This window comes from Anolis carolinensis, unplaced genomic scaffold, assembly GCF_035594765.1.
Source record: "Anolis carolinensis isolate JA03-04 unplaced genomic scaffold, rAnoCar3.1.pri scaffold_11, whole genome shotgun sequence".
NCBI lineage: Eukaryota > Metazoa > Chordata > Lepidosauria > Squamata > Dactyloidae > Anolis > Anolis carolinensis.
The window spans coordinates 11530725-11602813 of record NW_026943822.1 but is presented as its reverse complement, the minus strand read 5'-3'; the positions used below and the strand labels follow the sequence as shown (position 1 = coordinate 11602813).

Genomic DNA, 72089 nt, shown 5'->3' with positions numbered 1-72089 from the left:
GATGGGCCTTGCATATGAGAGTTGGAGCTCACCCGCACCCACTGAACCCAGCTGACATTGGATATAGGCTACACTTGGAACACAGGCAAACAATGCCTTTCTCAAATGACCCGGGCATCGCCGGGTCTCCAAGCTAGTATTTACATAAAGCTCAAATTTAAAATAAGACTGTCCAACTCTGATCAAATCATTATTCTCTTCTTCTTCAATGTTAATGTGCTTATGTATCCTTTTAATAATAATACATGTAATAATAATAATAATAAATACAGGAAAATATTACAGGTAATAATAAATACAGGAAAATAATAAATGCAATAATAATAAGATCAGAGTGAAATAATAATTGTATTAATAATAAAAATAGAGTAAAATAAATGTAATAGTAGCAACAATAACAGAAAAATAATAAATGTAATAATACCAATAATAATAGAGAAAAATAATAACTGTACCATATATTCTTGAGTATAAGCTGACCCAAATATAAGCCAACCAGGACCCTCACCCGAGTATAAGCCGAGGGGGGCTTTTTCAGTCTTAAAAAGAGGGCTGAAAAACTAGGCTTATACTCGAGTATATACAGTATATTAAAAGACACAAAAGATTAAAACACATTATAGTCATGCATACCAATAGAATGTAAATGTAAAAGTTGTGGAAATGGTCCAAAGTCTAAACACAAAATTCATATATGTTTCATGTACACTTTATATGCCTAGTTGCCTTGAGTCTCCTCAGGTGAGAAAGGCGGGGTAAAAATGTTGTAAATAAATAAATCAATAAATAGTAGGGGTGTGAAAAATTTCATTTCCAATTAGTAAGTCTTATATAATGTGTAAGTTATTCGTACGGACAAATATTGAGAAATATGGGGAAGGGGGGGCACCTATGCAAAAACTTAAGAATCAAAACTTACCCAAGACTTTTTCATTTGAATTCTGTAATGCTTGGAAGCCTATGAAAGTCAGTTTCCTTTTCAGCGCAAGTGAAGCAAAGCAAAGATGTTTCCCTCTCTAACAGCAGCCAGTCAGAGTTCCAATGAATGGCTGAATCTGCAAAAAGGAGGACTGACTGATACTTCAATACTAGTAAGTAAATCAGTGCTTGGCTGGGAAGAAATCCCTAAATTGAAGTTAGATTGGTTAATATGAGAGACAATCAATGACATCGCTGTTGTGGCTTTAAAAAATGGTTTTGTTAAAACCTTTTTAAAAAAAACACTAAAAATCATTAGATGTATGAATATTTCTGAAAGTTTGAGGGAATGATCTCCTGTTATCTTGTGTCACTGTTGAGGAAATTCCAGGCGATAGCTTTTGTAATTGGTTTTTTTTAAAAAAAAGTTGTTTGTAAAAAAATGGAAAATTCCCCAAAAATTCGTGGATAAGTGAAACATTCTTAAACTTGCTGGGCTAACAGTGGTAAATGTATTCCACAACCGTAGCAAGTTTCATGCCAATACTTGTCTCACTTATCCAACATAAACGGGCCGGCAGAACGTTGGATAAGCGAATATATTGGATAATAAGGAAGGATTAAGGAAAAGCCTATTAAACATCAAATTAGGTTATGATTTTACAAATTAAGCACCAAAACATCATGTTATACAACAAATTTGACAGAAAAAGTAGTTCAATACGCAGTAATGCTATGTAGTAATTACTGTATTTACAAATTTAGCACCAAAATATCATGATGTATTGAAAACATTGACCACAAAAATGCATTGGATAATCCAGAACATTGGATAAGTGAGTGTTGGATAAGTGAGACTCTACTGAGCTCTAACAATGAGGGAGAAAGACGCCCCTGAAGGAATTGGACTGGATTGGACTGCCCCCATTGGCACAATTAATTACTTAATGAAAAAGTAGTTGACTCATTATAGTTATGATACAGACCACATCCAATTTCAGAAACTTTAGAAACCATTTTCTCCCCACCCCCTAATTTTGTAATTAGTATTGAATTTTTTTTCATTCATCGCACAGACCTAATGCATAGCCTGAATGAAATTCTGTGCTATATATTTTTGAGTAGTTTTGTGCATGAAACAATGCTTGTGTACAGATGCAAAGGCGTCCCTATCTCAGCCACCCATGTGGACCATTTTGCAGGATTTCGGAATTCCGGATAAGGAAGGCTCAGTCTGCATTTCTGAAATATATTCGAATAGGATCTGAACCGGTCCCGATTCTGGGTCCTTCTATGCAGGGTCACCAATGCTATTGCTCAGCCAGGGTTGAACATGAATCATGTCATGGGGCCAGGCTGTGGCGCAGGCTGGTAAACAGCTGCTGCATTAAATCACTCTGACCATGAGGTCATGAGTTCGAGGCCAGTCCGTGGCGGGGTGAGCACCGTCAATTAAAAATAAAATATAGCCCCTGCTCGTTGCTGACCTAGCAACTCGAAATATAGTTGCATCTATCAAGTAGGAAATAAGGTACCACTTATAAAAAAATGGGGAGGCAAGTTTAACTAATTTACAACGTTGGAATGAGGAAGTGAGGAAGTGCCATCAGAGTGGATGATGAAGCAGCTGCTCCCCCCTGTGGCCAGAATAGAACATCCCCTTGGGAGAAGGTTAAATTGCCTCTGCGTCTGTCTGTCTGTTGTCTCTGTCTCGGTTCAATGTGTTTATGGGCATTGAATGTTTGCCCTGTATGTACATAATGTGATCCGCTCTGAGTCCTCTTCGGGGTGAGAAGGGCAGAATATAAATACTGTAAATAAATAAATGTCCCATTTCTTGATATATAAACCTCTGACTTCTGTGTTCCTCTTCAATCGGAGAAGCAGAGATTGCAAGGAGGCCACCTGGACCATTCTTGGTGCTTGTCAGCCATGCGAATCCTGCCAGCCAAGAATGGCTGAAACTGTCACTTCCCCATCTGTGTGCAAGTTGCATACCCATAATTCCAATCTGTCTCCATGCCTTTTCCTTATTTAACTGCATGCCTCAGGAATTCTCAGAATGTGTGTTTCAGAACATATTTAAAGGTGTAGTCATATTTAAGTGTGTGTATATATATATAGAGAGAGAGGAGGAAGTCGAATATGACCCACTTTGTCATTTTATGTGGCTCTCCAGATGCTCGACAACAACTCCTGTATTTCTTATCATTAGACATCATAACTAGAGTTGATGATGATACAATATCATCTGAGAGGCTGCAGTTTGTTCTGTTTAGTTGGGAGAAAGAGTTTCGGATTTAAACACTTGTGGATGTGATATCTCACTTTAAAATATCCTCTAACCTTTGCTGTTGGGTTGCAATTGCCATTATCCCCAGTCCACGTGGCGGATAACACTATGTAACACAATTTTTTCCTGGGTTATAAATGTCATAAAAACATGTAAAAATGTATGAAACTTCAAAAACTTTGTTTTTGCAGGGCATCCTGCAGCACATTTTGCCATAGTTTTTCAATGATTATTTCATAGTAGGTAAAAGTAAAGGTTTTCCCCTGATGTTAAGTCTGTTTGTGTCTGATTCAGGGGTTGGTGCTCATCTCCATTTCTAAGCTGAAGAGCCGGCATTGTCCATAGACACCTCCAAGGCCATGTAGCCGGCATAACTGCATGGAGTGCTGTTACCTTCCCATTGGAGGAGTACCTATTGATCTACTCACATTTACATGTTTTCGAACAGCTAGGGTGGCGAAGGGTGTTAAAGCATTGAGCTGCTGAACTTGCAGACCGAAAGGTCGCAGGTACAAATCCCAGGAGCGGAGTGAGCGCCCGCTGTTAGCTCCAGCTTCTGCCAACCTAGCAGTTCGAAAACATGCCAATGTGAGTAGATCAATAGGTACCACTCCGGCGGGAAGGTAAGGGTGCTCCATGCAGTCATGCCGGCCACATGACCTTGGAGGTGTCTACGAAAGCTGGCTCTTCGGTTTAGAAATGGAGATGAGCAACAAACCCCAGAGTCAGACATGACTAGGCTTAACGTCAGGGGAAACCTTTACCTTTACCTTAGGGTGGCAGAAACTGGAGGTGACAGTGGGAGCTCACTCCGCTACCTGGATTTGAACTGCTGACCTTTCTGTCTGCAAGTTCAGCAGCTCAGCGGTTTAACTGTGCCACTGGGGGCTCCTATTTCATAGAGTCTTAAACTTTTCAAATTTTGTTACATAATCAAAAGTGATGGGGGTAATAATAATAATCATAATAATAATAATAATAATACATTGGGTGCTGTGCCAAAAGATCTCAGCCGGCATTTGGAAACAATAGACATTGACAAAATCACGATCCTCCAGCTGCAAAAGGCCACCCTGCTGGGATCTGCGAGCATCATCCGAAAATACATCACACAGTCCTAGACACTTGGGAAGTGTTCGACTTGTGATTTTGTGATATGAAATCCAGCATATCTATCTTGTTTGCTGTGTCATACAACAACAACAACAACAACAACAACAACAATAATAATAATAATTTTTATTTTATTTTTGTATCTCACCTCCTTCTCCCTGAGGGGACTTGGAGCAGCTTACATGGGGACGAGTCCTGTCAACACCATAGAATATAATCACATTAAAAGTTGTCATTCAATAACACGTGGGGACCAAAATTGGGCAAAACCTAAAGAGCATTGACCACTATCTAAAAAGCATTATAGTTGGCCCTCTGTATCCATGGATTTTCCATCCATGGATTCGATGGACTTTGATGGCAACCATAAGGCTGATGCAGCCCTCGATGACAAAGGGTTTGACATCCCTGGTTTAAGGTCTGTTAGCGTTACCACATACCTGTTCCTATTGAAGATTAAAAGTGCCGGAACTGGTTTGCTGACTTAGATCATGTTTAGATTCTGCTTGGAGGCATGGCTCTCACGCCAAGGCTCCTCTGGACCAGAGGTGCCAGCCAGTTTGTCACCTTGGAAGGCCTGGCAACCGTTGACCTTTGCTATCCTCTCCTAGCGGTGCCAAGCAATAATTAGCTAGGAATCATCCATAAACACTCCCAGGTCAGATCAACTCCAGCCCTGGGCATGTTGCTCTTGACCCGTGGCCAGGAAATCAGCAATGAGCTGCGACTTGCCAAAGGGCCGGGAGCCAGGGCATCTTGTATACCCATCAAACGTGCCATTCTTCGTCTTTGCGTGAAAGAGGTTCAGCCCTTTGGTGGCCGGCGAGCGTGAGTCAAGGCCGGTGCCAATGAGCACCACAGGTCTTAATTATCCGCAAGGCAACTGGCATTGACAACAGAGATTCAGCTGTCAAATTAGCAGAACTCGTCGAGAGACGAAAGGTTCATTTATAAATATATTTCTTGCCTTGATCAGAATAAACAAGTGCCAAGTGGAGCATTTCATTGCGATGCCAGTGTTGTTTTCGGCCCCTACTCTGTAATTTGGGATAGTTACCAATGCGCTCATCACCTCCATAATATGCATATTTAGGAAAATAAACATTTGCTTTGTGCTAATTCTATGGTAATCAGGGTGATTGTACTGTACTTAGAGACTGTTTGTTGCCATGGTTATTACTAGTGGTGCTTGGTTATTAATGTCCTGAAAGATTCATCCGTGTTCGGTCTTATTTTAGCAGCCTCCCTTCCCTCCCTCCTGATCTAAATTCAAAGAATCGATTTGGAGTCTTTTAATGATCTGTCACATGCTCGTGTAACCCAAAATAGACTTGCGTCACTGTCACTTGTACACCAAGGGATCTCTTCATAATGCCTCTTCATGCCAAGGCTCTGGAAAAAGGAGGAGGAGGAGGGGGGACAAGGAGGAAAGAAATCCATTACCATACCTACAAATTGAAACCCACTCATGGCCAAAGCACTGCGTCAAAGGGGCTGCAAAACACACTCTTCACCTTTGTAATTTGGAAACCTTTAGCAGCAGAAGCAAAGATACACATGCTTTAGAATCACATGGCAATTACCATATTTTCTCATATGTAAGTTGACCCCATGACTCAATTGAGGTTCATTCTGCAGGGAGGGGAAAGTGCCAATGCCTCTTCGTTGACCATCTTCCTGCTTAGGCATTCAAAGTGGAACAAAGTAATATTGTGGCACAGAGAGCAGAGGGGTCAGTGCATATTTCCTTTTTTAAAAAATAAGAATTTATTTATTTATTTACCATCTTTATGTCCCGCCTTTCTCTTCCCTGAGAGAGACCCAAGGAGTCTTACCAACGGCACTTGTGCAGTGCCTTGGGCATAAAACACAGACATGAAATTGAATTATTAAAATTAAAACAGACATAAAAACATAATTAAAATACATTCCAATATAAGACACGTCATCCAAAGACAAGGTCTAAATCCTAAGGTGCAAGTAACCTACACTGACCCATATTTGTTTTGGTTGATTTTTTGACTAAAATTACTAGACTTATACTTGAGTATCTAGTGGAATACCAGAAGACTTTGAGTCGAGCATCTAAGGGGAGATAAATCAGGGCATAATAATAATAATAAATCAGCTGATGACCCAAATGCAGACTGTGTAAGGAAACAGACAAAACCATTGATAATATCCTCAGCTGCTGTAAGAAAATCGCACAGACAGACTACAAACAGAGGCACAACTATGAGGCCCAAATGATTCATTGGAACTTATGCCTCAAGTACCACCTCCCAGCAGTAAAGAACTGGTGGGATCACAAACCTGCAAATGAGCACGCAAAGATACTGTGGGACTTCCGAATCCAGACTGACAAAGTTCTGGAACACAACACACCAGACATCACAGTTGTGGAAAAGAAAAAGGTTTGGATCATTGATGTTGCCATCCCAGGTGACAGTCGCATTGACAAAAAACAACAGGAAAAACTGGGAAGTGTTCGACTTGTGATTTTGTGATACGACATCCAGCATATCTATCTTGTTTGCTGTGTCATACAATAATAATAATAATAGTAATAATAGTAATAATAGTAAAAACAACAACAACAACAATAATAATAATCACTGGGACAGCAAAATCACTTTATTCAATACCAGTCTGAATCTGTATTAAATAGTCAGTGCAGACGGAGCTCAAGAGTAGACACTGTCGCTCAGCTCCTCTTTCTATTTGCAGTGCTTCGGCCGTTAACTCTTCCTTCCCCCTTCCTCTCCTCGCTCCATCTCAAAATACATCCTCCCTGCCCTCGGACTGCGAAGTTGAGCCCAAGTCACATTGCCTCTCAAGGCTGCCATCAGTGTGAGGCGTTCTGACAGCTGGCATTCAGCTGTTTTTGAAATATTCCCCCCTCTTATAAAAAAAATGCCCGGCATCATGCTCCGACACGTGGTCGAAGTAATTAGCTGCTGAGCATCCGAGCATATCTAGCAGAGAGCCGGTGTCTTGCCTGACACATCTGGGCACCGAAAGTAATTGAAACAGCTGCTTCGGCCCAGATGGCAAGGAAAGCTGCTGGTGGAGGATGCCTGCTGCTTGGGCTTCGCCAACCTCGGGCAAATTAGCCATCATTAATCCCAGATTCTGACCAGCATAAACAAAGCCATAATCAAGCCATCTGGGTGGGCAAGATGCAAGAAAGAAGGGAAGGTATGCTGACATGTGTCTGCCTAGTTAAAAGGCAAAGGCTACCTCAGCCTTTTCATCTTCATAGAATCATCAAATCATAGAGTTGGGATAGACCATAAGGGCCATCCAGTCCAACGCGTTCTGCCATACGAGAGCACACAATCAAAGCACTCTTCATAGATGTGCAGCCAGTCTCTGCTAACAAACCTACAGAGAAGCATGTTCACTCCACTGGACTCCCAGCAACAGCTTTTGCCGTGGGGAATTTTTTTCTAATATTCAAGTGGAATCTCTTTTCTTGCCACTTGAATCCTTTTCTCCATTGTGTCCTAGTCTCTAGACCAGCAAAAACCAAGCGCGGCTCGTCTTCAATGTGACAACACTTAAAATATTCAAACATAGCTATCACATCCCCTTTCAGTCTTCTCTTCTCTAAACTACCAAAATCTCTGTTTCTCCTCTTAAGGCTTGATTTCCAAGCTTGGATCATTTGGGTGACCCTTCTCTGGACACCTCCCAGCTTGTCCCTATGCTCCTTGAATTGTGGTGCCCACAACTGGGCACGGTATCATCTCCTCCATTTCTGTTTATTTTTGTGCCCTATTTTTGTGTTAGTGCTGAGCTGCTGAACTTGCAGACCGAAAGGTCACAGGTTCGAATCCGGGGAGTGGAGTGAGCACCCATTGTTAGCCTTAGCTTCTGCCAACCTAGCAGTTCAAAAACATGCAAATATGAGTAGATCAGTAGGTACCGCTCCGGCGGGAAGGTAAGGGTGCTCCATGCAGTCATGCTGGCCACATGACCTTGGAGGTGTCTATGGACAACGCTGGCTCTTCAGATTAGAAATGGAGATGAGCACCAACCCCCAGAGTCAGACACAACTGGACTTGATGTCAGGGGAAAACCTTTACCTTAATACTTTCAAATTAGAAACATATTTTTTTCCAAATTTTGTTACATAGTGATATGAGAGAAGGATATGTTCCCTGCTGAACAGTAGTTATTACTGAAAACCATTAAATGACCTGATTTAAGTCCCAACGCAGCACTGAGTCACTCTGGAGGACCTAGATGTTCTTAGAGTTATCCTCTCTTAGAATTTGCAAGCTCATCCAGGATAACTGTATGGTAACTTTCAAGGAAGAGTACCATGGAATTGCTTGGAGGACCTAGACAATTCTTAGTCCAATTTCCTGCAGGTTTGAGTAAGTAAAACTTTGAATACGGGTTCCGCAGTTACACCATAATGAGATCTCTCTTTGTGTTGGGAATCATCCTGGACTACTCAAGTCTAGATGTAGTTAGATAGATGATAGAGTTTGATTGAGGGAATCCTTTCCCTGTTTCCAAAGCATGCCTAGACAGGCTTTACTGTGTTTCACTCTATCCTGTTTACATCACATCCCTTACTTTGAAGTTAGTAGAAATGTTAATCTCTAGGGACACTAACTTCTCATTGGTCAGAGTGTTTTATGGCCCCAATAAACTGGATCATGAGGTTGGAACCATTTTGGTTCACTCTTCTCTCTTTGTTCTTCTAGCTAACAAGAAGCATCTTGCTGTCTCTCCTGGCAAGATATAACTATGTAGATGTTTGTTATTTTTCCTTTCTTATTTTTCCTTAGAAACCAGTCTAGAGTAGACTAGACAGCTCCCAAGCCTTTCTATCTACAATGGAGTTCTTTTTACCTAAATAAATACTTTTTGAATTTTTACTGAGACTCTGCACTCCATTGCCATCCTAAGTTGAAAGGCTTCTCTTGCTCGCCCACATGTAAGTAACTGTTGCATTTGAAAGCTTTGCTTTTGCTACTCTGCTGCATTTTGGTGGAATCTCCCTCAGAGAGGGTTAAATTGCGTCTAACCGCTCAGAGATTGGCCACCATTGTGAATCTTCCACAAATGGTTGAAATTAGTGTAATTCTGGGATACAAAGGAGAAGAAAAACAGTGGTTTGTGGAGAAAGTTCTGTCACGAGGCCTAATATTTCTACCCCCCCCCCTCCCGTGGCTTGGCATTTCAGAAATGTCTTCTCTGCTCCCCTCCATGCCCATGCATGTCCATGTCTGAGGAGGGAATCATCAATGGTGTCTTATGTCTAGCCAGCTTTGGAACATTCTGCTTGGTGAGAAATGTCTGCTCAGAAGCAAGAGGAGAAGGAGCGAAGTCTGGAGACCACTTTGCTTCATCCGGCTACATGCATGGAGACAGCATTAATTCATCTTTCCACAGACAGATCATGTAACATCATCAGGGTATACCCTTCTTCTTCAGTGGCTCCTCCAGTTCTGGGCTGTGAGGTCAGGAGGAAACTCGATCCCCCAACACAGACGTCAGCAGAAGGGCCGCTGCTTCAGTTACATCTTGGATTTACTACTTTGCTTTCTTTGGCTGGCTTGTGGATTTCCTAAAGGGATGGAGAAGGGCAGAGACTGGTTGTTTCTCTTTCAAATGCGTCATCAAGGAGTCATCCTATAAGTCCCTTGGAGAGAGGTTAGTAGCTCCTTTGAGATTCAGATTGTATACGTGCAGAGGGAGAGTTGTTGAGCCAATATATTAAACATACACACACACACACACACACACACACACAACAGAGTTGACATTCAGTTTGGGATATGTAGATAAAGTTTTGCTTACACCTGTTGTTCCTTTTGGACAATGCAGAAGTTAGTAATTCAATCCACTGCACCCAGAGCCTCCCCAACTTATCATACAACCTCTGGGTTGTTAACCATTCTAATCATTTTGATATTGGGCAGGATCAGAAAAATATATTTCTATGTCTCTGTAACCAGATGCATAATAATCCCATCAGCCCTGAGATCTCTGGGAGACCTTTGTGGATATGGATATAGGTAAAGGTAAAGGTTTTCCCCTGATGTTAAGTCCTGTCATGTCTGACTCTGGGGGTTGGTGCTTATCTCCATTTCTAAGCCAAAGAGCCGGCACTGTCCGTAGACACCTCCAAGGTCATGTGGCTGGCATGACTGCATGGAGTGCCTTTACCTTCCCGCCAGAGCGGTACCTATTGATCTACTCACATTGGCATGTTTTCGAACTGCTAGGTTGGCAGGAGCTGGAGCTAACAGCGGCTGCTCATGCCACTCCCGGGATTTGAACCTGGGACCTTTTGGTCTGCAGCACAGTGCTTTAACACACTTTGCCACCGGGTCTCCTTATGGATATAGAAGTCATTATTTCATTTCTGGCTACAGGGCCATAGCAAGATACTCCTTTGATCCTGCTCATCCTACACAGATGGCACAGAATGGCCCCGTAGTGGTGTAGTTGTGTGTTTCAGGGTAAATCTAGGGTAGATGGCTCAGCCTAGTGTAGGTCTGAATGTGGAATTGCTATGTTGTGCTGAGCCATGATGAGTTGTAGCCACAGTCTGGAATCCTCTTGGCATTTTATCTACGCAAGTCAGAAATTTTATCCATGCAAGTTGAATATCTTGGAAGTGATGTTGCATGTGAAGTGCCATTTGCTGGGAAAATTCAACCCCTGGTGTCCTTTTAGTGAGGACTCACTCTAAGCTCCAAGACCTTAGGGGAGTGGCAGACAAAATATTGATTCTACTCATTAAGAATCCTGGCATTTCAGCCCCATGAGTCTTTATTGCACTCCAAAACCATCCCTGCTTTCTAGCACCATTACTCCTGTTGTGGACAACAATTTCTCCTGCATAGAACGATCTTTTTTCCTTCATCTGTGGCATTATTTATTTATTTATTTTTCAAATTTATATGCCACCACTCCCCTAGGGCTCGGGGTGGCTTACAAGAACCGGCTAAAATCAACAATTTAAAAACATCTTAAAAACATCTTTAAAAAACATCTTAAAAACATCCTAAAAGCACCTTTTAAAACATCAATAACAAAACTCAAAAGCCTGTCGAAACAGGCTATTTATTTATTGTATATTTTCAGCCATAAAATAGGATGAGATTTGCCCATTCTTATGTCCCCCCCCCCCCCCCGCATCTGCAAAATCTGGGTTTTCCTTAAGCTAGTGACCCTTCTGACTTGTTCTTCCTCCATCTCACTGGTTTAGTTCTGTTTCTAGTAGAAAGTGCCCTGAGCTCAGTACCAGAGGGAGTAACGCCCAGTGTATAATCTGTGCAGAAAATTCAGCAAAGTTGGAAAACACAGTGGTTTCTTCTTCCCCAAAGATGTCTGATAAGACTTAAAAAAAATCAATGGAAACAAGGAAATGCCCCCCAAAGTAGATGGGGGTGGATGGGAGGGAGAAGGCAGAAATTTGAATTTTATTTTTCAGTGGTATTGACAGCAGCACAGCCTGGAGAAGTCTCCCTCATGTGCTTGACTTTGCACTGTGAACTATCTATGACCTCTCTGGAAAACAACATGGATCTTCCTTCTTGTGTGTGTGTGTGTGTTGCTTTGGGCTTTCTTTTGATTGCATGCGTAGCTTCGAGTTACTGGAATTGCTCTTTTCCAGGGTGATGGTGGTGGTGGTGAAATGGAGAGATCGAGAGAGACGAAGTAGAAACACTTAGCCAAAGACCCAAAGGCCCGCAGGCTTGTTGTTTCTTATTTCCACCCATCACGCTATTAATAACGGACAACGTTTTCATTAAATGATGCGTTTTCCCGCTCTAGGATATACAGTCGCGTTTTCGGCTCTGATCGTTAGAAGGGTCCCAAGGGAAGCCGCTCCAACCGCACTGTCTTTGCGAGGCAGACAGAAGCTATCTGTTCTTACACACGCCATGTGCTTCTACAGATCCCAAGGGGCAGAGAGCAAGCTGGACCTAATAGCCCACAAGTGAAAGGAGCACATCGCTTGGTTATCGAATTCAGTCTTCTAGGATAAAAGATCCTACCCTTCTCCGTGTCCTCCTCCCTGTTATCCCCTTTCAACATTCGAGTTTTAAGGACATGGTGGGGAAAAAGGTCTTTTCCCAGCTTCTGGCTCTGAACAGTATGAAGTAATTGACCAAGTAATGTGGGATGAAAGAAGCAGAGGAGGAAATGAATTGAATGTGAAATAGCATTGTGCAGAGATCTTGTAGTGCCTGAGAGACTAAGGGGAAATCTACATTGACCAAGTAATGCAGGACGAACGCGGTAGAGGAGGAAATGAATCAATAGTGAAATAGGATTGTGCAAAGAGATCTTGTAGTGCTTTAGAGGCTAAAGGCAATAGGATGACTGGCCATGATTATTTTGCACTTTATTGATTATTTTAACTGTGAAACTACCTCTCCCATGTTGAAGCTTTCTGCACTCTGGACCAGATCTGTGTTTTTAGCTTTCCCATTTTTAATCATTTTATGCTGTATGCCGACTTTTGTGACTGTTTACTGATGTTGGTGTTTTACTGATGCAACATTTGTTTTATTCTCAATATTTGTTTTATTGTTTTATTGCTGCTGTTGTATTGTTGTTGGGCATGGCCCCTTGTAAGCCGCTCCGAGTCCCTCCGGGGAGATGGGGCGGGATATAAAAATAAAGTTATTATTATTATTATTATTATTATTATTATTATTATTATTATTATTATCTACATTTACCAAGGAATGTGGGATGAAAGCGGCAGAGAAGGAACTGAATTGAATGTGCACCTGATCACGCATCAAGTGCAGGAACAGGGCTGAGGCCTGGACAGTGTGTATATATTTATTTATTTATTTACAGTATTTATATTCTGCCCTTCTCACCCCGAAGGGGACTCAGGGCGGATCACATTATGTACATATAGGGCAAACATTCAATGCCCATAAACACATCGAACCGAGACAGAGACAACAGACAGACAGACGCAAAGGCAATTTAACCTTCTCCTGAGGGGATGTTCGATTCTGGCCACAGGGGGAGCAGCTGCTTCATCATCCACTCTGATGGCACTTCCTCACTTCCTCATTCCAACGTTGTAAATTAGTTAAACTTGCCTCCCCATTTTTTTTATAAGTGGTACCTTATTTCCTACTTGATAGATGCAACTATCTTTCAGGTTGCTAGGTCAGTAACGAGCAGGGGCTATATATATATATATATATATATATATATATATATATATAGATCGATGAGTGCTCACCCCGCCACGGGCTAGCCTCGAACTCATGACCTCATGGTCAGAGTGATTTATTGCAGCAGCTGTTTACCAGCCTGCACCACAGCCCGGCCCCTGAGAGATTGGTTATGACTTAGTGCCAAGATCAGTAGTGTCTGCAGCTTCACCGCCATGGGGGACTTTATTTTTTCAAAGCCCCTCAACCCAATCAGTATATGTAGATTGCTGGAGTGCCCATCCATCAATGAGTTTTACCATGTAATGTAGTTTATGCCTATGTGCACTGATGCGCATTATGGGTTTTATTTCAGAGCAACCTGTAATTTCACTTATCCTGATTTAAGGCCTCTAATGTGTGTCTCTGGGCGTGTCTGCACCATGCATTATTCAAACTGTGTTTTTGAGCTGCCTTCCATCCACATTAAGTGGTCAGTGTAAATGAAGTTGGTAGCACAAGCTTTCATAGACTAAAGACACATCTACACTGTCAGATTAATGCATGTTGACACCACTTTAACTGCCATGGCTCAATGCTATGGGGTTTTGGGGTTTGTAGTTTGGCGAGGCATCAGCATTCTTTGCTAGAGAAGGCTACAGAATTGTAAAACTACAACTGCTTTAAAGAGACCCAGATAGTCCGGTAGAGATGCAAATTCTCTTACTAACAGTCTTTCCGGAAGCTGTGTCTTAGGCAGCCGCCAAAATGTGAAGTCAGCTAAATAAACAAATTAAAGTTGTCTGTGGAATTAATGGATTCTGCTTCTCTCTGTCTTTCTGTCTTTTTTCTTCTTCTTCTGTGTCTCTTTTGGCAAAGCTTTACAGTTGCATCAGAAATGTGGTGTGGAGTCATCACCTTTCCCGTTCAGAGTTGATGGCATTTTCTCAAGATGACCTCTTAGCAGGATAAAATCAATACTAGTTCTGTCTCCAAAAACGTCCAGCTATATTCTTTATCCATTAAGCCCTGCAATTCCTTTTATGAAATTGTGGAGAGGGAGATGGAAACCATAATTTAACATTACTGTATGAAAAATGAGGCTGGCTGCTGCCAGTATGTGTCTCTTCAGAGGAGACTTCCTTCTCTCCCCAAAGAAGGGGAAATCCCACAAAGAACCAAGGAGGGTCTGATGAGAAAGAAGTTCAAGTTATGCCACAGCCACAAACTCAGAAGGTGTCCTTAGGGTTGACAGTATCTCCTCGGTGTAGAACAGGATTGGAAAGAACAGTCAAATAAAATAGTCAAATACAAATTTTGAGTGTTGAGAAACTCCAATCCTGATCTGAGGAGAAGATTCATAATTCAGGGCTTATTACACAGAAAATTCGTATAGGGTTGCTTTTTGGATTTTCCATGCAGAAAATAATATTTCTATCCAAAAATAGAATTCCATGTGTAGAAAATGATTTAAATTGGGATTTATTCTTTGTGAAATGTGCGGGTGGTTGACTTGCATGAAAACAAAACAAAACATTTTGCTTAATTTCTGTGCAAAACAGCCAGATGTAAATTTGCACAGAATATGTCCTGGATTGCAAATAGGTCTGTGTGGTTTTGAAAAAATTTCTCAATAGAAGGCAGAAAAATAAAAAATGTATTGTTTTCTTTAATAAAGACTTAGCCCAGAAGTATATCCCTAATCTGGACTATGCATTAATTTATTTCATTTTATTGCATTTTTTCTTGAGCTTCCACTTAAAAAGGCAATCAAGGCAGTTAACAACATTATTGACAAGGAGTTAAATTATAAAATCATTACAAATCCTTAACATCACAACAAATGAAATGATAAAACCAATGTCATCATCTGCCCATAAACAGTGATTATATTTTGGTTCTTGCAGAATGCTATTTGATGAGAAAACCTCTTTTCACTGGAAGATATATAGTTTTAAGCAAGGAAGAATACTTTCCAGTGATACCAATGTTGGAATGGCAACCACCAAAGATAATGTCAAAAAGGTATTTACACCTGTCTTATTAGCAAGTCTCTTGCTTTGCCAGGTCTAAGTGACATGGAATAGATGGCTCAGATCATGGTGGAGGGAAAGAATTCACAAGTGGTGATAAGGCTTCACACACATCCAAGTATTCCTAAATTGAAAAAAAAGAATCCTCCAAAATCCAAATTTCAAATAATGGATACTCAATTTCTATTACTCAGTTACAATGATAGTTTGCACATTGTGATTTTATCTACAAGCATGAGCTGTTGTTTTAGTTCATAGAATTATAGAATTGGAAAAGACCACAAGAACCATCCAGTACAATCGCTTGCCATGCTGGAACACACAATCAAAACACCTCTGACAGATGGCCATTCAGCCTGTGCTTAAAATTCTCCAGAGAAGGAGACTCCACCACAGTCCCAGGCAGTAGATTCCACTACCGAACAACTCTGGATTGTCAGGAAGTTCTTCCGAATGTTTAGGTGGAATCTCTTTACCCGCGAGTTGAATCCCATGCTCCACATCCTAGTCTCCAGAGCAACAGAAAACATGTTTTCTCCATCCTTAATGTGACATCCTTTCTAAAATGTAAACATGGCTCTCATGTTTGTCAGCCTTCTTTTCTCCTAGCTAAACACATATAGCTCCCTAAGTTGCTTTTCACAGGACTTGGCTTCCAAACCTTTGGCCATTTTGTTCACTCTTTCCTGGACACCTTTCAGCTTTTCAATATCCTTCTTGAATTGCTTTGCCCAGAACTGGACACAGTATTATTCCATGTGAGGTCTCACCAAAGCAGAAGAGAGTGGGATTATGATGTCCCTCGATCTAAACACCATCAACTCCGCTGGACTGGCCACGTTGTCCAAATGCCCGATCATCGTCTCCCAAAGCAGCTACTCTACTCCGAACTCAAGAATGGGAAACGGAATGTTGGAGGGCAGGAAAAGAGATTTAAAGATGGGCTCAAAGCCAACCTTAAAAACTGTGACATAGACACTGAGAACTGGGAAGCCCTGGCCCTTGAGCACTCTAATTGGAGGTCAGCTGTGACCAGCAGTGCTGCGGAGTTCGAAGAGGCACGAACGGAGGGTTTAAGGGAGAAACGTGCCAAGTGGAAGGACTGTCAAGCCAACCCTGACTGAGACTGCCTTCCACCTGGAAACCGATGTCCTCACTGTGGTAGAACATGCAGATCAAGAATAGGTCTCTTCAGCCACCTAAGAACTCATCCTCAGGACCCCACAACTGGAAGACCATCATCCTCGAACTATGAAGGATCGCCTAAGTAAGTAAGTAAGCTACCATTAATGCAGCCTAGTTGTTGCTGGAAGCTAATTTTGTCAAGTTTTCTTGCATTTTAGCTACAATATTGTGGTCTGGTCTGGAGTAGAAGAAGGTCCATGGGGACTTCGTGAGCAGAGTTACCATAATGGATGAAACCAACCCTAGTGACACAGTTGATTGAACAATTTATCTCCAGATGATCAAGTAGGTGTTTCTCCTATCTTTGCATCCTGTCCAGCTTTAAGCCTTCTGGGTGCAAAGTGAGTGTTCTGCCACTGAGCTATGGCCTTCCCTTCACTAGTCTTTTGTCTCTATCTCCACCGCCTTCCTGGTTCATCTTCCAGTCCATCTGACTAGAATGAGAACAGGCCAGTACAACAAAACAAGCATTCCTCTTTCCCCAGAAACCATCTTCCAAAAGGAATTAAAAAATGAGAGAGGGAAGCCATCCAGTAAAAAAAGATATATTTTGACTTTTAAATGTCAACAGAGCTTGGAAATCCATGATATAAACTTTTGCCTAAAAAAATCAATCCCATGTTACGATTTGATTAGCAGACAATTGCGATCCCATTTGTTTCTACATTTGTCTGCCTCCTGTCCTTTTCATTCATAGGCTAGCCAACGTAAAGCTTTCACTAAAGACTCCCCAAGAAAGTCAGTGACATTAAAATGTCCTTTGATGCTCTTTCACTAAGCAGTGAATATTAACAGTTATGGTGACCTTGCTCCCTAATGTGTTTCCCCTGAATCAATAGCAGTTAAGTGGCACTGTTTTACAATTAAAAAGGGGATCGTTTTAAATTTAAAAGCTCATAGCTAATTTTCTTCTTGGCACTTAATGGCATAATTCATTTTTGAAAAACCACATAGGGAGAGCATATACTTTATTCTTTTGTTGGCAGCCTTTGGAGAAGAGAGTTTTTTGTAGTTATTGGAGAACCAGCTGGAGAAAGCCAGGGTCTCTCAAGATTTGAATTATTTCCCAGGTTCAGCTTAAACAATTCCATTTAAATATAGGCCCTGCAGGTCTTCTGGAAGAATAATGGTCATGCACATTCATATAACCATGGTGTGTGTGTGTGTGTGATGTATCTAACTCCCCTCCTTCCCAAAGTTTAGAAGTAACTGGTTGCAAAAATTAGCCATTTGCAATTTGTTCCTTTCCCCAGTAATGCAAATGTGTCATTTTGTTTCTCCTCCCAGTTGAAGGACATGGAGAGAAGAAAACTGGAGGTGAATAACTGGTTCCTTAAATAGTGCTGCTAGAACAGTTTGGCTTCTTGGATCTTGGTTTGATGTTGCATGAAGATAGATTTCTGGTAAGTGATGGGTTGCACCATTCAGCAGCTGGGGAAAAAGTTTTTGCTAAGAAGCTTACAAACCTGATCAGGAGGACTTTCAACTGAGTTATGCGGAGGAGAAAGACAGTATTCTTGAGGGCAGGAACTCATCAATTACTGGAGATAAGAGCTCAAACATTATAGAAAGAACTGGCCAAATAGTTGAATGACTCAACAGAGAGGAAAAAATATAAGCAGCAAGAGGGAGTAGCCCAAATTTCAGGTATATTAACACTAATGCACAGATCACGGGAAATAAACAAGATGAACTTGAACTCTTAACACAGCAAAACAAATATGATTAATTAATTAATCTAAATGAGAAAATATGCTGCTATGACTCCACACTTGCATGGAATTAATGATGCGGTAGGGGAATAAGTTGTCTTTGCTGCACGAGTCAGATTATGGAAGTCAAGAACCAAAAATCTGCTCTTGACGGACTTGAAGTCTTCCACATTTACGAGCATTAGAAGTGCTTCCAAAGACAGGCCAATTGCTTCGATCTTTCTGAAAATCAAAGAATACCATTCTGAAATAAAATGATCTGATAACAGAGAGGGAATATAGTTATCAGGGTCTGCTTGAAAATGTAAGTGCAGTCAGAATTTTATAGCTCTTATCCACGCTAAGGTTTCAAGAGTGGTTTAACCCATCTCAATTCATTGCACGGCCTAAGGCACACATCTAGGGAGAAATCTAGGGATTTTGGAGATACTTGGAATGTAGTGTATTAAATAATGTATTGATTTCAAAAATCCAAATAGGGGAGCCATACATTGGCCCTTCTAACAACCTCATGTTCTCACTATCAGAGCTCTATAGGACACCCTGGCTCACAACAGGATTTTAAAAAATCCTGTGAAATCATACTGAGTTATCAGAATAAAATAGTTATGTATAGCTCTTGATATTAAAATAATAAACAAATTAAAACAATATGAAAATGCATCTCATCAAGTTTAAGGCCATCCAGGAATTTTCACAGTTCAATAAGGTAAGAATAGGTAAGAGCATCACTTCAGTTTGCTTTTGATTAGACTTTTTCAAAGTTAGCAAACATTTTCCTGTTTTCAGTGAGTAGACGTTGACTTTGGACTGACAGGTTTATTCATCTTGACTGTGGGTGTTTTGCACTCTGGGGGTGCAGGGGCATTCTCACGATTCTTTACGTGGCATGAAGCAACTTCTTATATTTCTCTGGGAGACAACTGGAGGCAGAAGGAACAATTCCACCTGGAAATGCATCACATAGAGATATCATTAGTACATCCTGTACATCCTATCCCAATGAGGGCCACATTGGCGGTTATTTTTGAACTAAAGAGAAGGTATATACAATGCATTTATGGATTTACTACTAAAAATGCAGATAGTTCATCTGATGTAGAGTGAAGGGAATAATCCTACTGTGTTTGGCTGGGATTGATTTCTATTCATTTAACATATAATGTCTAGTTTGCCCTCAAATTAATAATATCTCCTCCTCTTCCTCCTATCTTTTAATTCTTCCTTCTCCCACCTTCCATCCCATGACTTAAGTATTTCTGAGCCTGTTCTTCATCATCCCCTAAGTTTCTTTGAAGTCTATAGAAGCAGTTGCAAAACAGGTGTTTTGTTATATATATATATATTCCTACAGAAAGGAAGAAGGAAGAAATCCTAATGGCACAGAGGACAACAAGAAGAGTGGGTTGTCTGTCCAGCTTTTATTAGCTGCCAATTAGGCACAGGGCTCCCTGGAAGACTAAGTCAACTCGGCTAAAAGAGTCTTATGCAATTGAAACCTGCACTCGGTTATAATAAACACGTCACCAGCAGTGGAAAAAGCCACAATATCCCTCACTATCATGAGAGTAACTTTAACTGGCACAATGCTATAGAATCATGGGAGCTGTAGTTTTACTAGACTTTAGCCCAGTGGTTCTCAACCTTCCTAATGGCACGACCCCTTAGTATAGTACCTCATGTTGTGGTGACTCCCAACCATAGAATTATTTTTGTTGCTACTTCATAACTGTATTGTGGCTACTGTTATGAATTGTAATAAAAATACAGTAGAGTCTCATTTATCCAACATAAACTGGCTGGCAGAATGTTGGATAAGCGAATATGTTGGTTTTTTTTTTCATGTCAGGAGCGACTTGAGAAACTGCAAGTTGCTTCTAGAGTGAGAGAATTGGCTGTCTGCAAGGATGTTGCCCAGGGGACACCTGGATGTTTTGATGTTTTTACCATCCTTGTGGGAGGCTTCTCTCATGTCCCCGCATGGAGCTGGAGCTGACAGAGGGAGCTCATCTGCACTCTCCGCAGGTGGGATTTGAACCTGGCAGCTTGCAGATTAGCAGCCCAACCTTCAAGTCAGCAGGCTTTAACCCACTACTCCACCGGAGGCTCCAATATGTTGGATAATAAGGAGGGATTAAGGAAAAACCTATTAAACATCAAATTAGGTTATGATTTTCCAAATTAAGCACCAAAACATCATGTTTTACAACAAATTTGACAGAAAAAGCAGTTCAGTATGCAGTAATGCTATGTAGTAATTACTGTATTTACGAATTTAGCACCAAAATATCACGATGTATTGAAAACATTGACTACAAAAATGCGTTGGATAATCCAGAATGTAGGATAAGCAAATGTTGGATAAGTGAGACTCTACTGTATATGATATGCAGGATGTATTTTCACTAATTGGACCAAATTTGGCACAAATACCCAATACGCCCAAATTTGAAAACTGGGAAATGATTTTGTCATTTGGGAGTTGTAGTTGTTGGCATTTATAGTTTTCCTACGATCAAAGAGCATTCTGAACTCCACCAACAATAGAATTGAACCAAACTTGGCACACAGAAGTCCCATGACCAACAGAAAATACTGGAAGGGTTTGGTGGGCATTGACCTTGAGTTCTGGAGTTGTAGTTTACCTACATTCAGACAGCACTGTGGACTCAAACAATGATGGATCTGGAACAAACTTGGCATGATTGCCCAAATGTGAACACCGATAGAGTTTGGGGAAAATAGACCTTGACATTTGGGAGTTGTAGTTGCTGGGATTTATAGTTCACCTACAATCAAAGAGCCCCTTGAACCCCACCAATGATAGAATTGGGCCAAACTTCCCACACAGAACCCCCATGACCAACAGAAAATACTGGTCTTTGGAGACCCCTCTGAAAAATGCTGCCTTATCCTTCTCTGCCCAGGAGTGCTGGTGCCTCACCAAACTACAACTCTCAGTATTATATAGCATTGAGCAGTCAAAGTGCTGTCAAACTGCATTAATTCTATAGTGTAGATGCACCCTTGGAAAGTCATGGAACGAAAGCTTCCAGCAAAGCACTCTTCTCTCCTACATTGTTTCGTTAAATTATTTTATTGACTCTCTGGCATATTGAGATGGGATTAAATCCCATTGCAATTAATGACATTTATTTCTGCTTGGGCGCCAACTCCAGTTTACATTAATCTCTGGCGTATCCCACCACTTTACCGCCAAAGAAACACTGCAGGATATGTTTTAAGTCTTTTGCTTTAGTTTAGAGATTTTGGAATAAATCAGACTTACTGCTTATTTGCCTGGAAGTCAAATATATATAGAAGAGGAATCCAAACATTAAACTATATTTCCTTAGCAAACCAAGCTTTAAATGGGGTTGCTTGGAACAGGGCACTCTGACATTACATTTTCAGCTTCACTGCTTCAGTCCTTGCCAGTTTTTTTAAAAAGAGTATTTAATATTTCATCTCTCAAATAAACTGAGCTGATGGAAGAGCTCTCTCTTTGTGGCTTTCCCCCCCCCTCATATGGATATTCAACTATTTACATTTCAGCCCAAACCAGAGATGTACACCTCCAGGGACTTTCAAAAAGTATGGCTCTCCATTTCTTGGCTCTTTGTCCTCATGGAATAACAAGTCGAAAAGAACTGCAAAAGCCATCTAGTCGAGCCCAGGAGATAGTTGCCCAATCTCTACTTAAAGACCACGAAAGAAGAAGAATCCAGAATCATGCAAGTTATCCTTTTCCTGACATTTGGATCCATTGCTCCATTGTGTCCCAGTCTTTAGGTAAAAGTAAAGATTTTCCCATGACATTAAGTTTAGTTGTGTCCAACTCTGGGGGTTGGTGCTTATCTCCACTTCTAAGCCAAAGAGCCAGCATTGTCCATAGACACCTCCAAGGTCATGTGGCCATAGGCATGACTGCATGGAGTGCTCTTGCCTTCCCGCCGGAGCGGTACCTATTGATCTATTCACATTTGCATTTTTTCGAACTGCTAGTTTGGCCGAAGCTGGGGCTAACAGCAGGAGCTCACCCCGCTTCCCGGATTCAAACTACTGATCTTTCGGCCAGCAAGTTCATCAGCTCCTGTCCTAGTCTTTAGAGCAGCATAAAACACACTGGCTCCACTTTCAATATGACATCCTTTCAAATATTCCAGCATGGCTCTCATGTTGCCTCTCCACCTTGGCTGTGACATTTCAACCCATATTATTATTTTAATTACAGCCAAACTAGAGGTAGAAGACATTTCTAAACAGTACATTTTAGTGCATTCACATTAAATGTTAATTTGCTTGTTGGCATTCCTAGAGCTGACATCTGAAGATTTCACTCTTGGGTACAAATCTCTTTCCCTCTTTTCTATCATCTTTGTGAGGCAAGTTGTTTAGGCTGGAGCGGAGTAACATCACCCCCCATATATGGATCTTTGCAACTGTAGCACATTTTAAATGAAATTGAACGACAATAAAAGAAAACTTACTCTCTTTAAGCTGCTTAATGGGGTGCCGAAGCTATTTCCCTTTTGAAGACTGAGCTCCAGCGACACATTAATACAAACATAAATGGAGGAAATATTTGTGTGCTTCCTGGGAATAACAGAGGCCTGATTAATCTGATACATGGAGAAAAGGACATTTTTGAACCTCATTAATACATGAGTAGAAGTCAATGGAGGAAAATAGATCTTGTTAACTCGCTTCTTAGATACCAATAAGCATCTCATTTGCCTTAAACATATCAACCTAGCAACACTATTTATTCAATATAGAGTAATCAGGGACATTAGAGAGGCAATGCGTTGCCCACAGTAGAATGATTAATCTGCTATTCATTCCCTCATATGGCAAGGGAAGGCGTCCCGCTAAGATGACAGACTGGCCGGGAAAGGGGGGAAATGTCCTATCCGGTCTCAGAAAGGAAGGAAGGTACTGCTCTGAAGATAAAATTGGATTATTCTACTGGGTTTGTCTGTAGTAAACTCAGGGCACATATAGTGACCGTTTAATGCAGCTTGAAGGCAGCTTGACAGCCCAGTGGTTATACAAGTGTGTTTATATAAATGTGCTGCAGCGCATTTAAAGGACCTCATCAGATGGGAAGGCAGAGGGACTCATCTTAATGCATTCCTTCCTGTCTTTCTACATTTTCAGGGATGGCCATGCCTTTACCGTCTGCTCCTCACTTTATCTAGATTGTTTTTCTATCTTATGTCCCTGTTCCCCGTGGTTGTATTCTTATCCTTTTCTCACCCCAAGTTTTAACTAAGTGTCTCATGCGGCCCGCCCTGTTATATTGTTTTTTTTTTCATTTTGTGTTGCACTGTACATGATTATTTATTGTATTGTTTAATTGTATTATGATATGTTGTTTTTATATTTTGCTATATTGTACTGTTCTGGGCATGGCCCCATGTAAGCCGCCCCGAGTCCCCGTTGGGGAGATGGTGGCGGGGTATAAATAAAGTTTTATTATTATTATTATTATTATCCCATCTAAAAATCATCATCATCATCATCATCATCATTGTCATACCCCAGCCACCTCTGGTTTCTGAACCTGATTCAGAAATGAACTTTGACCAGGATGAAGCTTATTCTGACCTTTTGTCTAGTCCGCAGAGCTCCATTCAGTTACAGCTGCCGGCTGTTGATAGTTCAGATACTTCCTTAATTGTGAGATACTGGAGATGTTACTCCCGTGGCTGAACCAGATGTCCAGAGTTCCCCAGAGAACGTGCCCTTCAACCGAAGGGAGTTTCTGCATCGCCAAAGATCAGAAAAACAAGGGCTTTGAAGGAGTAACCGTTTGGCATCTCGAGGGGATTGTGGATAAGAAGATTCCCTTGGGAACCTTTGGGGAGTTTGATTTCCCTTAGTTGGGATCTGATCTTTGTTCCATAAAATTATCTTGCACTGCAAACACTTTGCGGTGTCAACGTAGCGATTTCCTGAGAACAGTTCACCGACTCTAGTTTCCTGATTACACCAATCCAAGTTTCCTGTTCCTGGAGGCCAAGCCGAGCCGCGACTCCCGATTAGAACCGGAGTAAATTCACTTCCTTGCCTTGTTCCTGAATCAAGATTGGTTTTAGCTTCGTCTCGTTCCTGCCTTGATATCAAACACTTCCTAGTGATTTTGGACCTTGTTATTCACTCTTGCTTCCTTGTTGTTTTCCTCGCTCAAGAACTTTCCAACAGTTTTGAGCGTGTTTCGGTTTCTGGACTTTGGCCAATAATATTGGACATTTCTCTTCAACTCTTTGGACTAATTCATACCATATCCTAAAGGACTATTGCTCACTCATCCTTTCCACTTATTCTTTCCTGAATTTATAGTTGTTTTAATAAAGATATGATTCTTGGTCTCTGTGTGGTTTCCAGTGCTCACGCTGCCTTGGGGTGCAATCATCATCATCATCATCATCATCATCATCATCATCATCATCATCATCAGGAGTTGATTGGCACCTGACTCCTGATAGAGCTCTTCAGGCTTCATGTATTGTCGAAGGCTTTCATTGCTGAAATCACAGGGTTGTTGTATGTTTTCCGGGCTGTATGGCCATGTTTCAGAAGTATTCTCTCCTGATGTTTTGCCTACATCTATGGCAGGTATCCTCAGAGGTTGTGAGGTATATGGGAAAACTAGGAAAGGAAGGTTTATATATCTGTGGAAGGTCCAGGGTGGAAGAAAGAACTCTTGTCAGTTGGAGGCCATTGTGAATGTTGTAATTAATCACCTTGAATGGTGATCAGGCTCCATTTGGGAAACGGAGAACCACAGAGTCCCATCGGAAGTGTCTTTATGCATGGAAATGGAGTCTGAAGACTGTATGATGAGGTCCTAGGTCCCTTAAACTAAGATGACCGAAGTTCAGAGGCACTCCAAAGTAGAGCACTTAATGCACTTCAGCATATCCTAATATAAACATTTCACAGTGAAAGTAACTCAGTGGAATGTGAATCACTGTTTGGACACCCAAAGTGCTTCACTGATATATTTGCAGATGCACATTCTGCTGGAGTTGCAAAGAAAACCGCATTCTCTATAGCTGTTAAGCCATGGATACTGCAGATGGTGGATCCATTTCGAGGGCAACCTCTACAGTGTGTGTAAGAAAACAGAACACGTTCAGTGGCCATGGAATATGGAGTGTCCCTGGGTGAGAAAAAGAGGAGGGTTCTTTATGATTCAACCATTCAGTTCATCTCATATGTATTTGTCAGTATATTTCCTATCAAATGGCCTAGTGTTGTCTTGATATTTTATATTCTTCAACTGTCCCAGTTCATTAGGGATAGTTCCAGTTAATCTTCTATTGTCTCACTTTTTCAGCTGCTCTTAAAACACACCAAGTTTCCCTGTCTCAGCATGCCTCTGTGTGCTAAGAAGACATTCAAGTTTGGGAGGAGGATCTAAAATGGTCCTGGAATTGGTCCTTGCTTTAAGACCGTGGTTCTCAACCTGGCATCCCCAGATGTATTTGGCTTTCAACTCCCAGAAATCCTAACAGCTGGTAAACTGGCTGGGATTTCTGGGAGCTGTAGGCCAAAAACATTTGGGGATCCCAGATTGAGAACCACTGCATTAAGGCCTCAGAAGCAGAAATAAAGAGCAAACAAGAGGGAAAGTAGCATAAATAGCTGCATTTGGTTCAAGACAGTGGAAGTTAAGACCACCCTCCAGAAGAAGGTCTTGCCAGAAGAAGGTTCTTTTCCTTGGAAAAGTCTGTTCCACCCCAGATTTTGAACTTATCAGAAGTTTATGATTTTGCTCAATGCATTTTCCTCTTGTTTCTGGCTAAAGTTTGAAGGAAGCAGTTGTGATTTTGGTGGGCAGAAATGAATCCCCCCAAATTATATGGAAATAATATGCTGTTGGTTAGGAAGACAGCAGACTAAAACAGAGGGTGGTAGGAAATCAGATCTTCTTTATCATAACATAAGGGACGTGTTGGGAACCTTGGATGGCGTTCTATGGAATATAGCAGAGGTGTAGACTTTGGAAATAAGGGACATCAAGTCTGCTCAACAGTGCTTTGATATTCTAGAATAAAGGACAACGCGCTCAAACACAGGGTTGTCTCTTAAAATAAGGGACATCTGCTAAACCAACAGGGAGCTCTGCCAAAGGCACAGATAATGAGTCGTGCTCAAAGTAGCACATTAGCACAAATTGGGGTTGCCATTCTTTTGAAGATCTGGCAAACTTTGTGCATGATGAGAGGAGGTGAGCGACACCCACCAGCTGCCACAAAATATCCCAAAATATGGGCGAGTGAAGAAGAAACATACAGTAGAATAGGCAGTATAGGTATTGTTTTAGGAGATATTTTGTGAGTTCATCTACACCAGGGGTTTTCCAACTTTTTAAGCAGAGGGTCAGTTCACTATCTCTCAGACTGTTGGTGGGACAGACTATAGTTTGGGGAAAAAAACCACCAATTATTTCCTATGCACTTTGCCAGGGGCGGTTCACTTATAAGGCAATTGAGGCGGTTGCTTCAGGCGCTGTCATTTGGGGGGCACAGTTGAGGCTGCCTCCCGCCAGCCAAGTGGCTGGAGAGCTCATGCACCACCACTTCTAGCTAGGTCTCTTGGAAACTGGGGTTTATATACATGTGGGGTTTATATATATATATGTGAAATGTCAGTTCTTGAAGCAAGTGTGAATGTTGTAAGTGGCCACCTTGATTAGCATTGAATGGCTTTGCAACTTCAAAGCCTGTCTGCTTCCTGTATGAGGGAATCCATTGTTGTGAGGTGTTAGCTGGCCCTGATTGTTTCCTGTCTGGAATTCCTCTGTTTTCTGAGTGGTGTTCTTTATTTACTGTCCTGATTTTAGAGTTTGTTTTAATACTGGGGCCAGATTCCCTTTCAGTCGCCTTTTAATTGTGGATTATCTGCCTTGATATTCTGGGTTATATGGCTGTGTGGAAGGACCCTCAGTGTTCTTCCACACAGCCATATAACCCAGAATATCAAAGCAGAATAACCCACAATATCTGCTTTGAACTGGGTTATCTGAGTCCACACTGCCCTATATCCCAGTTCAATGTTTGGTGCTAAATTCACAAATATAGTAATTCCTACATAATATTACCATGTATTGAACTGCTTTTTCTGTTGATCTGTTGTAAAACATGATGTTTTGGTGCGTAATTTGTAAAATCATAATGTAATTTGATGTTTAATAGGCTTTTCCTTAATCCCTCCTTAATATCCAACATTTTCACTTATCCAATGCTTTTATTTTTCAGTGATTGGTTTTTTTTGGGGGGGGGGGGGTGCCAAAATTCTGTTCGCTTACACTTGAAAATTACCTAGGGCCGGCTCTGCCACATATCTAATTTGTAGTGTAAAAGAAATGTATGAAAAAGCAACACAATATTTAAAATGAAGAACAATTTTAACCAACAAAAACTGACCAGTATTTCAATGGGAATTATGGGCCTGTTTTTGGCTGATGAGAGAGTCACAAGTCAGTTAGGATTGTTGTTGTGTGCCTTCAAGTCATTTCAGTCTTAGGGCATATCTGGCTCGTGCATCTTAGTTTGGAGATTTCTGCTCTACACTGTAGAATTAAATGCAGTTTGACACCATTTTAACACCTAAATGGAGAAACGAAGTTTCCTTATCTCTACACTGGGCACACCAATGAATATATATATAGTGAAGGATAAAAGAGTCCAAACCTCCCATGTCATACCTCACCATAGTAAAAGCAGAAAAAAGAGAGGCCAAATATATGACTGTCATGCTGAATAGACAGTCCTTCTGTTTCCAAAGTAGTGAATCTTATTGCCAGCATTATTTTAGGAATATCGTATGATGCATGGAGCAGAAATATTGAGCCTACTAAGATTGTTTGTATCTTCCTTCCTTCCTTCCTTCCTTCCTTCCTTCCTTCCTTCCTTCCTTCCTTTTCTCCTTCTCTTTTAATCAGGCAAAGATTTGACCCTCCCTACTATCTCTATAAGTATGTCTTCTGAGGTTACCCACCAACCTGTGTAATATTTCTCAGAAAGAAAGGTATCTTTTTTTGGTGACAGGCTGATTGGGTTACATTTCTTGCTTCCATTATGCAAGGCCGGACAGTTTTCTGGCACAAAGGAGAGAAGAACAAGGCCTCTAATTGAATTCATCATCCATTTCAATAGAATAGTTGAAAACCGACAACAGACAATCAGCTTTGTATTCCACCAACATGATCCACCTCCGTTTACATTCTAGATATCTTCAAGCTATGCGGGTCCATGTGCAATGTGCCACAGAGCATGTATATTCACAGGTGTCGGAGAGAAGAACACTTTGTCACACAGCTATTTAAATCACATTATTTGTCACATGACAGTGTCAATGTTGGCTGGTGGAAGAAAAGCACTTATACTTTGGAGAGTTCCTTATGCACCAACATTGAGATGCATGTCTTGCATTTTCCAGCCATGAGTTATATTTGTTTACCTTTGCAAAAGGTGGCATCCAGTTGTTGCAAAAAAAAAAAAACCAAAAAAAAAAAAAAACCCAGAAAGTTTGATAGCACCATCGCTCTTTCTGTCAATTGTGTGTGAGTCATTTGCTGCCATGGTCTTTAGTTCAGAAAAGATTATAAGATCAGTTTGTTGGTCTTTAATGAAAGTTTTTCTTTGGGTTTGAACTGCACTGAAAGAGGAAAGCTTCTTATAAAAGCAAGACATATAAGCCATCTATCAAACACACAGACTTGTTCAGCCAATCTGTCCAAAATAAGTTTTGTACCACTGAAAACTATTATTTCTTTTCATAACCACCATAACATGGATAACCACCTGGCTAGAACAGATACATGTCTGGAGCTCTGGAAAGGTAATATAATAATAATTTATTTGTTTGACCAGTCATATGACCATTTCAAAGTGCAACATAAATAAAAACAAGGCAAAAAGGATGGGAGGACAGCAGCTGACTTTCTGTTTTCTGTCAAAATCTTATTTTCCTGATTCTTCTTTCAGGAAATGTGCTCTTTTCTTGATAGCTTTCGATGGGTGAAAAAGTTGGGGCTATGTTTGTTTTTATTGTTGTTTTTATTGTTTTTATTGTTATTTTAAAGCTAATTGTATTGTTTTAATCTATTTCTGTAAACAGCTCCGAGCCAAACTGGGAGTAGCGGTATACAAGTCAAATTAACAAATAAATAAATAAATAAATAAATAAATAAATAAATAGCTAGCTTTCAGGATAAAAAGGCTTACTCTGATTATGATGGATCTTTCTTGTCCTTGCAAGAGGATTGTCAGAAGATCATTTCTGTTGGGGGACCTAAAATTAGATCGTAATGGATATAAATAGAGTAGAGTTTCACTTATCCAACATAAACGGGCCGGCAGAATGTTGGATAAATGAATATGTTGGATAATAAGGAGAGATTAAGGAGAAGCCTATTAAACAAATTAGGTTATGATTTTACAAATTAAGCACCAAAACATCATGTTATACAACAAATTTGACAGAAAAAGTAGTTCAATATGCAATAATGCTATGTAGTAATTACTGTATTTACAAATTTAGCACCCAAATATCATGATGTATTGAAAACATTGACTACAAAAATGCGTTGGATAATCCAGAATGTTGGATAAGTGAGGCTTGGATAAGTGAGACTCTACTGTATCTGTGTCGAAGTTCAGCATATGCTGGGCAGTCAATCAAAAAATGTTTGCTATCTTCCACTATTTGTTCTCCCCAGACACAAAATCTCTCATTTCTTAGGATGTTACAGTAGCGACCAATTTGGAAAGGTAATATAATATTCCAGGATAGATAGATAGTTGGACCATCTTTTGACCTGTTCATGTGTAGTCTTTGATCTAGGGGTGTTTATTCCTATCCACACCACAGATTGGAGGAATTGGGCATGAGCTTATAAGATTACACTTTCCCAAGAAGCTTGAATCAAGCGCCTCTGAGTCGGAAGGATGGGTGCGCATATGTTCCTCATTGCAGCAATGAGATTAGAGAATCTAATCACCTTGTTGCTGCACAATAATGATCAATATGGATGTAATTACCCCCGTTCCTATTTGGCATCGCTAAAAAGGGTAAGGCGGCACGAGGGTCCGCTCTTCTTCTGCCTTACTGGATGGTCCCCTTTACCCTCCTTTACATATTTATCACCATTCTTTAGACTAATCCATGCAAACACCACCCGGGGAGCCAATGGGAAGAGGACAGCCGGTGCCAGCAATCCCCAGACTGTCGAGTGATCAGCGGAGATTGGACAGGTCCTGATGAAATAAACGTTGGCTGCTGACTCTTCTAATTTTGCCACACTCCTCCATGTCATAGGAGCAGCCAGGCCCAAGATTGAGATATTTGAAAACTGTCATCTTTCATAAATATCCTCCTTGAGTGACAGGTCTCTCCCTTCCCCACCTGCTCCTTCCTCCCCCTCTGATCGGTACCTGCTTGGCACCCTGTCAGAGGAATTTCATTGCAGGCGAAAGCGATTAGCAAATGAGGGGCCTTCCTCCTTCCCTTCCCCTCCTCTCCTGCAAAGGGTCTGAGAGCGACAGCCACCCAAAAGCAACCAGAAATTAGAGAGAGGCAGAATCAGAAATACGAAAAACAAGGAAACTAAACCCAATCAACAATTGGGCCACACAGTTTACAGAAAACCTACACACACTGATAGATACTTTCATAAAAACTCCAACCGTCACCCAAGTCAAAAAAGAAGCACAATCAAAGCCCTGACAGACCGTGCACAAAGAATCTGTGAACTTCACCTCCTCCAAGGTGAACTAAACCACCTAAACTGGGCTCTACAAGCCAATGGATATTCCACCATGGACATCAGAAGAGCTGCAAGGCCAAGAACAAGCCATGAGAGTCAAGACAAAGATCCACCCAGAGGAAAGGTGTTCTTACCATACATCAAGGGAACCACTGACCGCATAGGCAAACTGATGAAGAAGCACAACCTACAAACTATCTACAGACCCACAAAGAAAATCCAACAAATGCTACCATCAGCGAAGGACAAGAGGGATCCTCTCACTTCTGCAGGAGTCTACCGTATCCCATGCAGCAGTGGACAAGTCTACAGAGGGACCACCAAACGCAGCATTTACCAAACACGAGTCAAAGAACATGAAAGGCACTGCAGACTAACTCAACCAGAGAAATCAGCCATAGCAGAGCACTTGATGAACCAACCTGGGCACAGTATATTATTTGAGAACACAGAAACACAGAATCATAGAATCATAGAATAGTAGAGTTGGAAGAGACCTCATGGGCCATCCAGTCCAACCCCCTGCCAAGAAGCAGGAAATCAAATTCAAAGCCCCCCTGACAGATGGCCATCCAGCCTCTGTTTAAAAGCCTCCAAAGAAGGAGCCTCCACCACAGTCTGGGGCAGAGAGTTCCACTGCCGAACAGCCCTCACAGTGAGGAAGTTCTTCCTGATGTTCAGGTGGAATCTCCTTTCCTGTAGTTTGAAGCCATTGTTCCGTGTCCTAGTCTCCAGGGCAGCAGAAAACAAGCTTGCTCCTTCCTCCCTATGACTTCCCCTCACATATTTGTACATGGCTATCATGTCTCCTCTCAGCCTCCTCTTTTGCAGGATAAACATGCCCAGTTCTTTAAGCCTCTCCTCATAGGGCTTGTTCTCCAGACCCTTGATCATTTTAGTTGCCCTCCTCTGGACGCTTTCCAGCTTGTCAACATCTCCCTTCAACTGCGGTGCCCAGAATTGGACACAGTATTCCAGGTGTGACCACTCCAACAACTATCATGTCAGACTACACAGAGAAGCCATTGAAATTCACATGCATGTGGACAACTTCAACAGAAAGGAGGAAACCATGAAAATGAACAAAATCTGGCTACCAGTATTAAAAAACTCAAAAATCAGAACAGTAAATAAGAAGCAACACTCTGAGACATGAGAACTAGGGGCAGCTAACAAAGGATGTCCCCAGGCAGAAAGTAGCCAGTAGATGAAGCCATTCAATGCAAATGAGGGTGATTAACTGCAACATTCACGCTGGCCTCCAACTGACAAGAGTTCTTCCCTCACCCTGGACTTCCCACAGATATATATATAAACCTCCCTTGCTGAGTTTCTCCATACCTCACAACCTCTGAGGATGCCTGCTATAGATGTGAGTGAAACGTCAGGAGAGAATACTTCTAGAACATGGCCAGCCCGGAAAACATACAACAACCAAGGAAACTAAAGTTCCCAACTACAATCTTAGTCTTGCCGAAATGATTTCAGTCAAGATACGAGCATCTAGTATGGTTATTTTTCCATCTTGAAATGAACGTAACAGGAACAATGGCGGTGTCCCGCTGTCATTTTTTTTTTTTGCATGTGTGAGTTCCCTTTCGATATCACAGATATAACATCCATATTGAGTTCAAAATTACTTAAGTCGAACTCTGCAAATTCTGTTGCACGTTGTTGGATGCTTCCCTTGGAAGTTGACACTAGAATTGCACTGGAGGACTAGAGGGAAGACTTCTCTAAGCATTTTCTAGATCCTCCAGAGTAATTCTATGATAGTGTAAGTTCTTTGTGTAAAAATCAAGCCACATGCAATGTAATAAAGTGGTATTTTTACTATGTAGTATTGACTACATAAGGGAGTCCCTGGTGGCGCAGCGGATTAAACTGCTAAGCTGTTGAACTTGCTGAAGAAAAGGCTGGCTGTTTTAATCCGGGGAGTGGGGTGAGCACCCACTGTTAGCCCCAACTTCTGTCAACCTAGCAGTTTGAAAACATGCAAATGTGAGTAGATCTATAGGTACCGCGCCAGAGGGAAGGTAACGGCGCTTCATGCAGTCATGCCGGCCACATGACCTTGGAGGTGTCTATGGACAACACTGGCTCTTTGGCTTAGAAATGGAGATGAACACCAATGCCCAGAGTCAGACATGACTGGACTTAACGTCAGGGGAAACCTTTACCTTTTACCTAGTGTTGATATACCACCAACATTAAGTGTGGTGAGCAGATGACATATGTCACATATTGTATGTCATGCCTATTCATTTCAGACATTTTAAAAATGTAATTAATCAAAAATAGAAAATGTCTTCTTATTTGGAATAGGGAGATTGTGAAAGAAATGGATGTATAAGAAACCAAAATGGGCACATTTGCCCATCCATGTCCAAAACATTGAATTTTCTAATCTGAGAAGTATAGGTTTGAATCCCTGTGTATCCATCTATTTTGACTTCAAGTCACCATCTATTTTTTAAAATTAGGCGCTCATCTTTAGGCCCTCTATATGTCATAGTTTTCTCCATATTAAAATAGATGTACCTATAGGCTTATGGCAGCGTTTCCCAACCTGGGGGTCGAGACTGTTGGGAGGGGGGGAGGTCGCAAGGAAGGTTCAGCGGGGTCTCCAAAGACCAGTATTTTCTGTTGGTCATGGGGGTTCTGTATGGGAAGTTTGCCCGAATTCTATTATTGATGGGGTTCAGGGGCTCTTTGATTGTAGGTGAACTATACATCCCAGCAACTACAACTCCCAAATGTCAAGGTCTATTTTCCCCAAACTCCACCAGTGTTCACATTTGGACATAATAAGTATTTATGCCAAGTTTTGTCCAGCTCCATCATTGTTTGAGTCCACAGTGCTCTCTAGATGCAGGTGAACTACAACTCCAAAACTCACGGTCAATGCCCACCAAATCCTTCCAGTATTTTCTGTTGGTCATGGGAGTTCTGTGTGCCAAGTTTGGTTCAATTCCATCGTTGGTGGAGTTCAGAATGCTCTTTGATTGTAGGTGCATTATAAATCCCAGAAACTACAACTCCCAAATGGCAAAATCAGTCCTCCACCAGTATTCAAATTTGGGCATATCAGGTATTTGTGCCAAATTTGTTCCAGTAAATGAGAATACATCCTGCATATCAGATATTTACATTACGATTCATAATAGTATCAAAACGACAGTTATGAAGTAGCAACGAAAATAATTTTATGGTTCATGGTCACCACAACATGAGGAACTGTATTAAAGGGTTGTAGCATCAGGAAGGTTGAGAACCACTGGCTTATGGGGATAATTTATTTCAAAGAATTGTCAAAATTTGCAAATTTAATCACATTTTGAGATGGAAAAAAACTTTTAATAGCGAAATGGAAAAAAAATTCTCACTCTGTCAGGGCATGATCTATAACAGGGTAGAGGGACAAAGTAAAAATGCCTTTAATTCTGAGAAAGGATTGCTTCCCCTGTAGAGTTTTGGCAAAAGATGTTCATTCTGCCATTGCTGCCTTTTTATTGGAAGTGCATTAAATACCCAGTGAGACAATTTAGCAAAGAAGAATAGCTAACATATCCATAGCAGCTTGCCTGGGTTGATATAAAGCACTGCTCATTTGCTTCAAAAAATATAGAGAGTGGATGGGAATAGATTTTTGCAATGACATTAGTTATCCTGGAATAATCCACTTTATTAAATGATACTAATGTAGCAACAGACATCACAGTATAAGCAATAAAGCTAAATTAGGAGGTAACTTACATTAACTCCTTGACATTATATCCTGATTAATGCACAATTAATGTGTCACCTAATACTATAGATATGTTTGTAGATGGAGAGATGGCTTAAATGGCATTGCGCACATGTGTATATTACTCTTTATCACTCTCAATTCATCTTGAGGCACAAATGCACAGGAAAAGTCGCACTAATGAAAGCATTTTAAAGCAGCCTTATGCAGCTATGAAATATTAATTTTTTTCTAAATCCACTTCGCAAATGTATGTCTTTGAGGGGGAGAGGAACACCTCCAAAGCTGTCAACAATCTTACAAACGTTCAAGTATGTCATAATTAACAAAAGGGTTGCATAATGTAACTCTCCACCTGTGCATTGTTTGTACTAAGGACTTCATCAGACGGGTAAACGGAGGGAACGGTTTTACACTATAGCTGCCCATCTTTCCATCTTCACAGATGGCCAACCATCCCACGTGCCTTTCCCTGACTTCTTGCTTTCCCCCACATTCTGCAGCTTGGAGTTGGATAACATCTGACTCCTGAAAGGGTTTTCAGGCTCCATTTCCATGCACTTAGGAAATGGAGCACCATGAAGTCCCACTGGAAGTGGCCTTGTTTCAGTTTTTAAATATACTAACCTTTTTTGAAGATAAAATGCTGGGTTACTTTAAGTATTTTTAATTAATATGTTTTTTATATATTTATTTATTTATTATTTATTTACAGTATTTATATTCCGCCCTTCTCACCCCGAAGGGGACTCAGGGCGGATTACAATGAACACATATATGGCAAACATTCAATGCCAACAGACAAACAACATACTTCACCGTCCACTAGTGGCTGTACTTCCTCATTCCTTTCCTCGTGTTTTGCTGGCAGTTTTTATGATGTTGTAAATTAGTTAAATTAGCCTCCTGCATAAAGCGTACCTAAATTTCCCTACCTGACAGATGCAACTGTCTTTCAAGGCTGCATAGGTCAACAGCAAGCCGGGCTATTTAATGGTCGGGGGCTTAACCCGACCCGGGCTTCAAACGCATGACCTCTCGGTCAGTAGTGATTTATTGCAGCTGGTTACTAGCCAGCTGCGCCACAGCCCGGCCCTCTTTTCAATGCACATATTCATTAAAAACAGTGAAACATCTATATACATGTACTGTATATATGCATGAACCAATACAATACTTCCTAACATCTACACAATATTTGTATTTGGTTATACTCTCCCCTTCTACTCCTCCCAATTTAGTGACTTCCTGTTCTTTGGGTTGGAGACAGTTATCATATAATTCTGTTCTTCCTTCCTGTTACACTGTTTTTCTATTCTTCCTTCTGGCCTAATATCTATTACAGTAGAGTCTCACTTATCCAACGGTCTGGATTATCCAACACATTTTTGTAGTCAATGTTTTCAATACATTGTGATATGTTGGTGCTAAATTCATAAATACAGTAATTCCTACATAGCATTACTGCGTATTGAACTACTTTTTCTGTCAAATTTGTTGTATAACATGAAGTTTTGGTGCTTAATTTGTAAAATCATAACCTAATTTGATGTTTAATCGGCTTTTCCTTAATGCCTCCTTATTATCTAACATAATTGCTTATCCAACATTCTGCCAGCCCGTTTATGTTGGATAAGTGAGACTCTACTGTATTTATAAGTTTCCTACAGAGATTCTAACAGGTTAAATTATGAAACCTTCTATAAAAACTTTCCCTTCCTTCTTTTCTTTTTTACATAGTTCAGAAATGGTTCCTAGTCCTTGATAAAGTTTTTTGTGTTTATCATTGCTAATTTGTCCATTTCTGCTATTTTAAAGATTTTAACCATCTGATCTTCTATTGTTGGGAAATCTGCCTTCTTCTAGAACTGTGCATTCTTGTAGCTAATTTTATATAATGTAATACTTTATAGTTTAGTGATTTTGTTTGGTTAGTTGACATTCTCAATAAAAATAATTGGGGCTCCAATTTTATCTTTGAATGAAAAATGTCTTGCAGTGTTTTTTGTACCTTGCCCCAGAATTCTCTTGCTTTTTTACAAGTCCACCACATGTGGAGGAAAGTTCCTGTTCTTTACATTTCCAGCATTTCTTGTTTCTTTCCTTATACATTTTAGCTAGTTTTGCTGTTCACCATTTTATAAATTTTTTCTCTAAGATTGTAGCATCAAATTTTCTTTAAGCCAATTGTCTACATTTTTTCCCATTTATCTAGTTTTATGTTGGGTGTGAAATAGGAAGAAATATAATCATACAATCCCTTATAGTATTTTAAGTGCTGAGTCACAGTTACAGTGATTACGCATGAGGATAATGAAACCCTCAAGTTAGGTTTGCATATATGAAGTTAGGTGTATAAAATAATTAATGCACGAATGGAACATTGCATCATGCAAATGTATATAAGAACACCAACAGAATAAGTTGGGGTCAGATGATGTGATGATGTCTAGTGAATTGGAAGATTCTGGAGAGAGCTGTGAATACTGTAAGTAGTGGCAATAAAAGGTAAAGCCTTAATATGGAAATAAGCTGCTGCCTTTGCTGTTTATTGCAAGTATTGCTCACATAGTTTAGACAAGACTTTAATATTGCTCGGAGGTTTGAGCAAAGAAACCCTGCTTCGGGTTGAAGAATTTTTTTCCGGGCTGTGGCGCAGGCGGGAGAGCAAGCCAGCTGCAATTAACTGCAATGAATCACTCTGACCAGGATGTCATGAGTTCGAGCCCTATGTTTGTTTGTCTTTGTTCTATGTTAAAAGGCATTGAATGTTTGCCTATATGTGTAATGTGTATATGTGTAATGAGTCCCCTTCGGGGTGAGAAGGGCAGAATATAAATACTGTAAATAGATAAATAGATATTTATTTATTTATTATTCAAACTTATATGCCACCACTCCCCTAGGGCTCGGGGCGGCTTACAAGAACAGGCTAAAATCTAACAATTTAAAAACATCTTAAAAACATCTTTAAAAAATCTTAAAAACACTCCCCCAGGGCTCGGAGCGGCTTGTAAGAACAAGCTAAAATCTAATCAATTTAAAAATTCTTTTTTAAATTAGCCTTTGTGGGATGTCCATGGGGCTCCATTCCCTAATTGCATGGAAACGGAGTCCGAAGAATGTATGAAAAGATCCAAAGTCATCCTTGTGTTGAATGGCAGTGCTGAATGGCAATTCAACATATGACCAAATGTGCAATTAAATGTATGGATACGTTAATGTCCATCTGCATGCACTCATGAATCAGCTTGTGCAACCTTGAGCTGAAAGTGGGTGTTCTCCAGTGTACAAAAATATCCAACTGCTCCCATTGGAGGGCTTGCACATGCACAAGACCTCCACACATTTGCAGATTTTGCATTGGTTCCATGGGCAGCCTTGAGGAGTAGGAAAGGTCCAATCTGTTCCTCCTATAGTCATCTAGAGCAGAAAGTCCTCCCACAGGCCTGTTTCCAATTTATTTACAAATGGTTGTTTGTGGTAGACAGTCTGGTCAAGTGGCTCCTTCTGTTTGATCAACTGGTATCCGGTTAGGGAAGAAAGGCAGCAAACTGTGAATTCCAGAGTTGTTGACTTTGACTGACTTCTGTCTTTTCATTCTGGCCCATTGACAAGACAGCGTCTTCCTTTTTCCTTTCTCTAATATTAGGCTGGAGACTTGGAGGCTGCGTTTCGAAGGTGTTTCTTCCATCTCTAGGCAAGGAGCTTTGGAGTTCATTGCTTTGGGAGAGGCACTGCTATTTTTTTCCAACAGAAATTCATTGTGCAGTATTTCATGTTCCCTTTCCAGCCTCCGTTGATAGATTGGGATTGGCAGGTGAAGCTTGAGAAGGTTAGCTGTGCAAACGAAAACATGGGAATGATATCTTCCACCGTTGTCTAGGCTTGCACAAATCTGAAACACAGATGTATCAGCTGAGCAATGGAGTGAAGAATTCATTCCTTCTGTTAGGAAGCAGCTTGAGAAGAGGAGTAGAGAAATACACATTTTGCTTTTGATCAGTCAGATTTTTTTGGTTGAAAAGTCAATTTTTTTCTCCAGTCTGAAATACTACAATAGAACTCATGCTAACGTATTATGCTTTATTATAATAATGCACAGACATTAATGTTTCCCACTTTTGTAACCAAGAGAAAGGGTCTGCTCTCTCCAACCCAAAGGGAGATCCAATTTCTAGACTCTTTGGGTTGCTGTATCTCATTTTTTTTTGTTCTTAGAACTATTGAAAATTGATGACATCTTCTCCAAAAGGTGAATAGCACTTCCAAAAGTACCCAACAAGCATCCTAGAGTTATAGTGCCCTTCTGTTTTAGCACTATGGATCTCTAGAGCAGTACTGAAAATAACAGAACTGTTGCTAAAGGCCATTTGGATGAGATGAAATTCTGATAATAAACTTTGCTACTGAATTAGTAATGTACCATTACTCATTTTGAAAACATGTTTATCAGCATCGAAGGACAGATAATATTTTTTTCAAAATTTACTCAAACTCCCAAGGAGATGGTTCAAACAGAAATGAAACTGATGAATTTATCATACAAGGGAGGCAAACCAACATTGCAGCTGAATAGTCAACTCACCAAATGCGTACGTGAAGATGTTGATGAGAATTTAAATTCACTGGGAAGAGGGCCATTTGAGTACAAGCATATCTGGAACATTGGCTGAAACGTGTTGAATTGCTCATTTTCATATCTACTTTATACACATAACTTGAAAGTAATATTGGGGAGCCCCCAGTGGCGCAGCATAATAAAGCACTGAGCTGCTGAACTTGCAGACTGAAAGGTCGCAGGTTCAAATCCGGGGGGGGGGGTGAGCACCCACTGTTAGCCCCAACTCCTGCCAACCTAGCAGTTTGAAAACATGCAAATGTGAGTAGATCAATAGGTACTGCTCCAGTGGGAAGGTAACGGCACTCCATGCAGTCATGCTGGCTACATGACCTTGGAGGTGTCTATGGACAACACTAGCTCTTCAGCTTAGAAATGGAGATGGGCACCAATGCCCAGAGTCAAACATGACTGGACTTTGTCAGGGGAAAAACCTTTACCTTTATCTACCTATATCTTAAACATTTGCTGAAACATGTTGAATTGCTCTTTTTCATATCCACTATATACACATAACTTGAAAGTAATATTATGTTTGAAATGACGTTGTGCATGAAACAGAGTATCAGGAAGCCAAGGAGATACTACCTCATCCCCCCATGTCAGTAATTTCAGATTTTTGGAGAATTCTGGAATTCCAGCAAAGGTATGCTCAACTTGTACCAAATGTTCAGTCAGAGAAGTAATACCCAGGAACACAGTGATGTAGTTAAATGAGGTGTGCTTGTACTGCTCTTGGCAAACAGGTAATGAATGTGGCTTTAGAGTGGATTAGGTTTTAGATGTGTCCCCCTTTCGCCCCCCTCCAAGTTAAGAGCAGCTGCTGTTACCAAGCTGTCATCTTTGTTGCTAGGGAGACTCGCTGCGCATGCCGAACATGATTGGTTCATTCTGCACCTTTCTGAGTTAGAGTGCGGACTCTGGTGAACCTGGAACGAGGATCCATTCTCTTACAAGGCTGTGATCTGCGGAGATAAGAATTTGATCAGTGGATATTTTTCAATAAAAAAGACTGCAGTTGCAATGGGAGAGAATATTTCCAGCTTCATAGCGAGAGGAGCGATATGAGCATTGCCACATTTACCGCATTGTATCATTGCCACATTACCACATTGCTATCTTTTTTGTCTTTGTGTTATTATTATTATTATTATTATTGACACAACGACATAGTATGACACAGTAAACAAGATCTATATGCTGGATTTCGTATCACAAAATCACAAGTCAAACACTTCCCAAGTGTTTAGGACTGTGTGATGTATTATTATTATTATTATTATTATTATTATCATTATCATTATCATCATCATCATCAATTATTCATTTCTACCCCGCTTTTCTGGGTGGGATTCAACATATAAAATTCATACAAATACATCAGACAGCAATACATAATCAATTAAAACATCATATCCCGATATAAAAAACCGAATTAACATATCAAATAAAACAATTTTAAAAACTTACAGAAGCACCATTTAAAGATATCCATAACATCCGGCCACTGAAATTATTTGTCAAGTATTATTAAAAAAATTATCAGATTGGCAGTGTCTATTTTCATTCATCTGGAAAGGCCTGGCCCCCAACAAAGGTTTTAATTTGTGAGAGGGCTGCAAATTAAGGGGGGGGCTGATTGAACCTCATTAGAGAGGGAGTTCCAGGGCCGTGGGGCCACCACTGAAAAGGCCCTCTCTCTCGTTTCCACCAAACGCGCCTGTGATGGTGGTGGGACTGAGAGAAGGGCCTCTCCTGAGGATCTCAGTGTTATGCTTCAGTCTGATAATGAGGGGGGATTTGGGTTTCAGCAGGTTGACCAAGGAAATGTTGAAGGCTCTGAATTGTCAGAAATGCAGGTTGACCAAGGAAATGTTGAAGGCTCTGAATTGTCAGAGAGGCCACAGACTAGCAGGGAAGCTGAAGTTAGTGATAAGGGTGACCTTTCACAGGATTTTGAACATCAACAAAGTCCAGGTGGCTCTGGCAGTGAGCCAGAGGAGCTTTCCTTAGATAGAGATACAAGATTAAGGTTAAGAGTTCGTCCCAGATGTTCTGTGAGAATCACTAATAAATGTGTGGAAACCCAAGGTCAGAGGAATGCTTTCCTAGCTTGTAAGCATGGTTAAAAAGGGTGAACCAGGGAAAGATTTCAGATGGAGCAATGTTGATTTTTGGAAGCTTAACTCCTGCCTTGTCTCTGCTCATGGAAATAGATCTTTGCTTCTGTTCCTGCCTAGATTCTGTGTTTGGATTGTATTTTGGAGTTCATGCTACCTTGTTTTCCAGGACTGAAATTCTATTTTAGAGACTTTGAAATATTTTCTACAAAGACTTTGAACTGTATTCTGCAGATTGCCTATGCAATTGGATTACTGCTTTCTTTACTGCTTTTTATTAAGATTTTGCTATCGTCTATCAATAAACTGAAAATACCAAGTCTGCTGTGGTGAAGTGTGTGTTAAGAGCAAGGTGATCCAGTGCTGTGGTGCAACACTCAGGGCTTGAGTGGGTTGGTAGAAGCAGGTACGGTCCCTCAAGCAGGCTGGGCCCAAACCATATAGGGCTGGTGTAAGATCCCACTCTTTCTCCATTAAGCTCAAGGAACATGGTCTCCTCTTCCCCAATTCTTTTGCTTTACAATAACTCTATGACAAAGGTAAGGCTGAGTTTATGTATGTGAAAGGTCCAAGAGAGAAAGAGAAAGAGAAAGAGTGAACGAATGAATAACTTTACGGTCACAAAATTATGTAGTCATTGGGTAACACCACCTCATTAAAAAAAATGCTGTGACGCAACAATGCCTATCAGTGAACAACTATATGGACTGACCATGTGTAATGTCACCAACATATGTAACTTTACTTCTTCAACTTAGAGTTCTGAACTAGAGAAACATGGCCAACTTCTTCCATAGTGCGACCATGTATGTCACCAACAGGATGCCAGACACATCCCTTGGCATTGTTTAGTGTTCATTGTCTTGGGTGCACTGTTGGATGTGTCCCTAAACATAACCATTGTCACATAGCTTTGCAATAATAGTGAAAATGAATTATAAGCATCTCTAAAGGATGTTCTTCTCCCTCAAGTGTTAAATAAAATTGAGTCACTGGTGTGTGTCTGTGTGTCTTTTAATGAGCAATAACAAGATAATAGACTAAGATCTGGCTGGCTAGTGTAATAACTAGATGCAATACTTTGGAGGTAAGTGTGTAAGGTTTCTGTGATAAAATTGTAATGTTATATCCCTAAAGGACGTTAACGACATCAAGTGATGTAACTGTGGAAGGGAATGGCCAGAACACTATGCCCATAGGACTGGCCTAATAGAAATAATTTTTTAAAATGCAATGGCAATTGTATCACTAATGTTTTCCCATCCCAGTGCTGTCCCCATGTCGGTGGGTTTTAGATTACACATAAATCCCCACCTCTATACATCCCGACTAAAGTGTTAGGCTAAAATAATTAAGAAAATGGCTTTCCAAGTGAAGCGGGTGTCTGCTGATCATTTTAACTCTTTCTTGTCCATGAGAATTGTGTGCAGTTCTTAGTAGGTTTTTCTTGTTCTCCCCTCTTGGTGTATTTGAATTTCACAGTAGGTAGAATTAGAAAGCTTTGTTGTGTTGTGCATGTGAAGCAACTGGACAGTTACAAGGAAAGGCTTGGAAGACAAATTCCAGATAAAGGTTATGGAAGTGGAGTTGTACATATACATTTGTGTATTGAAATGTACTTTTCTTTGGACATCCGGTAGCATATTTGCAACCAAATATTTGGCCCATTTGTACAAGATCACTATTGCTTAGCACAATCAATATGTTATATGGTACATCCCCATAGCAGGATCTTGGCACAAATTAAAGTTAAAAATTCTATTATGTGATACACAATATATTATTTTTAATTCTATTTTCTGAGGAACCACACCAGAGCACAAACCAGTAATACTTCCTGAACACTTTCCAAAGGAAGCCTCACATTGAGCACATCACAGTTATTATTATTATTATTATTATTATTATTATTATTATTATTATTATATTTATTTTATTTATACCCTGCTTTATCTCTCCTGCAGGAGACTCAAAGTGGCTTAACATAAAAGCATCACCATAAAATTTTAAATATAATAATATGCAAACATTAAAATAGGATAAAATATAAACAGTATTTAAAAAATCCCAGTTAAAAATCATTAAAACACATGTAACCGGAGCCCCCGGTGATGCAGTTGGTTAAACCCTTGTGCCGGCAGGACTGATGACTTGAAGGTTGGATTGCTGACCTGAAGGTTGCCGGTTCGAATCCGACCTGGGGAGAGTGCGGATGAGCTCCCTCTATCAGCTCTAGCTCCATGCGGGGACATGAGAGAAGCCTCCCACAAGGATGGTAAAAACATCAAAAACATCAGTAATGTCCTGGACAATGTCCTTGCAGACGGCCAATTCTCTCACACCAGAAGCGACTTGCAGTTTCTCAAGCCACTCCTGACCTAAAAAACCCAAGGCATGTACCACCATGGTCCCAGTGGATACCAAAGCTAAAACATTAACTAAAACTGTGGCTAAAATAACATATGGTACATTAAAATACATTAAATAACAAACCCAATTAAAGCATTTCTTTAAAACCATTCAAAGCGCATGCAATCATGCCGGCCACATGACCTTGGAGGTGTCTATGGACAACCCCAGCTCTCGGGCTTAGAAATGGAGATGAGCACCAACCCCCAGAGTCGGACACAACTGGACTTCATGTCGGGAAAAACCTTTACCTTTACCTTACTATTTAAATAGAAGATTGTGACCCCTTAAAGAAAATATATTATCTGAGAAATGATTATGGAGTATTTGACAGTACGTTTGACTGGTTTTGGAAGCTCTGGTGGCGAAGTGTGTTAAAGCACTGAGCTGCTGAACTTGCAGGTTCAAATCCCGGGAGCGGAGTGAGCGCCCGCTGTTAGCCCCAGCTTCTGCCAACCTAGCAGTTCGAAAACATGTCAATGTGAGTAGATCAATAGGTACCGCTCCGGCAGGAAGGTAAGGGCGCTCCATGCAGTCATGCCGGTCACATGACCTTGGAGGTGTCTACGGACAACGCCGGCTCTTCAGCTTAGAAATGGAGATGAGCAACAAACCTTAGAGTCAGACATGACTGGACTTAATGTCAGGGGAAACCTTTACCTTTACCTTTTGACTGGTTCCAGGGGAATGACGACTAGTTGAGAAGTACTATTTTGCCATGTTACAATTTCTTGTTTCATGTTTTTTTTAAATAAATGTCCATATCTCAATGTTTGATAATGATTTTAAATATGATTAACAACAACAACAATGGCAAACACTGTTACCAGTGTCAAGATGGATAAGGGAGGTTTTTTTACCCCAGGTTGCCTCCAGAAGAAAGATTTGGACACCAATGTGGAAGTCCTGCTGATTCGTGACATTTGAGGAATTTGACAAAAACTTCCACAAATATTGTTTGGGGTTCTGTTTATCTCCCGTCTGCTGGAGTGGCACATGCATGGGCAGAAGGATGCTTCAGGTTTCACAATACTGTCAAATCCCCACATGGTGAAAATAAAGGCCATGTTCCACTGAGCCTGACTCCACACTGTCGGATATTCTCATCCCCATTTATTATAGTGCAAAACTAGAAAAGGTGGCACCACTGATAGTCAAATCAATGGAATTAATAGAAAAAGAATGTGATCTGTCTGAATCAAAACCAAAAAGGGAATTTGGAAGGTGTTTCAAAGATTGCCTTGGTCTCTTCTGCCCAGGCAATGGCTCGGTGCTTGGCACTTCCTTTCCTCTACTCAGATTGCAGTTTTTTTGGCGAGGAAAAACCTTTCGCTGGGTGGGAATGTGCCTGGGGCTGGAGCTGGCCTGTGCCCAAGCACATTTCTGCAGCCAAATATTTGCAGATCACTGGCCCATGTGTGTGAGCCCTGGGCCTGAACCCTGAGCCTGAGAAAGGCAGCGACAGCTTTTGTCTTGGATCTAACAACACCTCGTTCGTTCTTTGGAAGCCAAGGCGGTGGGCGACTGGTGCTTTCCTGCTTGATAGCACTCTTCTTACAAAAAGAAGTTTTTTTTTCCTTTTCAGAATCTAAAGTTTCATTTCACACAGAGAACAGGAAGTTTTCATCATAAAGCTGTTCTTTCCAGATCCGTACTTCTTCATAGCACGCTAAGGGAGATCGGCCACTGCTTGACATGGGCCAGAGGTGAATAATTCTAAGGAGGTGTTGTATTTTCTTGCTTTTAAAAAATATAGCAAAACATGCAACCTTTGATATCTTAGTATCTGATGTTTCGAACTCATCTGAAGTTGGAAATACTTGGAAATAAGGTCTCGTGCGGCTCACATACATCCCTTGTAGCTACAAGCACCATCAATATGCAACATGTCTCATGCTGTTGTAGATTATATCGAGCACATTGTGAACTGGTACAAGTTGTGCATCAGGACATGGTAAGCAATTGTCATGCTGTTGGCTCCACTTGTCCAATGGCCCTGCCGGCACAGCTCCTCAACTGAGAATACAATCGTAATGATACAATTCAACTTTATGTAATTGTACGAGGGTTGAATAAAAAGTAATGCCTCCACCTTCGTAACTCCTCAACAGATGGCCATACTGGTATGCGACAGGTACTGGCTTGCGCAGGGTTCCATACTTCGCACTTTAACAACACAACCATTCAATGCTAAGGCTTCCCGCCAAATGGAACTGTAGAGGAGAGTCTACTGACAAACCAATACCTGCTGCATACCAGGACTGCCATTTGTTGAGGAGTTACGAAGGTGGAGGCATTACTTTTCATTCAACCCTTGTAACTCTGTTTATAATGATGTAAAACTCCAAGAGGATTCAAACCATTACTCTATGTAACAAAAGTTTTTAAAAAATTCTGTTCCTGGTCTGAAAGTGTTATTTCCCATTTAAATGTTCAGTACTTACTTTGAAAGTAGTTGTTATACTCCAGACACTTCATTTTTGTGGCTGTCACAAACTATGTTGAATTAGTTGAGACTCGATGAGAGATTCATGGAAAAACTATAGCAAAATGTGCTGCGGGATGTCCAGCAAAAACAAAGTTTGTGCAGTTTAATAAACCTTTTCCATGTTTTTATGATAGAACCAATTAGTAAATGACATTTATAATCCAGGAACAAAAATGGTGTTACATAGCGTTATATTACTATACAAATGTAAATATATATGCCTGGAATTCATGAGCACAGTTAGGCACACATAGCCTAGAATTATATATTTGTATCTATCTATGGTTGGCCCTCTGTATCCATGGATTCTTCATCCACAGATTCTACTACCCACAAATTGAAAATATTAAAGAAGAATCCAAAAGAAAACCTTGATTTTTTTGCACTCATAGAACCTCATAAAGGGGGTTTGAATTCAGAAATATCCCAACGTAGTATCCCAGCACATCTTTAAGCATTAATTTTAATCTATTGTTTAATCTATTTTGTGTATTTTAACATGTATTTGATAGAAATACGTTTTAATATTGTAGTTTTTTATATAAATGCATTTCAATATGTGTATTTGTAGTATTTTTATATGTCTTAATTGCTCTGTAACCCACCTTGAGCCACGAGGAGAGGCAGGTAAGAAATAACAATGTCATTATTGTTGTTGTTGTTGGTGGTGGTTTGTTGTTGTTGTTGTTGTTGTTGTTGTTGTTATTATTATTATTATTATTTAAAAGTCTGTCTCCAATAATTTACTGTTGCCTAGGATCAGACATCCCAAAAAGATGGTTAGGCAAGGCTGTGGATCCTGGAGGCACTGATAGCTTCCATGCCACCGGAGGTTGCCATGAACTTGCTCCAAGCTTTAGGCTGAACTTTTAAAAAGAGCTCTCCAAAATGCTGAAACCTACCACCTGCTGCAGCCATGATGGGTATCTCTTGGTCCTTATGGCATAAAAGCAATCTTGGTGGATACAATTTGGATAGGATCATGAAAACGGAGAAAGGCGAGAGGCTCTGTGCTGATGTTCTGCAGCTCTCCTTTCCCCCCCTGGGTGCTTTAGCCCTCAGAGAAAAAGATAACAGGCACAACTGGAGCTGGGAAAATAACTTATTTTATTTGTGGGTCCCATAATGATGACTGGGAGCTGTGATCTAAATTAGTACTGGCTCCCGTCAAAGTCTTGGCCTGTTCTCACTGTGGCTGGTAATAGCAGCTGGTGGGTTGGTCAACAAGTACAATAGTCCCTCTTATTTAAGGATGCAGAATCCCTCAGATTCTGCATCCTTAAATTTAACCATCCATGGCTTCAAAATAATTTTTAAAATTCCCCAAACCAAGCCTTGATTTTAACATCTTATGTAAAGGCAAAGGTAAAGGTTTTCCCTTGACATCAAGACCAAGTGTGTCCGACTCTGGGTGTTGTTTCTCATCTCTATTTCTAAGCCGAAGAGCCAGAGTTGTCCGTAGACATCTCCTTGGTCATGTGGCCAGCATGACTGCATGGAGCACCATTACCTATGGAGCCTATTGATCTACTCACATTTGCATGTTTCCAAACTGCTAGGTTGGCAGAAGCTGGGGCTAATAGCAGGAGCTCACTCCACTCCCCGGATTTGAACTGCCAACGTTCCGATCAGCAAGTTCAGCAGCTCAGTGCTTTAACCCACTGAGACACCGGGGGGCCCCATTTTATGTGAGAGACATTATTTTATGGTGCTATTGTAAGTACAGTAGAGTCTCACTTATCCGAGCCTCGCTTATCCAAGTTTCTGGATTATCCAAGCCATTTTTGTAATCAATGTTTTCAATATATTGTGATATTTTGGTGCTAAATTCATAAATACAGTAATTGCAATATAACATTACTGCATATTGAACTGCTTTTTCTGTCAATTTTGTTGTAAAATATGATGTTTTGGTGCTTAATTTGTAAAATCATAACCTAATTTGATGTTTAATAAGCTTTTCCTTAATCCCTCCTTATTATCCAAGATATTTGCTTATCCAAGCTTCTGCCAGCCCGTTTAGCTTGGATAAGTGAGACTACTGTAACAGCATACGGCATCCATGGTGAGTTGCATGATCCCACTCCCATCTTCAGTAAGCTCTCTGCATTTGGCACCTGAACCAACTTGAATACTTCCGTCAGAAAAATCCAAAGAATTCCTTCTCTGTGACTGATCTGACTTCAAAGTTGGGTTGAGCCCAGCTATACTTAATATCTCTCTCTCTCAAAGAAGCTAAAATTCCTTATCACTCCTTACTCCTCCCCTCTTTCCTCTGGCCATGTCTGGTGAGCAAAGTGTTAAATGGATTGTAACTGGACCCTATGGAGAGACCATTGGCAACCTGGTTATCAGTGGCAGTAAATGGAAGATAATAGCCCCACTAGAGAGTTATGAAATGGCTTGTCTTTGAGCTGCCAACGTGTTTAGTCTCCCTTTTATTATATTCACAGCAGTAATCCAATATGTCCTGACTTCTGTCATCTGTATGTAATGCTTATCAACCCTCCACCATTGATTCACCCTCTTGTCAGGGACAATTATACCACAAAGTGCCGGGGTTATGGCTGAAGCAATATTATGACTAGAAAGGGAACACAAAAAGCCACAGCACATCACAGCAAGCAATTTCAAAGCTGACGTCAAAGGCAAGGAGAGTTGTGCGGACGGGAGGGGAGGCGGGAGGGGGAGACGGGGATTGACTGTGGTCACACTCCCAGGGCGCTCCGAAACACTGTCAAGGTGAAGTGCCTCACCGGCTGTGACAGCGGAAGGGTTTTTCTGTGTGTTTCGCATTGGGATGATACCACCGCCGCTATGATAAGCTCTCATTTGCAAGCTCTTGGAACGAGGCAGACAAATGCCGCCGGTGGCGTTGGAAGTCGGCAGGCAGATGTTCATCCTGGAAGCAATTTACGGTGCGTTTCGTACGGATACACAAAGAATTGCATGTACAAGCCCTGAGCTCCAACTCACACCTGTCCTCAGACCTCTCAAATCAGACATTGGGCTGAAAATAGAAATAAAGGAGGACAAGCAGGGCTATAACGATTGCGTTTTCCAATCCACATTGCATTTTTGGCAGGCAGCGAGAAAAATATTTCCTGAATGGTGGGTTTCAACTGTGCGGATATTCTTTTTGTTATAAAAGTCAGTGTGTGTTTCCAACATTGGCTGATGCAATTCTATCTTTTGCATAGGAGCCGTTTGTAGGAATAGTCCCACAAGGTATCTCAGTCTACATCTATGCTTACCCAAATAATTCATGGTACATTTTCCCAGGACTGCCTTAATGCAATATGGGAGTGTTTCCATAGTCCTTTGAGTGTCATTGGGGCCATCCCTATTGTGTCACTGGCCAGAAGCCGTTCCACCACAGAGCCTTCCTGGCAATGGTTCTGCTTTGACTGTTTTGATTTCTTCAGAAGAGATGTTGCCAGAGAGCCTTTGCTTCTGGCTGGCGACACAGCAAAGAGCATGTTGGATGTGTTAAAGTAGTGTCAAAGCGCATTAATTGTACAGTGTAAATGCACCAAACCACAACTATTGCTTATTCCCATTAGTAAAGGTAATGGTTTTCCCCTGACAATAAATCCAGTAGTTCCTACATCTCTCAAGTAGGAAATAAGGTACCACTTATAAAAGTGGGGAGGCAAGTTTAACTAATTTACGACCTGGAATGAGGAAGTGCCGTCAGAGTGGATGATGAAGCAGCTGCTCCCCCCTGTGGCCAGAATCAAACATCCCCTCAGAAGAAGGTTAAATTGCCTCTGCGTCTGTCTGTCTCAGTCTCTGTTTGATGTGTTTATGGGCATTGAATGTTTGCCCTATGTGTGTATAATGTGATCCGCCCTGAGTCCCCTTCAGGGTGAGAAGGGCGGAATATAAATACTGTAAATAAATAAATAAATAAATAAATAAATAAATGGACAACCAAAAAAGCAGGGTGCATGGAAGATTTTCATTTTAGTGTCCTTCCTTGTGTCCTTATAATTGACAAGTCTTGATGTACACACACGCATAGAGACACGGCCCATGATGGACATTGTGTTAGCCTATTAATATTCCTCACCACCTGATGGAGAACATACTCTCAATGGAGTTTTGTGCTGCCAGACTCTTGCTTGGATGTGCAGGAAAATACCTATTCAGGCCGAGGTTGGGGGGGAGAGATGATAAAAGATGCAATTTCTATGGTAATCATTGTAGGGCACTCCTCTGCACCCTTCATTCTTTTGGCTTCCTCTCTGCTTTCTCTTCTCTGTGTTTCAAGGCTATTGCTGTATTCATTCCTCTCCTCTCCCCACTCCCCGTTTGTCACTCCATGCAATCCCAGGTTTACAACATAATCTCCAGAAGCAGTTCTGATAATAACCCACAATTCCCGTGTCCCTATTGTGTTTTTCAGAGTCAGTAATCTGGGTACCTCTGCATCGCCGCGCTGAAAAGCAATGGTGTATTTCCATGGCAACCGGCTAATCCGCAGGTGGAAGGTGATTGGACACCTTTCGCACCAGAACAATAATTTGAAAGGTCTTTTTCTCCCCCCGCCATCCTCGCCGCCGCCGTCTTCTTCCTTTCCACTTCACTGTTCCATAGCATCATGGATTTCATTGTACTGCAATTCACGGCGAGAATCATTACGAGCCATGAAGATCGGGAGGGGGAGGATATAAGAAAAAAAAAAATCCTGCCTCGGCTTTATATTTCATAAGCAAGAAAAGGCTCTTCCTTGAGAAACCTGTGTGTGTGTTAATGTTATCAGGTTGTATGATGTGCTCTAAGACAATTGCTCAAAGTGTCAAGGTGGGAAGGTATTGAGAACACTCTAGACAATGAATAAAGGATCATGGTGTCTGTGGTCTAGTGAGTTCCTTGGAATTATTGGCTGAAATTGAACATGGATGAGTATCGTCTTAGAGATCCAGGATTTTGCTATGGTTCCTGTGTCACCCCTTCCAGGATTCATCATTTCACCTGATAACCCCCGTCCAATAAAAAAGCTTATGTTCCTGCTTTGAAAGTGTTATTTCCTCTTTAATTGTGTGGTCCTTACTGTGAAAGTAAGTAAGTAGTAGTTTGAAAACATGCAAATGTGAGTAGATCAATAGGTACCGCTCCGGCGGGAAGGTAACCACGTTCCATGCAGTCATGCCAGCCACATGACAATGGAGGTGTCTATGGACAATGCCGGCTCTTCAGTTTAGAAATGGAGATGAGCACCAACTCCAAGAGTCGGACATGACTGGACTTCACGTCAGGGGAAACCTTTACCTTTTACTTCTACTGTGAAAGTAGTTGTTATCCTCCAGAAACATTGTTTTTGTAGCTGCCACAAACTAGGTTGAATAGGTTGAGACTCTATGAGATATTCATTGAAAAAAAATTGCAAAATATGCTATAGCAGGATGATGTCCCTTCCACGAAAACAAAGTTTTTGCAGTTTAATAAACTTTTCCTATTTTTTAATGATAAAGCCAATTGGGAAATGACATTTATAACCCAGGAACAAAAATCGTGTTATATAGTGTAGTTATTCTGTTGCTGATGGACTGCCGTCATGATCAGGTTGTATAGTCAGACTCAGGTTGTGGGCATCTTCTGCTGAGATTTGCTGCAGTTCTCCAAAAGTCTAAGGAAATATAGTCCGATCTGCCTCTGATACCCTTTACACTCCACTAGCCATGAAATAGCCATGAAACAAGGAGTAATGTAGCACAATGTCACCATTGTGAAGGTGGAAAAGAATAGTAACCTCTGCAACAACAACAGCAAAAGACACACCCTCCCTCTCCAAAAAAAGGGTACATGTCATTAACAGGATGGCTTAGAAACCATTCTGTGATTGTTGGAGAGCTGTCAGGATCAGGGATGCATCAAACTGTGTATAGTAGGCATGTGCAATTGATAAAAAAAATGTTTCAAAAGTCATTTCAAAATTAGGGTGCGATGGCGTTTCATTTCTAAATATCATTAGTGAAAATTTCATTACTATAATGAGAGTAACAAATTTAATTACTTTTTCGTTATAGTAATTGTGCAAGTGGGGAAACTTCAGGGGTCCTTTCTCCCTCATTTTACAGCTATTGGGATGAAGCTTGTTGCGATGGTAGAACTCATTTACCACTGTTAGCCCATCAAGTTTCAGAATGTTTCACTTATCCATGAATTTTGGGGAAATTTTCAAAGTTTGTATAAAGTTTTTTTAAAAAAAGTTTTTTAAAGCTACAACAGCTATCTCATTGAATGTCTCTCATATTAACCAATAGAATTTCCATTTAGGGATTTTTTTTCCCCAGCCCAGCACAGAGATTTACTTACTAGAAGTCTCAGTCGGTCCTCCTCTTTGCACATTCAACCATTCATTGGAACTCTGACTGGCTGCGGAGGGACACATCTCTCCCCTCTCCTGATTGGGGCTTCCTGAAGCTGAACAGAATTCTGGGAAATGTAGTTTAAGGCAGGGCCTTTTGCATTCTCTGGTATAGGGCTCCTTGTTTTCTACATTTCAACTACATTTCCCAGAATTCTGTGCTTTCTCAGTCTCTTTCCCAGAGAACTCTAATTTCTCCCTGCTGTTTCCCTCTCCGCATGTCATGAGGCCATTCATTTAAACAGGAAAGGCATCCTTTTTGGCTTTGCTTTGCTTCCTTGTGCTGAATATGAAACTGTTAGAGATGTCATCCTGCACTGTTCAAGTCTCTATTGTTAGATAGCAAGCATAGAATAGACTGAGGGACACCTCCCTATACTCCCATGCATACCAGATAGGCTTTACTGTTTCTTCCTTATTCCTGTTCTGTTTAGATCCACCCATTCACTTGTTGATGTAGCAATGTGACCTCTCCTAGGGATTTGAGGTATCTTCCTCAATTTAGGTTGGATTTTTTATGGCCCTGAGCAAACGGCACAGACCATGCGGTTTGGTCACAATTCTGATCCTGATTCTCTTTCTGATCCCTTTGTTATATCAAAAGGGATGCATTTTGCCTCTTCTCATAGGCAAAATGTAACTATCTAGATTTCTTTATTATTTTTACCAGCCTACTTATCTTAGACCTAGATAAGATAAGCTAGTTAGCTCCAAACCTTTCCTACGTACAATGGCTTTCTTTTACCTCAATACATATTTTTAAACCTTTAAGCTGACTTTGTGGTCCTTTGCCATCCTGAAGAACAAAGGCTTTCCTGAAACTCACCCCACGTAAGTTTCCTGCTGTTTTGGAAGTGTTACTTCCATACACTCTGCTGTTTTCCTGGGAATTTACCTCACAAAGGAGGGTCATTTGAGCTTAACTGCTTGCAGATTCCCAACAGAAACGGGCTTTGGGGGCTTCTGCAAATGAAAAAGTACTGGATAAGTTTCGTTTCCTAAGTTTTTGGCATGGCCCACACCCACACATTGGATATTGCATCGTAAGTAAGAATTAATAAATCTGACACAATTTATTACAAATAACAAAAAGGTTACAATGAGGCGGGAGGTTAAGGAACCCCAGGAAATACCATATATGGGCAGAGATGGCGACAGCTAGCGACCCGGGTGCATAAACTCACAGAAACATGTGACTTCCGGGAAATCATGTGTTTCTGAAGAAATGAAAGCTAAAGATAAACAAACAGCGCCTGCGTACGCAGGCGCTGTTTGTAATTTGTGAGCACGGCACAAAAAGGGTGCAGCCGGCCTGCTGGTCAGCACTGATTGGGCAGCGTCACAACTCTAAGCCAATGAATTTGCTTGTGGGCGGGCATAACCCGAACCCTGTAGTGTGTATAAATATTTACTCAGCCCGTCACTGGGCGTTCTCCCTGGAGAGGCACTTACTTTGTGCTAGGGGGAACCCTAGTGGCCATTAGCGAAATAAAACTGCTTTCTTGGAAATTCCTTCAGTTGTCCGTCTTCAAATTCCTCCACTGCGCCAACAAGAACCGTAGCACAAAGGTTCCGCTACATTTTCTGGTGACCCCGACGTGATTTTTTCCTATAAGACGGGCCAGGAGGTTTGGAGACGGATCCCGTTGGCGGGACGGCCTCAACTCAGCGGTGGGGGCCTGAGGCAACTACCGTGAGACGAGAAGGGGCCCCTGAATACTATACGACCGGCTGCGGTGCTTGCCTCTGATGCCAACGCCGACTGACGGTGAGAGCTGCAACATCAGCGAGGTTCCACAGAAACCGGCTAGGAGGAAAAGGATCCAGGGGAAAAAGCCCAGGGGCGAAGGTTGGTCCGACGTCTACAGAAATCTGGCAAGTATAGGGGTTTGCATGAGATATTAAGGGAACGCCAGCGCTGGGAGGGACAAAAAAAGTTCCCAGGGAGGTAGAAAGGGGTTCTGTCTTGTGTTTCCTGACGCATGCCATTGAGTGGCCAGGTGCCCAGGCCAGGACAGTCCCCTCTATTAGGCAGGATGGGAGGGAAAAATTCAAAGAGCTCCACTCCCTTACAATGCATCTTAGATAATTTTGGCTCTTTTGCTAGCAGAGCCGTAGCAGGGAATCCAAGGGACCTAAGAGATTATAGACTGAGAAATTTGTGTCAGGGAGAATGGCCAGAGTTTGGTTTAGGTTGGCAAGTAGAAGGAACGTGGGATCTGAAACTGATCCGAACAGTGGAAGAATATTGTGCTGTGAATCATCCGAACCAGTGGGTCTATATTGCTACGTGGGAACGGGTAGTTAGAGAAGATCCAGGTTGGGTTCGACAGTGCAGGAATGGCAAATGTATGGTGGTGAAGAAGGAGGGGAAAAAGAAGGAAGTTTTCCAATCCAATGAGGAGGACTACCCAGATTTACAGTTGAGTGTACAGGCTAGACAACAGGAATTATTGCCGCCACCCTTGCCACCGCCCCCCCCACCCCAGGGAACAGCCCCCGGTGCACCTACACTAGGAACGAGACCCCCACCCTACTCTTCGGAGTCAACCGAAGCGGCCAAGAAACACTATCCTAGCCTAGAAAAATATCAAGAGGAAACAAAGGAAAAGAAGAAGTCACAACGGATGCCCAGTGATGCTTCTCCGGCACAAACTCGGAGACATGGAGCTCCGGTGTGGTCTGGTGATTCACCGACCGGACCGGCCCTCCAGATGCCCTTGAGAACGGTGCCTGTGATAAACAACAGGAATGAGATAGTTCAAGCATACCAGGTAGTGCCTTTCAGTAGTAGTGACATTTTGAATTGGAAAAATAATACTCCACCTTATAGTGAAGAACCCCAAGCTATGGCTAGGCTATTGGAAGGGATTATGGCAACCCATAATCCCACCTGGCAAGATTGCAGACAATTGTTGAATATGTTGTTCACATCAGAGGAGAGAAGAGCAGTGTTGAATAATGGGGTAGCCATAGCCCAGGTTGGTGCCCCACAAGATGGTGATGCAGCCGAGTGGGGAGCACAGAGGTTTCCTGTGGAAATAGATCCCCAATGGGACACCGCAGAAGAAGGACATTTGCAGAGACTGAGAGGATTCCAGCGTATATTGGAAGAAGCGGTAAAGAGGGGCCCGCCGCGACCCGTCAACATTGTAAAAATTCAGGGAGTGGTACAGGAAAAATCTGAGTCACCAACAGCCTTTTTGGAAAGGCTGGAGGCAGCATATAGAAAGTATAGCCTGTATAATTTGGAGGATGAAAACGGTAGGAGGGCGATTCAACAGTCTTTTATCAGTCAAGCGGCTCCTGACATCCGGAGAAAGATTCAAAAGCAACCAGGATTTCTAGGAAAGACTATGAATGAATTGTTGGCACTCGCAGATCAAGTTTATATGGCGAGGGACCAGGTAGAAGAAGAGAAGAAGGACAGGAAGAAGAAGCAGGAATACCAAGCATTAGTTACCATGATGGAACAAAGTGCAAGTGGACAGAGAGGAAGAGGAGGATATGCCAGAGGGGGACAAGGAGGAAGAAGAGGGCCCCCTCGGAGGTTAGGTCGAGACCAATGTGCTAAATGTAAGAAGTTTGGACACTGGAAAGGTGAATGCCCAGAAGGAAGAGAAGGAAGTCAGGAAGGACCGAGAGAAAGAGGAAGGCCTGAGAGAGGAAGAAACCCAGGAAGGGGAAGAGGACGTGGGAACTACGTACCTTTTCCTGCAAGAGAGGTGATAGCTGCAGCAGCTGTGATGGAAGAAGAATGGGAAGATATGGATGGAGGAGAGGAATGAGGAAGCCAGGCTCTTGTTTTGTTGGACCCCGGGGAGCCGATGGTCACACTTGAAATCGGGGACCAACAATTGGACTTTTTAGTGGACACAGGTGCCGAAAAATCAGTAGTAAATACAAAAATTAGTCCACCAACTCGGGAAACTACGAACGTAATAGGGGTGTCTGGGAAGACCCAGAAGTGCCCCTTCCTTAAGGAACGCACCTGCAATCTGGCCGGACATCAGGTCAAGCATAAGATGTTATATCTCCCAGACTGCCCAGTCCCTTTATTGGGAAGGGACATTTTATCAAAATTACAAGCACAACTCCAGTTCATGAAGAATGGACAAGTGGAGCTATCATTTCCCATGGAAGAGGAATGGAGACTGTTTCAAGTTAGGATTTTTACTGAAGAAATACAATGGCCATGGCATGAGACTCCTTTAGTGTGGGCAGAAGATAATCCTCCAGGATTAGCTAAATATGTTCCACCGGTGGTGGTGGAAGTGAAAAGAGGAATGGGACCCATATGTAAGCCACAGTATCCCGTCAGTCGAGAGGCAGTGCAGGGGATCAGAAAGCATCTAGAGCGACTTCTGCAGCATGGGATATTGGTACCATGCAGTTCCCCATGGAACACGCCCCTGCTCCCAGTCAAGAAACCAGGAGGACAAGTAGAATATCGCCCAGTTCAAGATTTGCGGGCTGTAAATCAAGTCACCGTTCCCCTAACCCCGGTAGTGCCAAATCCATACATCATGATGAGTCTAGTACCAGCATTTGCCAAATGGTTTACTGTATTGGATTTAAAGGATGCATTCTTTTGCATTCGATTGGCCCCTGTATCCCAACCGATCTTTGCTTTCCAGTGGGAATCTCAGCAGTCAGGGCAAAGGACCCAGTATGTTTGGACACGCCTTCCTCAGGGGTTCCGGGACAGCCCGACCATTTTTGGTCAAGCCCTGGCCAAAGACTTACAGGATTTTGTAATACCTAAAGAAGAGGGAATTTGGCTTCAATATGCAGATGACCTGCTTATCGCTTGCCGGACACTAGGGGGCTGTAAAGAGCATACTTTGAGATTTCTCAAGACATTGGAAGAAAAGGGTTACAAAGTGTCAAAGAAAAAGGCCCAGTTGTGCTGTCCCACGGTGAAATATTTGGGGTTCCATCTGACCGAAGGAAAGAAGATGTTAGGAGCTGAAAGAAAGGAAGTTGTTTGTGCCATCCCCACTCCCAGCACCCGGCGACAGGTGCGGGAATTTTTGGGATCAGCAGGATATTGTAGACAGTGGATCCCCAACTACGCCGTGTTGGCTAAGCCACTGTACCAGGCTACGAGAGGTGGAAGAGAAGATCCATTTGAGTGGACAGAAGAATGTCAACAGGCATTTAAGGCATTAAAAGAAGCATTGATGTCATCTCCAGCATTAGGACTGCCCGATTTGGAAAAACCATTCACTCTGTTCGCTGCAGAGCGGGAAGGAACAGCGGTTGGAGTATTGACCCAACCACTAGGTTCATGGCAAAGGCCGATTGCCTACTTGTCAAAGCAATTGGACACAGTGGCTCGTGGATTGCCACCTTGCCTGAGGGCTGTGGCAGCATCAGTAGATTTAATCAAAGAAGCGAATAAATTGACCCTAGGACAGCCACTGACAGTTAAGGTGCCCCATAGCGTTAAGGCACTGTTAGACATTAAGGGACCGCGCTGGCTCACAAGTGAGAGGTTAATGAAATATGAGGGATTGTTGTGTGACAACCCACTGGTGACCCTGGAGACTTGCTCCACTCTGAATCCGGCCACCTTGCTCCCGACTCCAGGAGACACCACGATCCATCAGTGTGCCCAGGTGATGGATGAGGTATTCTCCAGTCGACCGGATTTGAAGGATGTGCCACTAACTAAGGTGGACGACACTCTGTTCACAGATGGAAGCTCCTTTATGGAAAATAATCAAAGACACTCAGGTTATGCGGTTGTTCGGTGGGGGGGAGAGACGCTGGAAGCAGAGTCACTGCCCCCGGGGACTTCTGCCCAGAAGGCCGAATTGATTGCCCTGACCCGAGCGTTGGAATTGTCAAGCGGAAAGCGGGTTAACGTCTACACAGACTCAAAATATGCCTTCACCACCCTCCACGCACATGGAGCACTGTACAAGGAGCGCGGGCTCCTCACGTCTGGAGGAAAGTGCGTGAAACATGCTGGAGAGATTGTGGATCTCCTGGAGGCGGTTTGGAAGCCAAGGCAGGTGGCTGTGATGCATTGTAAAGGGCACCAACGTGGAGACGATCCCGTAGTGCAAGGAAATAGGCAGGCTGATCTGGCAGCCAAAGAGGCAGCTAGGCTGCCCTATATTGAACATCAGGTAATGGCCCTACAGGTAGAATTAACTGAACATAACATTACATATACACCAGAGGAAGAAGAATGGGCCTTAAAGGAGAAGGGTCAGTGGTCAGGAGAACTCATAGTGATGCCAGACGCCCGTGTCTACGTCCCTAAGGACTTGGCATGGCACTTAGTCCAACACATGCACCAAAACACACATTTAGGAAAGATGGCATTGGCAAATCTGCTAGGACGACAGTTGTATATCGATGGATTACATAGCCTAACGGCAGCAGCAGCCCGAAGATGCTGGACATGTATCAAAAATAACCCCAGAGAAGGACCCCTCAAGCCACCAGGAGTCCAACATGTGGGTGGGGTACCCTTTGAAGCTTTAGTCACTGACTTTACAGAAATGCCCCCATACAAAGGATACAAATATTTACTGGTGTTCGTGGACACATACACAGGATGGGTGGAAGCTTACCCTACAAGAACTGAGAAGGCTGTAGAGGTGTCAAGAGCTCTAATGAAAGATGTTATTCCCAGATTTGGCATACCCTTAGAAATTGGATCAGATAATGGCCCCGCATATATTCAACAGGCTGTGCAAGGATTATGTAGAATTTTGGGCATAAAATGGAAGTTACATTGTGCATATAGACCCCAATCTTCTGGAAAAGTGGAAAGAATGAATAGGACATTAAAGGCTCAGCTTGGGAAACTTTGCCAAGAGACAGGATTGCCGTGGACGGTGGTTTTGCCCATGGCATTATTAGGAATCAGATGTACACCACACAAACGGACAGGACTCTCCCCTTTTGAAAGACTCTATGGACGACCCCCTTTGAACTTGAAGGGAGCCTTAGAGACAGGAGCTGAGCAGCACCTCATAGGAGAGAAACAGACATTGGCCCAGGTTCAGGCTTTGGGCAGACAAATGCAGCAGTTAGAAAAATACATTTCTGAATTGAACCCACCATTCCCTACCACACCTCTACATTGTTTTTCACCAGGTGACGAGGTTCTGGTCAAGGATTGGAAGATTGAGCCATTGGGACCCAAGTGGCGAGGACCCTATGTTGTGCTCCTGTCTACCCCCACTGCAGTGAAGGTGAAGGAGATTAAGCCGTGGATACATTACACCCGTGTAAAACTAGCACCTGAGGAGTGGCGGACGGAGCAAGTTCCTGGTGAGGACCTGAGACTCAGGATCATCCGGCAACTCCCTAAGGGGTCAACAAGGCCATGAAGCTGATCCCTTCGGGTGCAACGGAGCGTCGGTGGTCAAGTATGTCGCAGCATGGCCCAACAAAGGCGCTCTCCGGGAGATGGTGGCTAGACATTTTGAGAGGAAAAAGTGGGAGACAAGTTATGAGGAGGGGAGGAAAGCGCACTGTGTTTGGTATATTATTTGTGCTGAGTTTTATTCTCTCTTTTGGAAAAAGAGCACATGGGAATTGGATAAAAGAACATGCCAATTATATGTTTGAGCAGCACGGGAAAGAGGTAGCATTAATATATGAACACCCCCTCACCGTAGGAGATTTTTCATTTCTTCCCGATTTAATTGATGAACCACAGATTGTGTTGGAGGGATTGTCCAAGGCTCAGGAGGGTCCACCTACCGTGTTTTCTAGCATACCGCAAAGGATAAATAAAACTCGGTTTCGACGGTTTAGATACCATACCTCCACCAGGGGTTTGTGCTTCTGTTGTGGAGGATCGGGAATATGGAATTCTGAGTGGAAACACTGGGGAACTAGGCAGGCGTTCTTTTCCCGATTAGGCAATTATTCCCATTGTCGAGACCGGTTCTATCTACATGGACGATTTAATACATCTTATGTCTCACGATTAAATCTAACCGCAACCGAGTGGGCTAGCATGTATCCAGATTATCCCACATTTAGTGTGAATGATTCTATTGAGGGCCTAAAATCTTATATGAACATACTGCAACAATTAACCCAACTGAGCCTAGGTAAAAGCCTCTGTCCGTTATGGCAAATTAGGGATCCAAATCTATGGTTTTTCTTTGATAAATGGGCCACAAATTATCACCCCGGCAACTACCAGTGTGTCGGTGTGGGTTATTTGACATTCCCAGTTCAGGTCTTACACAAAAGGCATCAGCGCCTGAAACGGGACATTGTGCAAACAGGCCCTCTAGGACCAGAATGCTCGGATGAGGTCATTATTAACAAGGCTCTGTCAAGTTCAGAAGCCTCCCGTGTAGGAGGAGGCCTGATCACAGGCTTGTTGACCCTGGGTGCTTACCCAGGGATTGTAGCTCAAGCAAACCGTAGAAGTGTTCTAGGCCTGACTTGCCGCCTTGAAAAGTCCATAAATGCCACTGGTAAAATTTTCCGGGAAATCCAGTCTGAAGTAGAAGAAATCAGCCAGATGGCCCTACAGCATAAGTTGGCCCTTGACTACCTACTGGCGGCCAGGGGGGGCTTATGCGCCATGGTTAGAGGGCGTTGTGTAGTGAAATTTCATAACTTGAATAATACTATTGAAGATGACATCGAGTTGTTACAAAAGTTAATTTACAATAATGTCCAGGAGATAGAAGGTTGGTCTCCCTTCTCCTGGGTGACTAGCTGGTTACCCTCAATAGAATGGTTGAAGAACATATTGTTGGTAGGGATTTTAGGATTGTTCATTGTTCTCATAGTTATGTGTTGCACTCCAATAATGATGCAAATGTGTACTAGGTGTGTCACACAATCTTTACCTGAAAAAAAGATAGCCATACTCCAAGCCAAGCGGGATTGGATGGAACCATAATGCTTTGCTTCAGCTTTTGTACATGCGCTTCGCAAAAAGAAAATGGGGGAGTGAGGCGGGAGGTTAAGGAACCCCAGGAAATACCATATATGGGCAGAGATGGCGACAGCTAGCGACCCGGGTGCATAAACTCACAGAAACATGTGACTTCCGGGAAATCATGTGTTTCTGAAGAAATGAAAGCTAAAGATAAACAAACAGCGCCTGCGTACGCAGGCGCTGTTTGTAATTTGTGAGCACGGCACAAAAAGGGTGCAGCCGGCCTGCTGGTCAGCACTGATTGGGCAGCGTCACAACTCTAAGCCAATGAATTTGCTTGTGGGCGGGCATAACCCGAACCCTGTAGTGTGTATAAATATTTACTCAGCCCGTCACTGGGCGTTCTCCCTGGAGAGGCACTTACTTTGTGCTAGGGGGAACCCTAGTGGCCATTAGCGAAATAAAACTGCTTTCTTGGAAATTCCTTCAGTTGTCCGTCTTCAAATTCCTCCACTGCGCCAACAAGAACCGTAGCACAAAGGTTCCGCTACAACAAACCCCTAGTGCAGGGGTCCCCAAACTAAGGCCCGGGGGCCGGATACGGCCCTCCAAAGTCATTTACCTGGCCCCCACCCATAGTTTTAGACTTAGGCTCACCCAAAGTCTGAAATGACTTGAAGGCACACAACAACAACAACCCTAATTAACTTGAATATCTCATTGGCCAGAAGCAGGCCCACACTTCCCATTGAAATCCTGGTAGAATTATGCAGGTTAAAATTGGTTTTATTTTTAAATATTGTATTGTATTGTTCTTTCATTTACTAATATTGTGCTATGGTAATAATATCAAATATTGTGTACCTATATACATATAATATTGATAATAATATTATAATGTAATACAATATAATACTAATAGTAATACAATATAATAATATTAATTATATATTATATATTAAATGTAATATTATTAATAATATTACAGTATAGTGGTATAGTACAATATAGTAATATATAATGCTAATATTGTGCTTTGCTAATAATATAATATATTGTATGTACATACAATTTGTAAGCCGCTCTGAGTCCCCTTCGGGATGAGAGTGGGTGGGGTATAAATGTAGTAAACAAACAAACAAACAAACAATTGTTATTGGGGGGTTTTTTGCATTACAAATAAGACATGTGCAGTGTGCATAGGAATTTGTTTTTTTTTTAAAATGATAATTTGGCCCCACAACAGTCTGAGGGACCATGAACTGGCCCTCCACTTAAAAAGTTTGAGGACCCCTGCCCTAGTGGATAGGTCTACCTGGCCAAAATAATGTGGACTCAACTATAGTTGCTGCAGTTATTCCATGTGATACATGGGCTAGATATAAAGCACACTCATCGCATCCAACTGTTGACCTGCATCAAAAGAACATGGCATTTTCTCATGCGCTTCCTGGAAGCTTGGTAGCGTCAGAGGTGTGGACAAATGGATCAAGCTCAATCCACTCTCCATACTAGCAATGAGCCCAGCACTGCCGCATTGACAGCAAGCAGATATTTCCCAGAGATTTGCTGGCAATGTTGGGTTTCTGGTGAGGTCATATTGGGTGCCAAATCATGTGACCAGAACTACAATGTTACTAGCAGGATTCTGGAAGAAAGGCTTCCTACTGGTAGTGATGCAGCACCAGCAATGGTGGATCTCATGTGTCCTTGGATTGGTTGGCCATGTGAAAAACCTCTTATCATGAAGCCATTTAATTTGGAGTTTCACTGGTGAACACCATTAGAGTGTGGTCAAGATGGTAAAACTTATTAACAAGGATGAAACGACTACGTAAGAGTGCATCTACACTATAAAATTAATGCAATCTGACATTACCTGAACCACCATGGCTCCACGCTATTGGATCTTGGGAGTAACAAGGTTTTTTAGTCTTTTCATCTAACTTCCATGATTACAAAGCATGAACCTTGGTAGTGAAAGGGGAGTCAAACTGCATTCTTTCCACAGTGTAGATGTGCTGAAAGTGGGAGGAGTCAGTGAAGACATTTTAAAAGTAGCATAAAATGGGGAAAAGATATGCTTCTCTCCATTTGAACTGCATTGCATTTTTCTGAATCCCACTTAAGTTTCCTTCTTAGTCTTATTTCACATAAGACTCTTTTTTTTCTACCCACAATGACATTCATATATATTTTACCTTACACATTTCCTAACATGCTCACCATTGTATGCATTCTTCTTCAAGTATCTATTGTTAATACATTTTCTCCATGGATCGATGTGTTACATTTATCAAAGATGTTGCTTTATTTTTGTTGGTTGTGGATTTTAATTGTGCGTAATTTGTAAATGAAGGCAGTGGGGAGGAGAAGAATCTGATGGCCATGGTTTACTTTCCTTCAAAAATTGTGTATTATTTATTTATTTATTTGCGACATTTATATACCGCCCTTCTCACCCCGAAGGGGACTCAGGGCGGTTTACAAGTATATATACATACAATATATTATATTATACAACTATATTGCAATATTATTAGTAATATTGCATGTAATATAAATATACAATTATAATAGTGAATTATAATTATTATTACATTGTATTACAACATAATATTATTATTAATATTAATATATATATTCATGTGTGTGCGTGTGTGCGTGTGCATGCGTATACACATACACACACACACATATATATATATACATACACACACACACACACACACACACACAAAGCATGTGTACTGAAAGATACACATCTGTTTTTACTAATAGTCAAATAGAGCACAAATTGGATAAATTCACAAAACCCTTCAGTTGGTGCCAATTTATTTTTTCCCGTAGTATAGGATTAGAACCGCAATGTCTTTCGACAGCAATGAAATGGCTAAATGGAGTATTACATTGCTAGATTATCCAGTTGGTGGGTGGGACAAGTGAAGGGGAAAAAAGGAACTTTTTTCAAAGCTAATACCAAAAGGGTGAAAAGAAGGGTGAAAATGAGTTTTTCTGTTTCATCTGTCCCTTCCTTAGATCTTTTATGCTTCCACTTCTATTAGTTGCCATGGGAGAGACCCAGCCCAAACAAAACTATGTTAGGCCTTCTTTATTTCAATGGGAGAGGTTTAATGACGTGGTGAATGTCTCTTCTAAAAAAAATCAATGGGAATATATATATATATATATATATATATATATATATATATATATATATAGTTTCACTCCATAAAATAAAGTAAACAAACTTGGAGAAGTAGCTTTAATTATCTTCCATGTGACAATAGAAAGATCCAACAATTTAAAGCTTCCAAGAATTCTCATATATCCAAGCTGAACCCATGACACCCTAGGCTTCCAAGCTTGGTACATTAAATAGCAGCCGGCGACCTGCATTTTATTATGATACACAGCTGTTTTATCGCCTAAGTAAATAAATTGCCACTGAGCCAAACTTTGGGAATGGAGATTTTGAATAATAACACAATTAACTTTTCCCACAACGTTTTTCCCCCCGACCTACTTTCTCGGAGGCACCGCAAGCTGTGATTCCCACGTGAAGGATATCAACTGATTTCCTTTTCCTGTCAATCATCTGTACCATGTGGTCCAATGGTATGTCAGGTTGCGACCTTTCACTCGAGGCCTGAGCCCGAAAGTCACCAAAAAAAACCACAGCGTTTAATTATTTAGGCTGTTTCCAATAAATATAAAAATGTGTGGCCTTAACATATTTCACATGCTCTGGCCAGATCTGGCTTTCAACTTCCTTTTAGGGAAAAAAAGAAAAGAAAAAGCCCTGAAAGCTCTGAAAGTTGCTTTTGTCAAGGGGAAGGGAGAGAAAGGTCTCCTGGCCAGCCTCCAGAAGCAAATCTTAAGAATGGTACAATGCTATCCATGAACTGCTTTGCTTAACTGTTTCTGTAGCCATTTGTAGAGTTCTGAGAAGGTCAAGAATGTGATATTACCATGCTATTCTGCTTTGGCCTCATCTGAAATACTGGGTCCAGTTCTAGGCACCACAATTTGGGAAAGATACGGACGATCTGGAATGTATTTAGAGAAGGCTGACCAAAATGGTCAAAGGTCTGGAAGCCAAGCCCTACAGGGAACATCTTAAAGAGCTGGGTATGGTTAGTTTGCAGAGGAGAAGTACATGCTAATCTTGTTGAAATATTTGAATTCCTGCTTTAGAAGGTTTTGACTACATGGCTCTTGTAGCCTCTTCCAACTCTATGATTCTAAGAATGACGGATAGGCTGAAACCCTGCATTGTGGGCAGGAAGCACAACACTCTATGCATGCGAGCTCTGCACCTATCCACTGGCAATTACCAGTGGTTCTCAACCTGGGGTCCCCAGATGTTTTTGACCTACAACTCCCAGAAAGTCCCAGCTAGTTTACCAGCTTTTAGGATTTCTGGGAGTTGAAGGCCAAAAACATCTGGGGACCCAGACGTTGAGAACCACTGCCCTAATGTGACTCAGCATTGTGTTTTTGGTCCTGTTTTTGGCTGCTCCCCCATTCTGTTTACCAAGAGGTTTCCAAAATCAGGGGTTCTGTTTTCATTCAGGTAAGATTCGATCCATTGCCGCCAATGGAGAAACTTTAGAGGCTCATTTCCTCCAACATTTTTAGGTCTATCAGCATGAAATGTACTTCACTTGCAGGCAACATTTACGACGGCAAGCCTGATAAGTTTCAGAATGTTTCACCAATCCACTGATTTTTGGAAATTTTTAAAAAGTTTTTACCATAGCTTTTCCCCCCAAAAAAACTCATAAGAGGGCATTCTGGGAATTGAAGTCCCAAGAGCACAACACAAGAGGGGAGGAGAATGGACAGATCTGGCTGCTGAGATCCATATTGGCTAAGGCTTTGGCTGCCCTCCCCCCAAGCTCATTTCTGGGGATTCGGCAGCTGAATCCTCCGAATCTTGTACATCCAAATGTACACCCTATTAAATAACTGCAGAGGAGAACCACTAAAGCAAAAGGAATTGCCCCTTATCCCTGATACAGTTCTTGTCCAGCAGAAACTTACAGGACATGGAAGCCAAACCAGGCTCCATCTACTACACTGTCAAGTTCATGCAGTTTGTCACCACTTTAGCTGCTGTGCATCAGTGCTATGGAATCATGGGGATTGTAGTTTTGCAAGGCCTTTTCTGCCAAAGGATGTTGCTGCCTCAACAAACTGCATTGAGCAGTTGACATAGTGTCAAACTGCATTAATTTGGCAGTGTTGATGCAGCCTTAGTTAAAACTAAAAAAGGTAAAGGTTTTCCCCTGACGTTAAGTCCAGTCATGTCTGACTCTGGGGGTTGGTGCTCATCTCCATTTCTAAGCAGAAGAGCCGACATTGTCCATAGGCACCTCCAAGGTCATGTGGCCGGCATGACTGCATGGAGCGTCGTTACCTTCCCGCTGGAGCGGTACCTATTGATCTACTCGCATTGGCATGTTTTTGAACTGCTAGGTTGGCAGGAGCTGGAGCAACAGCAGCTGCTCCCGCTGCTCCCGGGGTTTGAACCTGGGACCTTTTGGTCTCCAGCCCAGTGCTTTAACGCACTTCGCCACTGGGGCTCCTCAGTTAAAACTAAATTGATGAAATAAGCAGATAATCTTAAATTGTAAGGATATAAATTTGCAGTCACTGTGACGGATGGCACTGATGTTGCCATAAAGAAAGAAAGGATAAGACGCATCATAGAGTTCAGGGAGGGTTCCCTTACTGACTTTGTCAATCATACTAGAGGAAAGTGAGCGACTTCATTGCATTGTTTGCTTGTTTACTGTTCGCTCATTAGATTTGGTGACATTGCCCTTCCCTTAACCCAGGGGTCCTCAAACTTTTTAAGCCGCGGGCCGGTCTACAATCCTTCAGACTGTTGAGGGGCTGGATTATCATTAGAAAAAAAATACAAACAAATTCCGATGCACACTGCATATGTCTTATTTGTAGTGCAAAAACAACAACAACAACAAGAACAATGAAAGATCAATACAATATTTAAAAATAAAAACAATTTTAACCAACATACATTTATCAGGATTTCAATGGGAAGTATGGTCCTGCTTCTGGCCAATGAGATAGTCAAGTTAATTAGGGTTGTTGTTGTTGTTGTTGTTGTTGTTGTTGTTGTTGTGTGCCTTCAAGTCATTTCAGACTTTGGGCGAGCCTAAGTCTAAAATTTATTTATTATTTATTTACTGCATTTATTTACTACATTTGTATCACACCCTTCTCACCCCAAAGGGGACTCAGAGTGGCTTACACATTATATGTGCATACAATATATATTATTAGCATAGCACAATATTAGCATTATATATTACTATGTTGAACTATACCACTATACTGTAATATTATTAGTAATATTATATGTAATATAGAATATATAATTAATATTATTATATGGTATTATTATTAGTGTTATATTGTATTACATTATAATATTATTATCAATATTATATGTATATACAATTTATTATATTATAAATCTGAGGGCGGGGGCCAGGTAAATGACCTCGGAGGGCCGCATCCGGCCCCCGGGCCTTAGTTTGGGGACCCCTGCCTTAACCAGTCAATGTCCTTCACGATTCCCTGGAACTTCAGCCAAACAAAGACTCCCCTCCCCCGACTTGGTCCCAACGAAGTGAATCTCTGCATCACCATCTGACTTCAAACTTTCCAACCCTTGGATCAGTGCCAGGCAAGCCCCTTGATGGTAGGAAATGATTAATATGTAATGGGTTGTTAGCGAGCGACTATACAAATCATTCAGGTGGAAGACTGGCAGTCATGGGTGCCCTGGATGAAGAATTAATTGCCACTGTTGATTTTATTATTTTTTTTAAGGGAGCTTGGGTATTGAAAATATTTATGATTGTTGCACAACAAGTTTAGCAGCTGGCACAGAGAGGGTGGAATTAAACATGAGCCATTAATTGATGCTTCTTTCGTGGAAGAATAAGTCCTTAAATCAGGAACGCTTGAGCCAAGCATAACTTTGGAACAGGCTTCGGATGCATAGCCCTGTTCCAAATTTCTGATGGGTCTCCTCCCCTTTTCTTCTCTAAGTGCTTTAAGCCCATTCATGGAGTAAAGTACAGGTGAAGTATCTTTTATTTACATACAAATTCACAAATTATGCATTTTAAAAAACCAAAACAAACAGAGATTTCCAATAGAGTGAAAAAATTGCCCTCAAAATGCTCGGACTGTGTGAATATTAAAAACTGGGCTGTTGCATCTCATAGTGGCTGCATTCTGATTTGGCATCCATTCCCATTCCCTTTGGCTTCTGTTGCTTTTTGCATTAGTCACATGAGTGACCCACTGAAAGCAGAATGTACAAAATCCCTATTGAAATGCATATAATCTTGATGAAGGTAAGTTGGATCAGGCTTGAGTATTACTTGGATGGGAGATGGCCAAGTGAAACAGCAGGAAGGGATGTGCTCTGTGGGCTATATTAAGTCTCCAAGGTGGCCTTTGAACCTAGAATGCCCCTTTGACCCAGAAAGTCAACTAGAAGTTGAAAGTTGAATTCAGGTTGATGTCTGTGTGATTCTTCCTGTTGTGTAAAAAAGAAAAATGGCCTCTCCCAATTCTAAATCAGTCCAAGGGAAATCAGCCATAGCAGAGCACCTGATGAACCAACTTGGCCACAGTATATTATTTGAGAACACAGAAATGCTTGACCACTCCAACAACTATCATGTCAGACTACACAGAGAAGCCATTGAAATTCACAAGCATGTGGACAACTTCAACAGAAAGGAGGAAACCATGAAAATGAACAAAATTTGGCTACCAGTATTAAAAAACTAAAAAATCAGAACAGTAAATAAGAAGCAACACTCTGAAACATGGGACCTAGGGCAGCTAACAAAGGATGCCCCCAGGCAGAAAGTAGCCAGTAGATGAAGCCACTCAATGCAAATTAGGGTGATTAACTGCAACATTCATGCTGGCCTCCAACTGACAAGAGTTCTTCCCTCACCCTGGACTTCCCTTCCTTGCTGAGTTTCTCCATACCTCAAAACCTCTGAGGATGCCTGCCATAGATGTGGGCGAAATGTCAGGAGAGAATACTTCTAGAACATGGCCATACAGCCCGGAAAACATACAACAACCCTGTGATCCCGGCCATGAAAGCCTTTGACAACACACAGTCCAAGGTAATTTGGTCAAATATTCCCCAAGATCTCTAGGGACATGAGCTCAATTAAATTGGCAGAGAAGGAGAGAAGAGAAGTGCATGGCAAAGTGTTCCAGCCCTCTCTTATATTATACATTCTTCCCATGAATGACTTCTGCCATCTTGACCACATGTACCTTAGGTTTAATGGCAGCAAAACGAGACATATGAGGGTTTGAAACATACATGTTTCAGCTTCTGTACTCTCCATGCTATGGGGGAAGGAAGATGGAGGCAGCAAAGTCAAAGAAGACTAGAGCTACCTTGTCACTATTCTTCGTTTTGTCTCCTTCCATGACAAGGAAATGGAAAGCAAGTAAGTTCAGACTGGTCCTCTATGGTCTATCTTCTCTATGCACTTGGTATCAAGGATGAAAGAAATGAAGTCCATCCTACTGGGAGAGGACCAATTTGGTTCTTGCTGCACCCAGTAAGCTCTGAAAAGAACTGGGCAGGTCATCATCTCCATGTCCACCTCTACCCCTACCTCTACCTCCACCTCCACCTCCACTTCCACCCCCACCCCACCTCCACCCCACCCCCACCCCCATCCCCATCTCAATTCCCATCTCAACCCTCATCTCAGTCCCCACCTCAATCTCCATCCCCATCCCCACCTCCAACTTCATATCCAGCTTCATCAACAAGGGATTGATTCTAATTAGAACATCAAGAGAGGATGTCAAAATATATTTCCTATTAAAGTATAGTAAGTTGATACTATTTTTTAAAGAAGATAATGCATCTTTAAATGTAAAAAGAGGAAGGGGGGGGGAGAAGGGAGAGAGAGAATCCAGTAGGGGAAAAACTCCAGGAAATTGGCATAATACGTTGTATAAATAGTCCCATCCAGGACATTTTCCCCTTCTTTGTTTTTATAGCTTTGAATCCTCTGGGTGACACTTTGCCCTAAAGCAGATAACTGAGAAATATGGAGAAAAGCAAAACAACAAATCTTCTTCTCTCCCAATCTCCCCCCTCTCTCTTTTTTCCTCTTTAGAAAAAGAACATCTGAGGGAAATGAAATGTTCTTTTTTAGAAGGCACTAGCCTTACTCCGGAGTCAAGAGGTCAGAGGTTGAGTTTCTACTGAAGCAAAATGTTCAGGCTAGATATTTCTCATCTGTCAGTCCTATTAAATACAGTTTCTTATGGACTCTCTAGCGAAGGCAAGGCTGGCTCTCCATCTCTCCCCCCAGTCCCAGCTTTTGAGAGTGTGCTTCAAGTTAGCAGGATAATAAAGATTCCGTTGCCTTTTGCAGATGTTTAAAGACACGATGCGGAAGACAAATTCTTCAGCTAAAACCCTCAAGAAATGTCACTTCTGTGTCTAGCGAGAGAAATCCAGCCCATTCCCAACATAAACATCTGCTAAGAACATTTGAAGGAAGGGAAGAAACTTAGCAGAGGCACTTTAAATAATGACTTTGGTGTGGTTTTGTTGTCTGCGGATTCCCCCCTCCCGCCTTTAAAGCTAAACAAAAGGCAAAAACAAACCAACTATACAAAACAACCACTTTTTCTGGAGAAGTTTTGTCTTCCTAAAGGAAACTTTACATTGCATCAATGCTTAGTTGGAGTGGGGTTTGTTGGTGTAAAGTTCTGAAATGGGAGAAGAGTCTGTGGAAAAAGCAAGGAAAGGAAAGGAAAGGGGGAGATGCACAGTCCTCTTTCTGGACAGCCTTTATCAATCATACTTGAAAGACAGTCATTAATCGGAGCTGGCTTTTACTTTAGGAAGTTTGTATCCTACATTGTTATGCTAACTTGTTTTCTGACAATTATAACTGGGTCTGAATTTACATAATAATTGGATTCTGGTGATGTCAAAGAAGAGTGAATTGGTGACATGGGATGAGGAATTGCAAAAGGGAATATCTCTGTCTATCCTTCTTTGGCAGACTGTTTGCCATTGTAGCTCCTTGCCCTGAAAAATAGTGCTCAAGAAATTACCTGCAGCAAAGAATTGCTTGGACAATGCAGAATACTTTTGTTACAGTCACCTCTTCCCTATACCTCTTCTACTCCGTATACATCCGTGGTTCTCAACCTGTGGGCTGCAG

The 72089-nt window shown here is 41.6% G+C and overlaps 2 long non-coding RNA genes across 3 annotated transcripts; both read left to right on the top strand.

Annotated features, from left to right (window-relative positions):
• The first annotated feature begins 13647 nt into the window (after positions 1-13647).
• LOC103280344 (uncharacterized) lies at positions 13648-24784 on the top strand. Of its 2 annotated transcripts, XR_010000939.1 has the most exons (3): positions 13648-16979; positions 17982-18097; positions 24028-24784. It is a non-coding gene; the product is annotated as an uncharacterized LOC103280344 (long non-coding RNA). The 2 variants fall into 2 exon arrangements; XR_010000938.1 differs by having other exon boundaries at positions 13648-18097.
• A 24367-nt stretch (positions 24785-49151) lies between these two features.
• LOC134293991 (uncharacterized) lies at positions 49152-51589 on the top strand. Its single transcript, XR_010000966.1, has 2 exons — positions 49152-49491; positions 50982-51589. It is a non-coding gene; the product is annotated as an uncharacterized LOC134293991 (long non-coding RNA).
• The last annotated feature ends 20500 nt before the right edge of the window (positions 51590-72089 follow it).